Source organism: Myodes glareolus, chromosome 3 (genome assembly GCF_982192425.1).
Source record: "Myodes glareolus chromosome 3, mMyoGla1.1, whole genome shotgun sequence".
Lineage (NCBI taxonomy): Eukaryota > Metazoa > Chordata > Mammalia > Rodentia > Cricetidae > Myodes > Myodes glareolus.
This window is the reverse complement of record NC_142028.1, coordinates 48,094,036-48,166,124: the sequence shown is the minus strand read 5'-3', so window position 1 is coordinate 48,166,124 and position 72,089 is coordinate 48,094,036. Positions and strand designations below refer to the sequence as shown.

Genomic DNA, 72,089 nt, shown 5'->3' with positions numbered 1-72,089 from the left:
GTATGCAGTAAGTGCTGAGTCCCATCATAACACCAACAAATCAACTGCAAGGTAGTGCACATCAGTAATTTGAGCTATTTGAAGGTCGAGTCAGTTTGATCAGAAGTTCAAGGTTATACTTGGCTATCGAGCAAGTCTGAAGCTAATCTAGGCTATAGGAGACCATGTTACAGAACAAGAATAAAATTCTATATGATAAAAAAGAGATAAGTAAAGAAAAACTGAGCACCAGAGAGTGAGTTTGAATGGTCCTTGTGGCCATGTGAACATGCTTCAGCTAACACCTGGAACTGTTGTCTGCCTCCAGTTTAAATATCTCCAGTGACCCTGGGTCCTAAATTACCTGAGGCAACCCTAATGCCTACTCTACCCAACTGCAACTGTAATAGTGTTCTCCTCTGATTTCAAGGATACCTCGGTCTGGATGATAGATTTTATTGTTGACTTATTTATAGCCCTGTTGTGTGAAGGGGACAACACAGCTATCAGAGCCTGACGCCCTTCAATATTAGCATAAATCTCTTTGTTCAGAGTCCAGACTTCACTAAGCAAGCAAACTTCTAATAATTTGGATTCTTTGTAGCAGAGCTACAAAGACAAAATATTAGCTGGACTCGCATCAAAGGCAGGGCCGTTCTGTGCCCATGTGTCATTACTAATTAATGAGCTGACACCCTGGATGTATACACTTCAAAATCCTTATTAGAGATGAATGTGAGACATTTTCTGCAGTACTCATCAGTATCTGGATACTGAGAATATGGAGTTGAAGATTCTAATGAGATGTGGCCTAGAGGGCTCAAGTTAAATCCTTGCACACAAAGCCATGCATCAGGACCACTGACCTCTGACAATTCATCTTGGGCACTGGTTATAGTCTTCGTTATGAACATCTATATCTGGATAGATAATACAAGATATGAGAGATCTGTGTGGAGCCAGGCTATACAGAGGAGAGAAAGATTATGAGCTAACCCTAAAAGTACTAGGTTGGATGAGTAGTGAGGAAAAAATAATCAAGGATATTGTGTTTTGAGTGTGAAATGTCCTTCATAGGTTTGTTTACACATGTGAAAACTTAACTCCCAGTTAGGCACATAATTTGAGAAGTTTATGGAGCCTTCAGGAGTGAAGTTTCATTGAAAGAAATGGATAGCCTACAGTGGGCCTTGAAGTTTTATAACCCAAACCCTGTTTTAGTTTACTCTGCTTTTTTAGTATGATAGATGCAATGTGACCCATCAGTATCCTGCTCTTACTCCACCTTTCTCTACCTGCTATCTGTCTTTCCTACCTCTCTGGGACTGAAAATCTTTGGTCAGGGTATTTTATCAAAGCACTAATAAAGCAAACTGTGGTAGATATGTTATATTCTTCATCTGTTTCTCCTCTTTTGTTTGCAGGGAAACTGGTAACAAGAGTAGAGGAGAGATTAGTATGCAATTCCCAATTTAATTTCATTTGTATACTATACTCCACACAAAGGCAATCTCCCTTAAGCCAAAGATTTACTTTAAATATTCATAATATATGTTACTGTCTAAGCGTCTGTGGAATAATAAGTTTTTCTGTGAATTCAACAGGTGTTTACTGAGTGCAGCTATGAAGCACACTGTGAACCTTCAGCAAAAACAGATGGCAGGAATAGAAGGATGCAGAACACCAGGTTAATGAGTTGTTGGGTGCCACGACCAGCAGAGGATGCCAAGTAGGAAAAGAAAAATTAAAATAATTACATGGTCCAGGTCAATAGTACTCTTATGGTTTGCATGTGTTAAAGTCTAGGGTCCCAGCTAGCAGTATTGTCTTTGTAAGTGATGGAAACATGAGGAATGTGAGTCTCATTGGAACAAATAGTCACTGAGATTGAATCCCTGGAATTTTGTCCTTGGCCTTTTATGTCTCCTTATCTCTAATGAAGCTCTACCATGAAACAAACCTCTCTTCTCTGCCACATGCTTATACCAACTTAATGATTTTTGCTTAAGTGTAAAAAGCCAAGCAACCATGGAGTAACTCATTTAAAACTGTGTGCTTATATCAGTTTTGCTTCCAGTGAGTTGTTTTAAGGGAACTTCAGAGATACAAAAGTAACTAATGTGAGGATGCTATGGAAATGTGAGGATGCTATGAAGGATATGGATATATATGCAAGAGATGGTTAGAAACATTTCATAAGATAAAAAGACTTTTGGTAAAATCAAATTAGTCAAAAAATAGACAGGGAGTCTTTTTTAAATAAAATGGACAAATAATCAAAGATATTAGGAAACTATTGAATATTCTGGAAGTTGTATGAACCACCATTAGAAATGATAAGGTCATCATAGGCTTGTTGAAGATTGTAGATTATCTCCCAATGCAATAGAAAGCAGCTGAGAGACTCCTGCTGCACAAACCCATATTGGTGGTCCTCAGAACCTTGACACATCGTCTTTTGTGGGATTTGTTTTGGAGGTAGAAACAGAGGAAAATGGTTGTCAGACAACCCATGCCTACATCCAGTAATAAATTCTCTGAGAACTTTACTTGGTGTTTATGAAGATAGTATTGATTTTTAGAGGTAAATTCAAATAGTATCTTTGTTTTATGATTAGAGAAATAAAGTAACATTTGGAGTGAACATCTGGTGACAAAGATATTTCTTTTCTTTGTGTTTTCTTTTCCTTCTCATTTGACTGAGTAGTGTTCGCTGTTTCAATAATTTGTAGCTTCATTCTTCACCTTGGTTTTTGAACTATTTCCTAACATTAAACTGTAAGCATTGTTCATTCTAATCCTTCAGGAGAAGGGATGCTTCTTTTGTTGCTTTCTGTCTCTTGAATATGAAGCACATTTTAGGATGTTTCCACTAGTTGGTGATGGAAATGATAGGCCACATCACTTGTCTTTAGTGGTCTTACAGATTTTCTTCTTATGCACTTGCTTTGACTATTTTCCATTTATCTGCTTGTGTACCTCCTGTGTGGTCTGTACTTTAAGCCATCACAATTTTATACTGGGAAGAGAATGCTCTTGGTAGTAATACACCTTTCCCTGATTTTTTTTTTTCTGTAGTGTTTCAATAATTATAAAAGTCCTTAAAAATAAAAAGAGTTCTTCAAATTAAATTCAAGTGGAGTCTGGTCAGCATTCAAGGCAACTGTTTTCTTTACAGTGTATGAAGAAGTAGACCCAGAAAACTCAAACCATGTTAAGTATTTCAGTCAGTCACTATTCTTCACAGTTTCAGTACTTTCTAGAAATAGGTAAAATTATCATCCCATTTTGTTTATTATGACAAGGTCTCCTGTAGTCCAGGCTGGCCTTGAACCTTTTTACTCAAGGATCACTTTAATCTGAGATACTCCTGACTCTCAAATGCTGAAATTTCAGACGTGACTACCACGCCCAGTTTATTTGATTCTGGGGATGGCAGACAAGTGTTCTACTGTTGTTTTATCTTTAGCACAGTGGCTGTGCCTTAAACTACTGCAATTTCTACCAATAGCTGTGACTCTGCAGATACTGGTCTGCCTCTCTAGCAGCAATCCAGTCTCTCAGGCTGCAGCCTGGTGGGAATTCTGTTTGCCTAGGCACTGGATCTGCTATTGACACTGAAAGTAGCATTAAATCTCTATCATTCTGTTTACAAATACAACTTGAGGTTCAAGAGCTGGGCTGAAAATCTGCTAGCTAAGAGAGATAGAATAGCACCTAGCTAAACTTCTCTCCTTGCTGGAGTCTCTGAAAGAGAGCATCCTTCCTCTCCATCAAACAAACAAAAAAGGAAAGGAAAGAAACGCTCCACTCCAAATCCCTCTCTACTATTTCCAATGCATTTTTCTGTCTCCTCCGGATGCTCTCTGACGTTCTGTGATTATTTTCGACCAACTAGTTGCTAACTCAGTCTTCAGACCCAAGATTAGTTTTGTTTAATTAATGCAAATACAAATTTGAGGTTCAAAGTGTTAATGAATATCCCCTAACATTCTACCACTGGAGCTACATTTTTAACCCCTTCCCATAATTTTTAAGACATAATGATGGGAGTGACAGCCATGAGTCTTCAAGAATTCAAAACCTTAATGCACTAAAGGGGCAGAGTGCTTGTGTTTTTGTTCACACATATTTTATGAAATGCTGGCAGCTTTTTCTAGCACAGTATGACTTTGCACACACTCTGACTGTCATTTCAACTAGCATAAATGATGTTTTTTATGAGAATTGAACCACTGAAATTTTCATGAAGACAAGTTAAAAGGAGACAAGTTTAGTAAGGAAATAAATCTACAGATGATGAATTCTCTAGTAGTCTTTTCCTGGGAATGATAGCAATGTGATATCTCCATTGTACTTCAATAATTTAAAAAACCTCTACCTTCACTTCCTTAACTAATGCTTATCCCGGCAATTCAGTGTCCCATGGTTAGAATACATTCCTGTAAAAGAAACTTTCCTCATGTGAAGAGAAACATACTAATCCTCAGAAGCGAAAGAAACAACACAGAGGCATATCTACTAGAGCGGAGAATCTCTCGAGCTGCCTTTAAAGAGAAGAAAATCAAAACTACACACCAGATAGGGAAATTAGAATGAAGTGGCCTCTGTACTTCCTCAATATAGAAGCTGACCATGTAGTGTTTCCCTGGTTCACAAACTAGATCAAGATGCCAAAAGCAATAGGCAGTTATGAGTTCATAATCCTTGGTGTCGCTATGGGAATTCAAAAATCAAAGAAAGAATTGTGACCGGTTAGCAAGCCATGAGGCCTTAAAACTGAGAATTAGATCTCAGTCAACAGTTTGTTCTTTATATTATTCTCTGAGACTGAGTTGTCCTTATGGAGTCATGACACATTCATACATAGGCGACATCTCACAATCTTATTCTCAACATAGGTATTTTTTTATTTTGGTTGGTTGCTTTTGTCTTTTCAAATCACACTCTAGAACAAAACACAGCACAGAAACTTATATGTTTTTGCTATATTCAGCTTAGGTTTTATATTTTAAAAAGAACAAATGGTATTATCTGGCAGGATGATTATGTTATTTGCTTAATCTAATGGTATCTTGGTGCCCTTCTTTAGATGTTTATAATAATAATGTTAAAAAGAATGCCTCCATAAGTCAGTAAGTGGGCTAATGCACAGAAAACCTCTCTAAGGCAGTATGCTACATATTAAGTACACAATAAATATTAGCTCTTACTACCTATGACAATTCCTGTAGTCATTGTACCAAATTAGGGTCATAAAATTATTTTATAACATCAATAACACCTGCTTAAGCTAACAGTGAAAGTCAGCACAAACTGAAGTCTGATTTTATTTTATGTTATTGCTTCTTACTAAAATAGTTTCTGAATTATTGTAACTAACTTTCCTTGACTGTGACCAAATGGGAAAAACAGAAAGAGGGACTGTAATGGCGGAGGGAGGACAAAGGGAGATCAATACAGAAAAAGAGGAGAAAAGGAGGGTAAAATAATACCAAAGATGTTTGGTAAAACCTTGAAGGATCATATTACTTTCTATTTACTTACAATCATAACAATACATATTAATTTATATTTTATATGAATCTTGGGGAGTTGAATCTCAATGGATATAACTAGAGCAAAACTCCTGCACTTAATTCTTAGGTAACATCCTGAAAGGAAAGAAAGACTGAAAGGGTCAGAGGACCAAGAAGTCCAATCTGAGATTGTAGCTACTAGAAATGATCATGAAGTTACAGCCATGATGCTTTAACAACATTGTTTCCTAAAAAATTCCTGAGCAAGACAATATCAAGAGAGATGCTAACATAGAAGAGGGAAATATCATGTTTTCCACCGCTAAATAAAGAAGTAGAAGCAACTAATGACTGCTAAAAGATGGAGAATTAGCTTCTCCCAGAGAACAACCTCCTAACAGGTTATCCAATCCACAGTGATCAGTCCTGAAATTTTACACTGCATGCACACACACACATACACACACACGCACGCACGCGCATGTGCGCGAGCACCAAAAATGGACTCAGTAAGCTGAATTTAGATTTGTGTGTGTGTGTGTGTGTGTGTGCGCCAACCATAATGAAAGAAAGCACAACTATCAATTTGAGAGTGAGGGAGGGAAACTAGAAGGTATTGGAGGGAAGAGAGAAATGGAGGAGTGTTATAATGAGATTTTAATTAAAAGAAATTAAATGTCTTGGTTAAATTATGCTTGACAAAACAACTTAACAGTAGTACTGTCCCGTTCAGATTTTTGATTGTACAGTTTATTCAATCTTGGAGGGGGAGGTATAAAGTCATAGTAAATTATAGTATGGCAAAAAAACAGAAAAAAAAATACCTTAACTTGACTGCCTTTTTCATCTCCCAACTCCCTGCCTTCTAGCCTATCTGGGATTTCAGTCCACTCAGATTCAGCATGGGTCTTGCCCTTCCAGTTAATGATCTCTGAAAACATCATAAAAGACACACTAAGAGGAGTCTTTCAGTTTTTTCAGAGATCTTCAAGCCAGAAAGGCTATTAATTATTACAATGGTGGGGAATAGGATAAAGGAAAGATTGCTAAAAACAATGATCCATATTTTGATACTGTCATTAACCAACAGTTACTAAGCTCCCAGATCATCAAGTTCCACTTTTCTTTCATGTAGGAGGAATCATGAATGTCTATGGATTTTAGTGTCCTTGCTGCTCACTTTGTCCAGAAAACTAGAAAGACCACAGGCATAAGATACCCTTACTGGACAAACTCACTCCTGGAAATATGCTTTTATTTGCTTATTTCTTTTACTTTACTCTGAGGGGGAAAAGCCTGAATTAAGGAAAAGTCACAGCAGATACTTAGTAACTCAACAGGGATTAATTTCTTTTACATATTATGATACACTTTTTACATGACACATTGTTACTTATTCCTTGATGGCCCAGCGTGTGGTAGATGATTATAACTTCATTGCTGATGTTTGAAAGATTATGATTGATAAGGTAAGCCTTATGCTTTCATATTTCTTTTGTTTCTACTTCACTTTCCTCATAAATAATTCATGGAACAAAATTACTGTCCTAGAAAAATACAGTCTGTTTCATCAGCCCCTTCACACTTTATTGATTAGTGCATATAATTTTTAATACCTATCCATGGAATAGAGAAATGTAGAATTTTCTTTTGGTTCATGGGGCTTTATAGGCATGCATTTCTGCCTAAATATTTATATTTATAAATGCTATTCCACCAAAGCATCATTTCTATTTCTTCTTTTTTACCTTACAAATCTCCTGGATATTAAAGGTAACTTTCATCCCCCTACTATAAAAATGAAATCTAGCCATCATTTATCAGGTGCTTTTGAATTATCTAATATCTCATTATTTTGTTTATATCATAATATTATAAGGTTAATCTGAGTGTTCAGACCCTTGCGTTCATGAAAATCACTAACTGTGGTGCTCTTTTCCAGTGAAGTCTGTTCACAGAAATACATCTACTGTTCTATCTCTGACTGCTCTGTTTCATCTTGTCTTCCCTATGTAATTGATGGTGTTTAAGTCTTTACACTGTCTAGTGTCTCCCAGAGACTCATATTTTTTAATATTAAGCCTCTACTTTGTCTTGCTGTTTGGGGAGTTTATGAAACCTCCCTCAAGGAGGTGCAGCCTTGCTGGAGGAAGAATATCACTGGAGGTGGGTTTTGAGGGCTTATAGCCTTGCCCCACTTTCCACCTCTCTCGACTTCCTGCATGTGACTGAGATGTGATCTCTTGACTTCCTTCTTATGTCACCATGCCTTTTCGGCCATTATGATTTCTCTGGACATGTAAGCTAAAACAAGTTTTTCTGTAAGTTTCTTTTGGTCATGGTATTTGATTACAGCAACAAGAAATTAACTAATACACTGTTTTCCCATCTTGACCTACTAGAAAGGAACTACAGGTCAATAGATTCTTATATGTTCAAGCAATAGAAACTATCTAGACATTTTTACTAATACTTTTATTTGTGTTTCGAATATTTCATGCAATCTAGTTTGATCATATTCCTTACCCTCTCCCAAATATTCCCTACATCTCTACCCACTCAGTATCATGTTTTCCTTCAATCTTAACAAAACAAAACACAACAATACAAAACAAAACAAAATAAAACAAAACAAAACATGAGTTCTCTTTGTACTAGCTAACTGCTCCTGAGCATGGAGTCGTTCCTGGGGTCAGGCTGATATAATCAGTGTCAATCTACAGGGGAAAAAAAAAAAACCAACTGACTTTATCTATCTTAACCAATGAAATGGTAATAATATCTCTTTAGCTAGGAGTAGTACTTCCTTTCCTCCTTGGTGGGATTTTTCTGACTTAAACTTGTGCAGCCCTTTTAGACACTGTCACAATCTCTGGCTCTTCATGTGTGCATCTGCCCTATAGTGTTGAGATTTTTCTCCTGCATTCTCTATGCTGTTGTAAGTGAAGACATATTTGAGCACAGAGATTTCTGGTGTGGGAGTCTCCGTGGAAGAGCACACAAACTGGTAGTCCAGTGCCAACTGATAAGCCCTGAAAATATACATACAAATAACATTATATGGACTATATATGTATATACATGTATTCATGTAATAACAATTAGTGGGCAAAGATGTGATGACTTTGAAAAAAGCTGGGAAGCGCATATGGAGGCTTTGGAGGGAGGAAAGGGAAAGAGAATGCTGTTATTATATTATAATCTTAAAAATTAAAAATATATAAAAAGAGAAAATGGTTATGGTTGGTAAGAGGGATAAGTTTTTCAAGAAACAGCTATCAGTATAAAACACCACAAATGTGTGTTTTTAGGGGAATTGGAATTTTGCCATGTATATTACCGACACTGTAATCAGATCAGTTGTTTTCTAAGGGTATGTTCAATGATAGGGAACTCAAATCCTTGTTAAATGAATGAACTTGTTAATTAAAACATAGGTATATTGGCTGCTTTCCCCCATACTATCAAAAGCTAACAAAAGCAACGTAAAGAGGGAAGAATTTAAATGAGCTCATGGTCCTGAGGATGCAGTCCATTGTGGCAGCCATGCATGGAAGCAGCAGTGTGAGGGAGTTGGTGAAATTGGATCTGGGGTAAGCAAGAAGGAGGAGATGAATGCTGATTCTTAGCTTACTTTCTTCTTTCACTTCAGTCCGGCATGCGTGCTATGGCATGATGCCACCCACAGTCAAGGTACAACTTCTCAGTGAAACTTCCGTGGAAATGCCTTCCTAGGAACACTGAGAGGTGTGTCTCCTAGGTGATTCCAAACCCAGTCATGTTAACGAAGGCTAAGCATTATTATAGCTCTACTCGCTCAAGATAGCATTTGTCTATAAACTTTTAAAAATAGAGTTGTGGAACAAATGCTAATATTCAAGAAAATGGAGATTGTGTGTGTGTGTGTGTGTGTGTGTGTGTGTGTGTTAGCACCAATGGACTTTGTTTATAATGAAGATATTTGACAAGTACTAGAAATATAAAATGATACTAGATTATTTCTCAGTAGAGATTTCTGTTTATAACAAAATCCCTGAAATTAACTTATAAAGAGAAAAGTGGCTATGCGTGTTTGGCTCATGGTTTTAGAAGTTTTAATGTACAATTGGACCCATTGTCTTGAGCCTATAGTAAGCATTATTTCATAAAGGGAATGTTTGAATAAAAAAACCATCATTTTGTGATCTACACAAACACATGCACATGCCAAGAGAGGGGTGGGGGAGACCCTCTGTAGAACAATCTTTTTGAGGCACATACCTAACATCTCGCAGTCCCCCCATTAGACCATATTTCTAGTTTTGAAGGCTGTAAGAATCAATTTTTAAAGTAATGCCAATAGCAATTTGCATTAAATAAAAAACATATTTTTATTGTTTATTTCACATCCAACTGCAGTTTCCAGTTATCCCTCCCTCCTATCCTTCCATTCCCTACCCCACCTCTGCTTTGCCATGCCTCCCTAAAATCCTCTTTTCCTCCATTTCTCCTCAGAAAATGGCAGGCCTCCCATGAATATCAACAAAACATGACATGATCAAGTTGCAGCAAGACTTAGCACCTCCCAATATGAAGAATAAGGTCTCCAAAAGCAGCAAAAGGGTGAAAGCCTCTGCTCCCCCTCTTAAGAGTCCCTCAAGAAGACCAAGCTACACTGCTATTACATAAATGCAAAGGGCCTAAGTCAGTCTCACGCAGCTCCCTGGTTATTGTTTCATTCTCTATGAGCTCTTATGAGCCCAGGTTAGTTGATTCTATGGGTTTCCTTGTGATGTTCATGCCATGTGTTACTCTACAGTCCTTCTTCCCTTTCTTCAGCAGGATTCCCTGAGCTCAGTCTATTGCTTGGCTGCGGGTCTCTGCATCTGTTTCCATCAATTGCTGGATGAAGCCTCTCTGATTTCAGCTGGGCTAGGCACCAATCTGTGAGTTTAACAGAATAACATTAGGCATTAATACATTGACATTTTAAGGGTAATACAGAGATTGTGTTTGGTTCTTTCCTAGGTCTCCTGGTCATTCAACCTGTGGGTCCTGGTGCTCCAAGCAGTGTCAGGGTTGTCTCACTCTTGTGTCATGTGTCTCAGAACAGTCACTAGTTGCCTGCTCCCACAACCTCTGTATCACCCTTATCTCAGTACACCCCAAAGGCGTAACAGATTGTAGGTCGAAGTTATTTTTTTTTATTTTTATTGAGCTTTACATTTTTCTCTGCTTCCCTTCCTGCCTCTCCCCTCCCCTTCAACCCTCTCCCAAAGTACCAATGCTCCCAATTTACTCAGGAGATCTTGTCTTTTTCTACTACCCATGTAGATTAGATCTATGTATGTTTCTCTTAGGGTCCTCATTGTTGTATAAGTTCTCTGGGATTGTGATTTGTGGGCTGGTTTTCTTTTCTTTATGTTTAAAGACCACTTATGAGTGAGTACATGTGATAATTGTCTTTCTGTGACTTGCTTATCTCACTCAAAATGATGTTTTCTAGCCCCATCCATTTGCCTGCAAAATTCAAGATGTCATTTTTTTTTCTGCTGTGTAGTGCTACATTGTGTAAATGTACATTTTACTTATCCATTCTTCGGTCGAGGGACAGTTAGGTTCTTTACAGGTTCTGACTATGACAAACAATGCTGTTATGAACATAGTTGAGCACATGTCCTTGTGGCATGATTGATCACCCTTTGGATATATACCCAAAAGTGGTATTGCTAGGTCTTGAGGAAGGTTGCTTCCGAATTTTCTGAGAAATTGCCACACAGACATCCAAATGGGCTGTAACAGCTTGCATTCCCATCAGCAATAAAGGAGTGTTCCCTTTACCCCCAGAATCTCACCAGCAGAAGTTGTCATCAGTGTTTTTGATCTTGGCCATACTTAGAGGCGTAAGATGGAAACTCACAGTTGTTTTGATTTGCATTTCTCTGATGACTAAGGATGTTGAATATTTCTTTAATGTCAATGGTTTTGTGGCTGGGTTGATGTCCCTGAAAGTCTTATCTCGTCATAGGAGATGGCCAGTTCAGGATACATATTCTCTATTGATAAGAGTCTTAGCTGGGTTCATCCTCGTATATTTTTGGGAGTTTCCTTTGCTCCAGGTTTCTACCTCATCTTGAAACACCCCACTTCCAATCATCTCTTTCAGTATTCTCTCCCTCGATCCCTGATGAACCTGATCCCTCATGTTCCCATCTCTACCCACTCCCGGTCCACCCATGAAATCTTTTATGTTCCCTTTCCAGGGTTATTCCTGTGCTTCTCTTAGACCCTGCTTGTTACCTAGCTTCTCTGGAATACTACATTGTGTACATGTATCACACATCACATTATCTTTATCTATTCTTCCAGTGAGGGGCATCTTTGTTGTTTCCAGGTCTGGGTATTACAAATAAAGCTGTTATGAACACAGTTGAGTAAGTTTCCTTGTAGTATGATTGAAACTTGTTTGGGTATAAGCCCACGAGTGGTATAGCTGGGTCTTGAGTTAGATTGATTCTTAATTTTCTGAGATAACTCCATATTGTTTTTCAAACTGGATGTACAGGTTTGCATTCCTAGCAGAAACCTAAGAGTGTTCCCATTACTCCACTTCCTCTCCAACATAAGCTGTCACTTATGTTTTTGATCTTAGATATTCTGACAGGTATAAGCAGTTCCCTGATAGCTGAGGATGGTGAACAATTTTTTAAGTGTTTCTCACCCATTTGAAATTCTTCTCCTGAGAATTCTATGTTTAGATCTATACCTCATTTTTAAATTGATTATTTGGTTTGTTGATGTCTAGTTTCTTGAGTTCTTTATTTTTTTAATCAGCCCTCTCTCATATATAGGGTTGGTGAAGTTTTCCCCATTCTGTAGGCTGCCATTTTGTCCTATTGATGATGTTCTCAGCCTTTCAGAAATTTTTTAGTTCCATGAAATTAGTTTAAATTCATTAGTTGTCAATAATACTACCTGTACTATTGTTAATCTATTTAGGAAGTTGTCTCCTGTGCCAATGCATTGAACAATATTTCCTACTTTCTCTTTTATCAGATTCAGTGTATTTGGATTTATGTTGAGGTATTTTATCCTTTTTGACTTGAGTTTTGCATAAGGTGATAGATATGGATCTATCTGAGTTCTTCTGTGTGCTGACATCCAGTTAGACCAGCACCATTGTTGTTGAAGATGCTTTATCTATCCATTGTATAATTTTGGATTCTTTGTCAAAAATCAGGTGTCTGTGAGTCTCAATCTTTGATCCAAATCCATTCATCTGTCTGTTTTGATGCCAGGTGTAGACAACATTTCTTTCTGGATGTTGTCACCATCATTACCTCCAGGTAACATCACTCTAGATCCCGAACCGAGGGAAACATTCAGTAGATAACTAGCAATTAACAAGCACATATGATTACGTATTTTATACAGTAAAATAGACCATTCTGTGTCATTGGTAATTTATTTTTTTCCAGACAAGGCCTCACTATGTAGTGCTGGCTGACCTGAAATTCACTATATAGACCATTATATCCTTGATCTTACAGAGATCCTCCTACTACTTCCTCCATAGTGATGGGATTGCCTATATGTACTACCATGCCCCATTTGTATTTTAAATATTAAACAGAAAGTAAGATACTTCCAGCTTCTGTATAAATTTGAAAACATACTTTGAAAGACAGATATCTTCTCTATGGTGTTTCATTCCTATTCCCTTCAGAATCTGTTTTAGATAGAAGAAAGAGATCCCTATTTCATGGAATTCAAACAAGAGAATAATTTTCAGTTAGCTATAGAAGCACCAACAATTATGAACAGATGGTAACTGTTAAATTAACTTTTGCCAATTTTTTGTAGGGGGTGTGGTCTGGAGTAGATTCTCTTTGAACTGACTCTTAGAAGACTTTTCTTTCCCTTTTATGTACCACCACAGTAGTGAAAAGACAAGAAACTTCCAGGCCAGTGGCGGTATGTCACACAAGTTTCAAGAACCCAATTATCATTTTGTTCTGTTTGTGGGACAAATATCATTGGTTGTGACAGAATCTTGGGTTTTACAAGTATTATTGTCAGCCAAAACACATCCAGTTCCATCACACTATGACCATGATATTGGCTTTATAATGATGGAGTTAAAGAACATGTAAATGTCACTAAAATAAACTCAAATTTAGAGGTTTTCTCTTTTATTTCCTTCTTTTATTTTAGAATGCAATATATTGTTGGAATTGATTTCATATAGCCCTTTTCTCTTGCAATTAACCCAGTTATTGCAGTTTCATAAAAGTCTGAGGTTCATGCAGCTTAAGTTTGCTGCACCTTACTTAACTAGAACTAGAAGAGTGAGGTTTTAACAATCTTCTCACATTAGATATGCAAATTAGACAATGTATCAGAAACCTTAGCTACACCTAGAATCTTCCAGAAGCAATTTAATATGTTCCATAGGGTTCTAAATTAGAAGCCCAGCTTAACAGAATTCATGGGTAATTCTAATGTACTTTATATTTTTCTGAAATACTGAAACATGGAAGTGGAGGGAGGAGTCAGTTCTGTTTACAAGTCCTCAAGTTCACAGGAAGTTTCTGTAACTGTTATGGCTTCCTTTTACTTCTGAGCATTTAAATTGGGTGTTCTGAGGTGGATCCTGGACATAACAGTTTTTTAAAAAAAATTATTACACACTCCTAATTTGTACCTTGGGTAGAAAGCAACTATATCCCAATGAAAGGCTTATATATGTGTTGCACCACTATACAGTTCAGGTAACTGCTGAGATAGATGTGATAGTGATGAATAAGAAGTACAACATTGTAACCCCATAGAATGTGTTTTCTAAGGAGGTCTACATTATTAAACAAAAATGAAGACAATAAGTAAGCAAGGATTTGGAAAGATGACTTAGCTGGTAAGAGTGAATATTGCCTTTGCTGATGATCCAAACTCAGTTCCCAGTCTCTATGTTGGGGAGCTGAGAACTGCCTGTAACTCTCAAGGGAGTGATGGCATCCTCTGGTCTCTGTGTGTTCTGCACTTATATGCTCACAAAGAAGTATGCATACATATACAGATATAAAATAAAAATAAACTTTTAAAAAAGAAGTAAATAAATAAATTCATACCAAACACTAAATAAACTTGGAAAACACTTAAGACAATGAAAGAAGGTCATTCCAATACAAGTAATCAAGAACTAAGAAAAGGGAAAAAAAGACCCTGACTTTAATTCTGAGGAAAACGCATTCTGTTTGGTGATGGAGTCAGTCCTCGGTCCAATGGCTTATTACCATGTCATAGTTAAAGTTTCTATTGCTGTTAAGAGATACCATGACCACCGCAACTCTTATAAAGGAAAACATTTCATTGGTGTTGGCAGCAGTGAAGGCATTCCTCACCTGTGTGGGGTGGATGATCTCCAAAATATCTAGGTTCTGATAAGTTTTTCATCTATCTCTAGGTCAAAATAAAAGGACTAAGACACCTTGTATATTGTAATTGCAGTCTGATTTATATTGTTTAAAAATATTTTATGTGTATGGAGTTTTGCCTGTATGGCTATGTACCACGTGAGGGTCTGGCACCTGCAGAGACTACAAGAAAGAATTGAATCCCCTGCAATTAAGAGTTAAAGATAATTTTGAGTTGCTACATGAGGGCAGGTATCAAACCAGGTCCTCTGGAAAAGCAGTCAGTGTATATTTTTTGTTTTGTTTAGTTTTGTTTTTAACATTTAAAATATTATTTTATAACCTGAAAGATTTTAGATCATATAAATATATATTTTAGGTTATATAAATATAAAAGACACTATTTGATGGGAAGAGATAGAGTCCAAAGAGATCAAGAGTAAGCTAACTCCAAGGTTTTGAAGGGTATTTGTACAACTACACAGACATAAAAGTTAAGAATGTTAATTATTTCTCAGTATATGGAAATAATATTTCTAATCATCTGTTACAGAATACTTAATGTAAGAACATTGAACTAAAATTATTATAACTGTTAGTGATTATTATTAAGTAATACAGTTCACATAGTAAGTTAAAAACTAAAAAGTAATTATAATACAATTTTATAAGGTGAGTGAGCTTTGCATCACATGCTAGCCAACTCTTGAAGAGAAAGAAGTAGAAAATTCAAAGAGCTCAAGAGTAAGATACTGAAGTTGATAGGATTTTTGAATGATTGCCTAGATCTAGCCTTACTGTTCAACAGTGTTGCTGAGTTGTCTGTAATAGACCTATTGAGCACAAGTTGACGTTGATTTCAAATATCGCTTGGCTGAACTTGGTAAGGCATAATTTTTATTCTTTTGATAGATCCTAACTGACCAATGGAAGAAAAGAATCAGACCGCAGTGCCCGAGTTTCTCTTCCTTGGCATCACAGATAACCTCCATCAGAAGATTATCCTCTTCACCATCTTTCTCTTTGTTTATCTTGTCACCCTGGGGGGTAACCTGGGCATGATCACTCTCATATGGGACCCCAGGCTACACACATCTATGTACTCTTTTCTGAGCCTCTTGTCCTTTGTAGATGTGTGCTCCTCTTCTTCCACAGCCCTGAAGATGCAGTGTGACATCTTTGCAGAGAACAAAGCCATCTCTTTTTTGGGCTATGCTGCACAGATGTGGTTCTTTGGTCTCTTTGTGACAACTAATTATTTCATCCTCTCTGTCATGATGTAGGATCGATACACAGCCATCTGTAAGCCCTTGCTGTATATACTCATTATGTCCCAGAGGGTATGTGTGCAGTTTGTCATAGGACCTTATGTCCTAGCTGCTATAAACATCACAACTCATACAACATCGACATTTTGCTTACCATTCTGTGCTCCAAATACCATCAATCATTTCTTCTGTCATGTTTCCCCTCTGCTTTCCTTAGCATGTGCTGATACGTGGATTAATAACAGGGTTTCTCTGTGTAGGTTTGGAGCCTGTCCTGGCACCTGCTCTGTAGATCAGGCTGGCCTCAAACTCACAGAGAGTCACCTGCCTCTGCCTTCCAAGTGCTGGGATTAAAGGCATGCACCACTGCCACCCTGCTAAACAGTCAGTGTTTTGAATTGATGATCCAAATCTCCTGCTGCTGATTTACAAGTCTGAGAGACATGATTTCTGTGGAATAGTGTTGTAGGGTCAATGAATGTGGAGAACCCACCAGCAGTGAAACAATAACAGGTGAAAGTTGCGTATATCCTGGCAAGGAGTAGACACAGGAGAATAGATTGGACTTATGATATAACCCTAAATTTGTGGGTGTTAATCCAAACAACAGATAGAAAAATTCGCTGTTGAAATAAATCAATCTCTGATTCTAATTAAATCTGGAGACAGAAATATGAATCCAAAATTCAGGAAAAACAAAACTCTGAGAATAGGTTTGGCTTCCTTGAAAGTCAGAGCAAGGAAGTACTCAATATATGTTAATTCTGCCATTTTATTCCGAAGGAAGTACTGCCACATGTAACAAGCTTTTCCCCTTCCGAACCATTGCTTGAATCAGTATTTCTAGGCTTTTCTTAGAAAAGTATATAAGGAGTAGGGAAAAGCTTACTTTCTTCTTTGGCCCATGGAACTACAATGCATAAGAATAAATATGTAGGATGAGATTGGATAGATGTTGTAAAACTTCAGGGCCTTGTAAAGGGTCTGTGTCATCCACCATTGTATAGTTCAGGGGCAGATGGGAACAACAATGTGCACATTATTTTGAGGCAGCACATGAAACTCAAAGGAACAAGCATCCAGGGTTTTCATTTAACAGCATCTTTCTAATTGTACTAAGGCTTACACGACAAACAGTAGCCCTGCCCTTCAGTTTCTCTGGTCTCCCTCAGGGGCTTTTGCTGGTGTCACGAGTAATGCAACTGTAAGGTAAGTGACAAAGATGTGTATCATATAGCATGTTAAGTTGTTCTCTCTCCAGAATCTTCTAGATCTAATTACAGTTTTAGATTTATCCTGAGGTCAGAAGGAAAGAGTTGGTTATCTTTCCCTTTGTCTTCCTGTAGCAGCAGGCCATTTGTTGGTTCCTGACAACTTAGCTCCAAAATAATCACACATAAACTGTATTATTTAAATCACTACTTGGCCTATTAGCTCTAGCTTCTGATTTGCTAACTCTTACATATTAATTTAACCCATTTCTATTAATCTATATATCTCCATGTGGCTGTGGCTTAAGAGCAAGATTCCAACAAGCATCTGTCTCGGGTGGCTCCATGGCTGCTCTCTGACTCTGTCTTTCTTCCTTCCAGGATTCAGCTTAGTTTTTCCCAACTAGATAAGTTCTGCCCTCCTGTAGATCCACAGGAGTTTCTTTAGTAGCCAATGATATTCATAGCATACAGAGGGGAATCCCACATCACCTCCCCATTTCCCTCTCTTCCTCCCTCCTTCTTCAATCTCTTCTTAGGTAATAAAATCAAGAACCGAGTAAGCAATAGGTGCTAAGGGATGTTTTAAAAGTATACAGTTGACCCTACTTATTTGCTGTTTCCATACCCACAACTCTAATCAAGCACAGAATATTTTTAAAATATTTGAAAATTGAACCTGTAGTGACAATATATAGACAGTTCTAGGCAATAATCCCCCAAATATTCGTATGACAACTATTTCCTGAACCATGAGTTGTATTAGTTATGAGTCATCAAGAGGCTATTTAAAGGCTATGAGTGCTGGCAGAAAGGTTCACAGGTAAATGGTTCTTGCTGACAAATGTAATTACTTAAATTCGGTTCCTGAAACCTATGATGGTAGAAGGAGGAAATTAATTCTTGAAAATTGTCTTCCAACTTTCACATGTATGCACACACACATACACACACAGATGTTGGCACACATACAGATCCAGACACAAAGTACACATACAAACATACATACACACACCATAAAAACAATTTAAAGATACTAGACAGATGCATGAACTATGCAAATAATACACCATATTACATAAAACACTTGAGTATTCACAGTTATATAGAGGTTCCTGTAGATAATCCACCAGTAGTTGTGAAGTTCTGCCTCTAATATTAGACCTTATCCCTGTAGCCAGGAACCTTTCATGCCTGACTGTATATTCTTGTAGTCTATTTATATACATCTATATAGTGTGTAATTTTAAAAACATCGTCTTCTCTAGTCCTTATATTTATTTATTTATTTTAATCCAAGTGATCATGACCATGACAGTTTCTATTTATTACCATTGAAAACACTGTGCTTACTGAAATGATAAAATTGCATGATATAGTTATCTACATTTGGTTCAATGTCAATATTCACACATGTATATACATACAATACGCTTAAGCTATTGACCAAACAGTATTGCCGTTAATACAGATTTCTGTGTGATTATTTCTGGAATCTGGGTGGCTGGGAAATGAACAAGCAGCCTCCAAGAACAGATTATTTGGGGACCAGCAGGACAGAAACCTCCACCAACAAATTGGCACACCAACGTGAGGCTGACTACATCTATGTAAAACCTGAGAGAACTTGGGAAGGAGTTTTAGATACAGAAGAATAGAGTTAAGCATAGCTTCTTGGTAGCCAACATTTTTTTTGGATAGGCTCTGTTTGCTGGCTCACCATGTCTCCTTTAAGATATGTCTTTCTGCCTTATCTTGGTAAGGAAAGCTGAGGCTTCTTTAGGAGTCGACTTCCTGGTTTGCCAGCACAAATGGCTCTGACTGTTTTAGGAGGTCCTGCTATGGAATATTTAAATGGGGTTTATGAATAGCATGTTATAAACTGCTTAATTGTGTAACATAGACACACTGTATACATGGAACTGGGGCAGTGTGCACAGCTAGCAGAGGTGGCAAACATGCCTCTGCCGTGTTAAACTGGGTGGAGCCGAAAGGCAAAGCAGACTTAGTCCTAGCCATGCTGCTTAACATTTTAAAAAGTTGTTCTGGTCAGAAAAGGATTACAGATACAAAATAAAGACAAATCCATATATGAATGACCTCTAAATGGGTCACAGTGTTGAATAAGTGTACACAGGTGTGAGAAAGAAAAGGAAAAGGATATAGACAGTTATAATAAGAAGTAATTTTTTTTAAAAAAAGGTAAAATCTTTAATTTTAATTTGAACTTTAATTTTAATTTGGGCATTACTGTCTAGACTACTTCAAGCTGACAGGTAGCACTGTTAATCAGGTCTGCCATGGGGTATCCTCTGTGGTCTGTCCGTCTCAGCCAGACATACATAACATATACTGTGTTATAAACTGCTTAATTGTGCAACATAGGCCCACTGTATACCTGGAACTGGGGCAGTGTGCGCAGCTGGCAGAGGCAGTGAACATGCCTCTGTCATGTTGGACTGGGTGAAGCCAGAGTATAGACAGACATAGATTAAAAGAGTAAAGAATAATAAGCAATGTAAAGATGGTATATACACAGAGAATCTGTATTATGTATGTTATTGTGTTTTATTTGACTTTTTTGACAGTGAAAGAGCTAAGTACAGAGAGGCATTTCATTGTAAAGGCTAATAAGTTAAACCAACATATATACTTTAAAGGTACTTGATTTTAAAATTTAGGTCTAAGAATATATTGATTTGGGTAAGAGGTTTTAATTTTTTTTCCAAAGGATGAGAATCTATAGATTCCTTCCAGACTATGTGGTTTGGTTAAATAAGACCCCCTGGAAACAATGACTCAGCTCGTCCAACATCCATTGTGACTTCAGGACTGCTCGCTGAGATGAACCGACCACACAGGATACCCCATGACAGACCTAATTAACGGTGCCACCGATCAGCAGGAAGTAGTCTAGACAACAATGCCCAACGTCCCAAATATTGTTTTAAAATGTTTGTTTACATTTAAAGGGGATATGCTATAAATATGAATATTTTGTTGTGGTATGGATCTTGATCTACTGATACAAATTTTAAGTTAATTTTGTTATATGTGTATTTCTACTCTTGATTAAGGCATGTTTATGTAGCTCATTTAAAAATGTAATGTATAATTAAGAAATATAGGTTAACAGATAATCTCTTATAACAGTCAAACTTGTAGTCATGTTAGTTAGGTTTTCTAGATATTTAGAGATATATTTCAGTTAGATAGGCATTCTTCAAATCTTTCAGAGACCTTCAGAATATGACATCTAAAATGTTTTAAGAACTTAGGAGTTTTCATGACAGTGAGACACATCTGATCCTGGCAGTACCAATCTACTTCAAGAGGATGATGGGTATTGAAGAAGTTTCTTTTGTAGTTTGTTAGTCATTTGGGCAAGAAAATACTCTTGCCTGAATTGCTTGACTGGATTTGCAGGAATCACAGGAAAATGATTACTGAAGCTGCCTGAAGACGGTGAGACAGTCTTTCAGGGTTCCTGCTCCATGGAAAAGTCTGCCAGACATTCTTCAGGAGACAGAAGAAAGTGATTAACAAACTGCCAATATAGGTGGAACTGTCTTTGAAATTCCCTGCTTTTTAGAAAAGTCTGCCAGATACTATGGGCCAGCAGACTGAACATGGGTGCTCACAACATTACAGATGAACTTGGGATGACTGTCCAGACAGCAAGATGTCTCTGCTAATTCTAGAGTTTTGGAAGTTTCTTATGAACTTCCTGTTTACTTAGGTAATATTATATCATTTTGGAGTTTTTGATGGAGCTGAAAAATATATAGTTACAGTTTTTCTTAATTTTGATAAAAGACAAAGCAGATAAAAAGTATTATAACTTTAATTCTTGTTTGATATCTGTTTTGCTATATATAATCTTGCTGTGTTAAAGTTAAAACCTTCCTTTTTATTTAGACAGAAAAGTGTAGGTTATGAGGTAAGTGATGTATGCTGTAAAAAACATGTTTTATTGCCATTGGTTAATAAATAAGCTGCTTTCGGCCAATGACTTAACAGAATATAGACAGATTGAAAGATATATATAGAGAGAGAGTAGGTGGAGTTAGTGAGAAGCCTTATAGCTTCCGGTAGAAGACAGTCACACTAGAACTTTGTTGGAAAGCTACAGCCACATGGCGATACACAGATTAATAGAAATAGATTAATTTGAGATATAAGAGTTAGTCAGAAATATGCTTCAACTATTGGCCAAATAGTATTCCAATTAGTACATATTTCTGTGTGATTTTTTCTGGAGTCTGGGCAGCAAGGAATTGTACAAGCAGCCTCCAACAACAGATTATTGAAGTACCAGGCAAGACAGAAACCTTGGCAAACCATGAAGCCATGAAAAATACAAGAAGGAAACTTAAATGTGTTACATGAGTGACTTAAGCAGTAAGGCTACATTTCTATTCTACTTAGGATTATGAAAAAGGCAAACATGAAGATAATAGAAAGATGAGTGAGTGCCAGAGACTATTTGACAAGGAAAGTATAAACAGAGCAAAGGATTCTTTTAAGAAAAATTAACTATTTCTATATCCCCACTGTAGTTGCCCCTCCCTCCTCACCTACCATTACTTTCCCCCTCTCTTCTGCCCCCACAATCCACTCCTCTTTTTCTGTTTAGAAAGGCTTCCTCTGGACATCAGCAAAACATGATATAACAAATTGCGGAAAGATTAGGTTCATCTCTTTATTTTAAGGCTAGGCAAGGCAATCTAGTATGAGGAATAGGTTCCTAAGAGCTAGTCAAAGCCTTAGGGACAGTCCCTGATCCCATTATCAGGAGTGGGTCTCTGCATCTGTTTACATTAGTTACTGGATGAAAGCTCTCTGATGGAAATTGGGGTAATCACCAATCTGATAACAGGAAATGGCCACAGGTAGACCAAGCTACAGAACTGTCACATATATTTAGAAGGCAAAGGTCAGTCCTATGCAGGCTCCCTGGTTATTGATACATACTCTGTGAACTACTATGAGCCAGCCTAGTAGTTTCTGTAGATTTTCTTGTGATATCCTTAACCTCTCTGGCTTCTGCAATCCTTCCCTCCTCTTGTCAGCAGGATTCCCAAGCTCGGCCTAATGTTTGACTGAGCTTCTCCGCACCTGTTTTCACCAGTTACTGGATAAAGGCTCTCTGATAACAACTGGGATAGCCACCAATCTGATCACAGGAAATAGCCAGTTTAGGCTGCATATCCACTACTGCTAGGAGTCTTGTCTAGGGTCTTCCTTGTAGATTCCTGGAAGTGACCCTTACACCAGTTTTCTACCTGACTTCAAAATGTGTCCTCCATTTCCAGTCATCTTTTTCAGTACTCTTCCTCCTCTGTCTACCCCCAACCCAATCCCTCAAGTTCCCACACCTACATTCTCCCAATCCACAAAGGAGATCTTCTCTATTTCCCCTTCCCAGAGAGAAGCATGTGTCCCGTTGTGGGCCTTCCTTGCTACCTAGCCTCTCTTAATCTGTGTATTATGACAGGGTTATCTTTGCCTTTACTGCTAATACCTACTTATGAGTAAGTACATACCAAGTTTATCTTTCTGGGTCTGGGTTACCTCATTCGGAGTAATTTTTCTGTTCCCATATACTTGTCATCAAATTTAACATTGAATTTAACAGCTAAGTACACTCCACTGTGTAAATGTATCACATTTTCTGTATCTATTCTTCCATTGAGTGGCATCTAGGTTGTTTTCAGGTTACAGCTATTATGAAAAATATGCTATAAACATAGTTGAGCAAATGTCCTAGTGGTATAATTGAAAATCTTTTGGGTATATGCCCAAGAGTGGTATAGCTGGGTCATGAGGTGGATCGATTCTCAGTTTTCTAAGAAACTGTCATATTGATTTCCAATGTGGCTGTACAAGTTTGCACTCCCACCAGCAGTATAGGAGCATTTTCCTGGAGCAGAGGAGTCCTAGTGAAATGAAATTACTCGGTATATTATTACGATTGTGGACACATGTTATCACACATATTCTAAATGCTCAAAATATACAACATGGAGAGGGAATCCAGATTTAAACTATGGACTTTGATGAGAAAATGTGTTCATATAGCCAAGCTCTTGTACGGTTCAGGAAAGTAATAATGTAAGAGATTCTACATTCCTTTGGAAAATTATATTTGATTCTTCCTATTTTGTTTCACTATGAACCTAAATCTGCAACAAATGATAAAATTTAAGATTTTCATTAAATTTACTCTTGAACAGTCTCTTACATGCATGTAAAATATATGGTTACACTTACCACCCCTCTCATCCCTTTCTCAGTCTCATATACCAACCTTACCCTCCTCACAAGTTCCATGTAATTTTGGTTGTTTGTTTTGTGACCCACTGAGACTGTTTAGCTGAATCTCCCTCCTGAGCAAGGAGAGGTGTAGTGATATTCTATTTGTGTTTTAATAATAAAGTTTGCCTAAAGATCAGCCATACAGGCCAGGCAGTGGTGGCACACACCTTTAATCCCAGAAGCCACATTACCTAGCCATAGATGCCAGACTGTGGTGTTGCATACCTTTAATAACAACACTAAAGATGAATAAAAGGTGTGATAAGATGGGAACTCTTTTTTCAATCTGAAGATTTTATAGAGGTAAGAGCTCTTTACTGTTTGGCTGCTTTGTTTCTCTTATATTTTTGCTTCCCCCCATAATATCTAACCTTGGGTTTTATTATTAATATAAACTAGAATTCATGCTACATCTGGTTCCTAACTTTTGGAATATGAGTTTACACACACAAAAAAACATGTGCCTATGACTTTAGAGTCACTAGCACAGGCCAGGGCTACATATGGCCAAAGTTATCACCTTACTGACTAAGTTTTTCTTTTTTCTCTCCTGCTAAACTGATGTGGGATTCCCTTCTGTATGCTGTGATTACCATTAATGAAAAAAGATACTGCTTTGGACCTATCGCAGGGCAGAACTTAGCTAGGAGGAGAAAACTAAGCTCAATGTGGGGAGGAAGAAGGGGGAAGTTAAGAGAAGCCCTGGAACGGCTGCCAGAGTCAAGGATGCTAAAAGTTTGCTGATAAGCCACGTGGCAAAACACAGATTAATAGAAATGTGTTAAATTAATAGGTAAAAGATAGCCAATAAGAAGCTAGAGCTAATGGGCCAAGCAGTGATTTAATTAATACATTTTACATGTGATTATTTCAGGTCTAAGCTATCCGGACAACTGGGAACCAACAAGAGGCCTCCTCCAACATTGAACTTTTTCGATTTGAGGTTGCTGCCAAACTATATAGCTGCTTTGAAATCCAGTCAGACTTTTACTGTTCTGTGCAGCAGCAATAAGTCTCACATCTTAATCATCATCAGTGGCAGGTTTGGAGAGAAAATTGGGAATTCTTTAAGGTAGGAATTAGTTAAAAGGGAGAATTTTTTCCCACATTAAAAAAATGAGAAACTCACTCACAATAGAGAAAGTTAGGTCTCTGCATGTTTAGGTAATGATGATTTAAAAATGTAACCGATAAATGGATAATAATTTAACCAGGATTGAGGTACTGTTAATTATCATTTTGATAATCCTTGTTTTTGTTTTGTCAGTTCTTAGGTTATGTCTTAAAAAGTAGTTAGGCTTGACTGCAAAGATACAGACCTTGGTAAAACTTAACAAAATGCATCATAAAGATTTTCAGATTGAGACAGAGAAATGTAATGAAAAATCAATATCAATATTGCATTATAAGGATAGAGAGGAACATCCTCAGGTTTTCAAGAGTTGATCTTATATATCCAGTAACCTTACAGGAATTTCTAAATGATAGAGACTTTGTAAGAGCTAATTAAATTCCTATGACAATGATAGATTTAAGGATATTCAAGGAAGCAGTAGTCTCATATGGCATGCATTCACCTTTTGTGAAACAAATGATAAACTCATATCAGTTTAAAACAGAATTACCCCTAAAAACTGGATAGACTTGTTTTAGAGCCTAGTCCACAATTACAATGGAGTACCTCATTTAGAGAAAAGGTTAAGACTATTGAACATGGAATAAAGCCAGAGGTATGGAAATCTCCCAAAATCAACTTCTTGGAGAAGAATATTACACTACTATAGAAAGGCTATCTTTGTATGATGATTATGCCCTAGCTTTACACATAACAGCTTTGGATGCTTAGGACAGAATTGAAGAAGTAGGAAAGAAAATTGAGTCATTTATTAAAGTTACACAGGGTCCAAAGAAGCCTTCATGGATTTCTTATAAAGAATGATTTCTGCAGTAAATAAAATGATAGCAAATTCAGAAACTAAACAAATAATAATTAAACCTCTGAAGGGCGTGGTCGACCAGTAGTTAGAATTAACCAGACCACCTCAAAAACAAGGAATATAATTTTAATAATTGGAATAAAGAGAGACTCACATGACCGAGGTCCAGCGAGAATTAAGCACAGTGGAGAAAGAAAGAAAACAAAGGGTCGGGCACCCAATCCCCCAGGCGGCCACACCCTAGCCAAATGTGATTGGCTGAGCTTCCCCATCATTTGAATATAATAATTCTCAATGCAAAAGGATAATTAGGCCTTTAAAGGTAAGGTCAGCACCTTAAAAGAATGGGTCTAAGATACAATCAATATTGATTCTCATGACCATGATGAGACTTGGATAAGAGAGGTAATTTACAGAGGTTTGAAGAAAAATCTAAATGTCAAGTGTTATAATTGTGACAAACAAGGTCACCTAAAAGGGGCTTGTAAACAGGGCATTCCTAGAACAATGCTTATTCCAATCATAATCCAAACAGAACACCCCTCCCTTCTGGATTAAGTAGAAGGTGTAGCAAAAGTAGGTTGTGGACTAATGAATATAGGTCAACAAGAGACATTTTGTTGATCTTTTAACAAATAAAGCCTGCCTGAAGATCAGGGTGTAGAGCTAAGCCAGGGAGTTGTGGAACACACATTTAATCCCAGGACTCAGGAGACAGAAGCAGAGAGATTTCTGTGATTTCAGGTCCATCCTGGGCTATACAAGATTGAATCTGTCTAGAAAAGAATCAGAGATTACACAAAGGTGATCCCAACACTTGGAATCATAGGCCTTTAATCCCAGCACTAGGAAGGTAGAGACAGGAGTGATAAGGCTGGGTGGAAAGAGGGCTATAATGGAAGGGAGATAGTAACTCAGCTTACTTTTGATGTTTGGTAGAGAGCACTGAAGTCTGTAGTCATGTTGAGGATAGTATCACCCTTTTGTTTGTCTGAGCCTTGGTAGAGGTGAGGACACTCTAGTGGTTTGTCTGCTTTGCTTTTTTGTTCTTCAACTTTAACCCTAATATCTGTCTCTGGGTTTTTATTATTCATGCTACAGTGAGGGAGGAAGAGGAGTGATATCCACTGGAACTTGTGGTGACTCATTGGCAGTTAATAGCACTGAAGACAATGACCCCTTCAGCCGCCACCATCTGCCAGTAGCTTCCTGGAGAGGAGCAAGATCTCCTCCCAACCCATGATGGAAGATTTAAAGTGGTCAATCTCTTACAGTCTCAGTGCAGGCAGCTTTAACTGATATGTGTTAAAGAGTGAAAACTGTCATGTTCAGATTATCTTTCACAGGCTTACTCCCTATCATCAGGCGATTACATTCTTTCTATCGTAGCTTCCACAAAGTTTCCTGAGTCTTAGATAGGGTGAAATAGGTGTTCTGTTTGGGATTGTGCACTCAACAATCACATATTCTTAACACTGTGAATAGCCACCATTCATTGTCTTAAAACCAAAGCTGTTCTGAGTGATATTGTGGGCAAAACTGGTCTATGGCCATAAACTGGAGTATCTGGGAAGCAGGCTGACAGCACGTTAATCTAGCAAAACAAAAGTAGCAGGTTCCCCATAGTTTTCCATCCAATTTTGACATAAATCTAAAACTTCCTCCAAAAATAAATTTTGATGTCTTTTTAAGTCTGAAAAAGTATCTGACACATAGTACTAGCAGCTACTATCATTATTATAGGCTTTACATTAAAATTAGTATGAAAAATCTCTATTGAAAAATTAGCAATAAAGGAAGAATAAGTTTCATTTTATTTTAAGAATATCTTGTTATATTTAGTTAGTTCTCTTCTCTCTTTCTCTCTGTCTCTGTCTGTCTGTCTGTCTGTCTGTCTGTCTCTCTCTCTCTCTCTCTCTCTCTCTGTGTGTGTGTGTGTGTGTGTGTGTGTGTGTGTGTGTGTGTGTGGGCGCGCACACGCACAAGTCAGAAGGCAACTTGGGGGAGTCATTTCTCTCCTTCTACCACCTGATTCCCTAGGATCGTGTTCATGTATACAAGCTTGGTGGCAAGCACCTTTGTATGCAGAGTTCTCTCACAAGGCTCTCATTATAATTTTAGAAAGGGGGTAAAGAATGGATAAGCAAAACTAATCTATGGCATGATTGACATCTTTGGATTTAGAGGGTACTTTATCTGAGGACCTTTCTACACTGGTGGCGATGAAAATGCCAGTGAGCTGCGTATCTTCCCTTCATCTGCACAGGCAGCACCATTCACTCTCTGAAACTGGTTCCCACTTGGAAATAGTTGTTAACTTAGTTTGGTTTTCAGTGACATTGCTATCTCCATTGCTTTAGGAGAGAGACAGTCCTGAATTTCTATCTGACTGGCTTGAAGTTCTCTGACTACCTTGCCTTCTAATTCTGCCTTCACTCTTTGGAGTATAACTTCCAAAGGTTAACTACCTGGTGAAATGTCAGACGCTGAGTACCAAAAGATAATTGGTCCATTTGGTAGATTTATTCTACCAGAGTAAAGGGAACAATGGCTGGATGGCTCAGAGGTTAAGAAAACTGACTGCTGTTCCGGAGGTCCTGAGTTCAATTCCCAGCAACCACATGATGACTCACACCCAGCTGTAATGAGATTTGGTGCTCAGAACACTATATACATAATAAAAAAATAAATTTAAAAAAAAGGGAACAATGGGAGGAAAATTCTTTCCTTGAGTTAGATGGACAGAAAGGAAGTATCAGGCAAAGAAGACTTTTCTTATTACTTACATAGTTTGGAAGGAAGCTAGCATTGTTTGAAAGATGGTGAACATAAAATATTTTAATAAATGTTAAAAAAGAATGCATTAATTTCAAAATTGTCATGAAAATGCAGCATATCTTCAAATATTTAAGTATTTTTTCTATTAAACTTCTAATGTGTGCTTATTATATGCTTATCAAGTTAAGACTGAAATTTGTAGACCAAATGTTGGTCCAGTGATTGCCACAGGCTGTGGGCTATCTCTCTTACCAGCAGAAATATGAGTACTGTCTGTGATAAATGCCAATAGAATTATGGAAGTCAAATAACTTACCTGAAGCCTCAATGTATTTTGTTGTTATTTGGTTTTAGTCTTTGAGCTTTCTTAGACAACTCTGACTTCCTTGATGCTTACTATACAACCCAGCTTGGCCTCAGACTTGCAAAAATCTCCTTGTGTCCACTCCTGGAGTGCTAGAATTGCAGACATATGCCATGAAGCAAAGATAATAATTAAATGGTAGTATTAGGATATAGACCATAAGCCTTTTAACCCTGAAAGAAATCTATTTTGTAAAAGCTTATTTTTCTTTTGAAAAAAAAAAGGTGTGTGTGTGTGTGTGTGTGTGTGTGTGTGTGTGTGTACTTGTGAGTGCAATTGTCCACAAAGGCCAGTAGAGGGTATTAGAGTCCATAGAAAAGGAGTTGGGAGGTAATAGAATTGAGTACCAGGAAATCAAACCCATCTGCAAGAGACTGAGTTCTTAACTGCTGAGCCATCTTCCCAGTGCCAGCAAACCTCTTAACTGGGCTTTATTAGACAAGGAAGAATGCTGAAGGACATTAAGACTAAGGGTAGTAGAGACACAGTTCTAAATTAGCTGAATTAGAAATAATAAAAATATTGTGAAGCATTATTTTTTTAATGAAGATCAAATCTACCTAGCTAGACTTTTTCCGAAGAAGTACCAGAAATGTCAAAAGTACCAATTCAATACTTTAATGATTTTCATGTGTCTCATAAATATTCTATTGCTAGAAAAAGACACCATGATCATGACAAATCTTATAAAAGAAGGTATTTACTTGAGACCTATTAATAATTTCAGATGTTTCATCCATGTAGTTAATGGTGGGAACTATAGGTCCATGCAGTCAGACGATGTGTTGGAGAATAGCAGAGAGTTTGACATCCAGATCTGAAGGCAGCAGAAAGAAAGAAAAACACTGGTTCTGGCTTGAAACCTCAAAGTCTACACTTGTGACATCTCCAACAAGGTCATACCTACCCAAACAAGGCCCCATCTCCTAATCCTTTATAAGGACCACCTTTCCTTATAACTAAACATTCAAATATATGAACCTATGTGGGGCATTCCTATTCAGAGTGCACCATGCAAATCTCTGCTTGCCGTGATATTGACTTGTTGTTTTTTTTTTCATATTTGAGCTCCAGTGGAGAGTTTTGAAATGTTGCAATAATGTCATGGTATGGATAATTACTAAATGTGCTATTTTTACAACTGTTTTGAAAAGAAATAATTAGATACAGCAAACCACATTTTTTTTTTTACTTTGATCATGCTCTTTAGGGCCTCATAAAAATAAATGAAATGTGCTATTAAAATAACGCAGAATAGATCATAAGTTTACACAAATAAAAATTTGGAAGCATGCCATTGAGCTATACCTGTGATACAGCAAGCAGTCATTAAACTCAGAGATGGTGGCTAAGGAAGCAAATTAAGCCAGAATGCTTTTCATTTTACTAATGCTCCTATTTTCCAAGGCTATCTGTGAACTTATCTTCCTACTTCAGCCCTCATCTTGTGCAGGGATATATATGTGTACCACCACACTCAGATCCTCGGTGTCCTTTACAAGATCATTATTTGTTGCACACTCCAAGAGATGAAATTGGAGATATGTCAACTTTTGATTGATTTAGGTCAGGGGTATATGGAGGAAGAGGAGCTTTAATAACTTGTTCTTGCATATCTCATCTCCCTTTAGGGTCCTACTTCATCCATGACAATAAGTCAAGACTGACCTGTAAGGTTCAGGTACCATGGAAAGCAGAAAAGGAATTGCTGACCTGACCTGTTTAAAAACATTCTATGCCTGGCTCCCACCTGACCACATCCTTAGGAAGAAACAGAGTTGGTGTGGGAGAATTGTCTGTATTCTGTCAATCATGTTTTAAATAAACACTGATTGGCCAGGCAGGAGGTGTAGGTGGGAAAAACAGACAGGAAGTGGAAATGATGCAAGGGGAGCAGGAGAATTCTGGAGAGGAGGAAATTGATTCCTCCCACTCCTACCCAGATCACCGAAGCAGCAGGATGTGAGCTGCCCCACTGAAAAAGGTACTGAGCCACATGGCTAAAATAGATCAGAAAAAATGGGTTAATCAAGATGTGAGAGTTAACTTATAAGTAGCCTGACCTAACGGGCCAATCAGCTTTATAACTTACAGAAATCTCTTTGTGGTTGATTTTCTCTGGGGTCTGCCGGCTGGGGGAACTGAACGGGACAGAAAACCCCCAAAAAACAGGCCCCCTGATGTTACACAGAGTTCAGAGAAATCAGACTTCACTGAAAAAAATCATTCAGGTGAGGCCAACCTACAGAATCTTGAACTAAATAGTTATTTTAAGACATTATGTTTGATTGTAGAGAATAATTAGTATTTCATAAGATTGGAATATCTAGGTTTGAATGCTATTGAGATACTTGCTGCCTTTGTGAATGTGGACAGGTTAACTGCCTTCCAGTGAGAGACTTTTCACCTATAATATGCGGATAATAACTGTGCTACTTCTGCTGTTCTCAGACTCCCAGCTGTCCTTCTTGAAATACATCACCAGGGATCTTTAGAAGTTAAACATGGACATTTGACTAGATATGTCCAATTTAATGCCAGTAAAAGTATTTATTTTAATTTATGAATTCTAGAGTATATCCTTTCCAAGATTGGAGTATTCCAGAGGGGAAGATCCATCATGCATTGCATAGCAAGGAGTACATGCCTCTGGAGCTCCCTCCTGGCAGACAACAAACAGTACAACTTTGTGGTGGTTGTTACTATTGTAAATCCTTATATTGTTGACACAGGTTGTAGTTATGCATTTATAAATGTATATATATATATATATGTATGTGTGTGTGTGTGTGTGTAACAATAATTAATTTAAAATAAAACCATAATTTAAAAAATAGAGAGATGGTTTATGGAAGGAATTGGAAGATGGAAAGGGAAGAGAGAAATGATGTAATTATATTATAATATCAAAAAATAAAATAAGTAATTTAAAAAGGATAATACTCATTTTACAGGATTATTTGGAAATACATATATATAACTTACTTCACATCGCATCCAAGTACAATTCCTAAAACACAGATATTCAATATTAAGAAAACCACAGTTATCTTAGAAAACAACATAAATGCTTTTTGGAGAGACAGAATCTAAAGGTTACTTAAAAAAATAATTATCTTTTTAATTGATATTCATGTACAATTTTAATATCATCCTGCAATAAATCAGGGCTTAAAACTTTGTTTGTCTGTTCACTGTACCAGGAAAATGCAGTATAATTGGAGCTTAATCCTGTTTGATTCATCTTCAACTCCATAAACTTAATATAATATTAGTTCTTCAATTTTTCAACTACAAGATAACTTAGAATTATTTTAGGGAGCTGAGGATTATGATTAATATAATATATATTTATAATATTGCTCCATGTTTGTTTTAGATTACTTTTTAATTTTTCACTGTCACCACATCGTGTACACGTTAGAAAGTTCTGGAAAGAAAGCTGGATCCCTGCTGCACAGTTTCACTGAGGTTTGAGAAGATGAGGTTGTGTCTTATATGACTTTTAAAACATTTCCTCTTTTTCTTCTTCACTTATGTTTTTGACTCAGATACCAGCCGGAGCCAAAGGATGCTTTCTCCAGTCATATTGGCTTTTCACTCTTCCTCCAAAAGTCTCCTCTGCTATGTGGCTGTTTGTCTGCCATGTGACAGACCTCTTTGCCTAACTCAAAATACATATTTGTCTTTATTGAGCCCTGGTCTATTATATACTTCTCTCAGGAGAAACAGCAGCAAAAACTTAACTAAAGCAAAAGATAAGAAAAAAAATCACTTCCTAGTTCCTGGTTGCAGAATGACGTGGCTCCATAGCTGTGGATCAGTGGATCTGGACTTTAAAGACATTTGTTGTGATTCAGATTGGGTGAGGCAGAATAAATCACAGGATTCTGTGATACCAAAAAAAAAGCAGAATCATTAAACCAGTTCTCTTAGCTAATGGGGAATTTTGGCCTTTGACAAAGTGTGAGGACATACTGACTAGCCCTCACTTTTCATTGTGATGTAAAGCAACTAGGGTCTAGCGAATAGAAGTCAGACTGTGGTGAAATCCTTCCCAATGCACAGGAAAGTGTTGATTAGCAGATGATTCCTTGAACCAAAATGTCAATAAATGTGCTGGGACTCAGAACTGTGGGTCTCAGCCCAGAACAAGACCCTCAGTTTGTTTCCAAAGCAGTTGTCAGAGATGGAAGCTGACTCTTGAACTGAGTATGGTACCCCTTTAACTGCAGGGGCAAAGCAATGTATGAATAGTTCAGTGTTTGCTATGCTGCACAAATCACCAATTAGGTTATGTTGTGTCTGCAGCTGTTCTAAAAAGTCTTTTCATTCTACAAATCACCATAGCTTTGGAGGCATACACAGAGGAAAACAAACATCACATGGATAGGAATTCCTGAGCATTCTCTTTGTCTGTGGTGTGCTTCTCCGATAGTCTGCCACATGGACTTATGTAATCATTATGTGGTGAGTCCACCACAAATATGACACAAAGATGAAAAATAGACAGGCCATAGTCCCAAAGTGGTATTTTCTGGTATTAACACTATTGTTCTCGCATCACAACCCCTTGAGGGGACAGACACAACTCAATAAAAACTAGGTGACTCATGCAGGTGGGTTCATATAGTCAGTTTGTACACTTTTATATCAGCTACGTTCTCAGATAGAGCTATTATTGTATCTTCCATCCCCACTTCCCTGTTTCTGAAGTTAAGAATGTCAGTATCCAAACTGACTCAGCTTCCTCTGCTTTGTTACCATGGGTGAAAGATGTATCATGATGTATGGTGATTCTTGTATTCAACAAACATTTATTAATAGCTGATGGCTAACTCAGCTATAGCACAGAAGCATGGTTCAGAAAAAAGAAAACATGGTCACTGCCATTGTAAATCATATTCTTTGGCTTTAATTAAAGAATGGATATAGGAAGGAGCACAGCAGGGTGGGATACCCAGACTAGACATTGACCAAGAATGAATTCTCTGTGTGAAAAGACTTCCTCGTAAAAAAGACAATGGTATTTCTGATATAGGGACTGGAATAACAAGGCTTAGAATGTGAAAAGAAATGATGTCCATGGAGAAAATAACGTTCATCAGTAAGTTTTAAATCTCAAATATAAAATTAAGGAAAGAGAAACGTTAAGTAGAATGGGAAGTCAAACTCTTTCTATATATTAACAGGCAGATATGTAGATGAGTGGAATATACACACATACGTGTCTGGGGGAGAGCAGAATAGAGTATAGACATGAAGATGATAGATGATAAATAACTACAGAGGTATTCTGATGATAATGATTCTGTGATAACAGTAAAAGATAGAGATATGGATTTCACACTTAGGTAGTTATTAAGTTAAATAATAGAAGACTGGGTTAAAAAGGGACTAGTAAGAATAGAAAGATAGGAATTTCTAAAAGTGTTTAGGAAGTAGAAAACGTAGTTTAATTTGGTTTTGTAGATTTGTGTGACTGGGCACAGATGGGCTTTTACACTTCCTCTCCTTCTGTAGTATACTTCTCTACTTTTAATTTCAAAGTTGAAAGGAAAATATGCTACGGTAGCTAACATTTGGGAGAATCATGAACATCTTTATTTTTAATGAGTTTATGGCTGAGCAAGTTAGGCCTCGTTAGTCACAGTAAAGTCTAATGTGGCATGATCTTTCTTTGTGGTATGGGGGAAGGGATGCAAGGCCATATAAAAAATTAAATAGGTTTTGTGTTGTTCCCAAACCCCACCCAGATATGCAGATAGGTAAATAGATAAATGTATACCTATACATCCATCGACTTAAACCAACTTTAAAACTAGTTTCTGTACCAGAAGTCATAAATATACTTAATAATATGGAATCAAAAGCAAGTAATAGTCCCTTTTATAATAAAAAACAGTAATGGGCACTATGTATTTATATTAATAAATCCATATCCTGGATTCTAATTTTCTGTCGTTGGGTTTCTGACTTAGAAATTGTTTCAACAATGAGAAAGTTTCGCCTGGAGCATGAACAATATATTCAATTTCATTTAGACATAAGTCAAAAGAGAAATCAGGCATGTCAGGAAATTTTACTGTAGGTAACAGAAATAAAACCAGTCATCATTTCGGAAATACATCACACATTAATACAAACATAAAGGTTTTAGGAAGCAGTGAGTATTATGAAACAACCATTATAAAGTAGCCCATCACAAAGTTCCTATGATAATTGAGTATAAAATAGCCTATCACATAGTTCCGATGATAGCTGAGTTTTTAATAATAGATTTATTTTGGTAATTTAAAGTGTCAGGCTGAGTTGTGTTGGATGTGTAGTATTTTAACATTTAGTAACTCACAATCAATCTTATCATTGAAAATGTTCTGCATAAATAAAATGACAATAATAAAGGCAAACACCACTAGGGATTTGCTACTTTGGTGACTAAGCCTAATTTAACTCTCTCTCTCTCTCTCTTTCTCTCTCTCTCTCTCTCTCTCTCTCTCTATATATATATATATATATATATATATATATATATATATATTCTTAATCTGACTAAAGCAAACTAAGAATTTTTGTCGACTTAATAAGGAAAAATTTGAAAATATTTTAAACAGTCTGAGACTTCTTTAGTTTAATTCCACTTTTTTGATTTTTCAAAACAGTTCTGAGAATAATTGAGAGGTCTGAGGAGTATTTACAGAACAAAGCTGTTAAGTGATGTGTTTCCTTTCTTGCTCTTCACAACATTTTACATTCATTGGATTCAATATTTATTGGTGCTAATCAATTCATAGATGTATTTTTGCCCTAATTATCATATATATGATATGTATACATATGTAGCATATATATATGATATCGACACCAAATATTTTGGCTAGCCCCAGATGGTATCTAAGGATTGACTAACTGTATTATGAATACAACAGTGAACATTCTTGCTTAATGAACCACTGTGATGGACAGGTTCAATTTATTCTTCATATGTCTACTTCAAAGCAATATTGCTCATTCAGTAATATATATAAAACATAAAAGTGTTGATTTCATTTATATTCTTATTTTTATATGAAATGAATATAGACAAAATATGATTCCATCCTATGTTATCTAAATTTGGGATCTGTCCAAAGTTCCTTGAACATTCTTAAATAGTTCACTTGTGGGGGTCAAGCATTAAAAATATTAGCCTATGATAGACACTCTAGACTGAAACTGTACTATGTAGTAAAGTAATTCTAGTGAAGTGAGTGATTTATATTTTAAATTCTGAGTGTGCTTCTCGATACCATATTCTTTACCACTCTCTGTTGCTCTCAGTGGTTACTAATTCTTTCAACTATGTTGTTGTTTCTCTTTTCTACAGCTAAGTGTCCCCAAGAAAAGAAGTAGCTTATGTATTTAATGGAGTATTTGTTCTCAACTAAACTGAGAGTTGGTTAATGAATAGTTCTAGATGCTTAATATACAAAAATATGATGCTATCTATCTCATATTGCTACTCACTTTTATGCATCTTGTCCCTTTGAGCACTTTATTTTACATGCACTAAAGCAGAAAAAAATGTCCAATAATTTTCAATACATGGAAAAATGTTATGGGCGAATATAAACCAAATGTAAACATGATCAATGGATGTGTCAAGCTATGTTAGAGTATAGGTGTTTATTTGGGGAAAAATCTGCATGGTGCATGGCTCGGCAGTGAAACCATGAGTGTGCTGAAGTTATTTGTAGAGAAACCCATCGAGCAGGAACAGTGTGCAATAATAAATTGTAGTAGCCACTGTGGCATGCTCTATGGGGAAGTCACAAAGTCCTCAATCTGGCATAGTGCAGTTGGAAGCCTGAAATCCCGTCATTTGGAAGCCACTGTCAGTAAATCAACAGTACAATAATCTAATGTGCATAGCAATGATAGAAGAATTGGTAGAATAAAACTGGGATGAAATCAAAAAGACCAAGATCATACTGAAGGAAGCCCCTGGAGATTACGGCAATAAGTTAGATGTAGGATAAGCTTTAGAATTAGTAGTAAAATAACCTGAGTACTAAATATGCCATTTGAGAAAAAACATTTAAGGAGACCAACAGAAAGGGACATGCACAATTAAATTAGTTTGGCCAGTACCTTAGGTTTTGTTGTTTTTGTTTTCTTTTTTTTTTCTTCTTTGAGCATAAAAGACAAAATATAAAACTTGACACTTGACATTTTTAGAAAAAGAAATATAAAATCCACTGTGTCAAGAATCCCAAGACAATAAAATTTTATAAGGATGACATGGTCTCCAATGTAAACATGTTTCAAATAGGTGAAAGATGAACATACAGTTAAATATATCCTTGTGCATTTGAAGTTACATCTAATGACCAGTTTTTTCCCAAAGGGTAAAAATATCTTGGTGCACTGGCTAGATTTTTCCCATATGTACAATAATCCTTTCAAGTCACTGATCCAAGTCTTTCTTCCTGTGTTAGTCATGGACCAAAAGAAGGCTATTAACCTACAAGGTTAATCTGTTTTAAGGGTCCTTTCCCAGCTGCATTATATAAGGCATATATTGATGAAAGAAAGGCTTGTTGTTCAGTACTATAGAGGAGAAGCAAATTAAGGAAGTGAGAGTTCACTGTGAGTTAGAATTATCAGAGGAGAGTCCCTTGATGGTGTGAGATTAGAACTGGACTTTGAAAGAGAAATGGGAAATGAAAACTCTATCAAAGACTCAGGATAGTGGGACAGCAACATCGTGAGTAGTGGGAAGGGGATCAAATAACAGTTTAATAGCAAACTTTTATCACAGTATTTTATTATCTTTGCTAGTATTTGTAAGAGGTAAGATTTGGTATCATCTACAAATGTGCTGACAGCAGTGTGATTTTTTTAGTTCACTTTCCCATTTATGGAATTTTAAATCCTGTTGACATCTCTAGAATTATCAGTTATATTTTTCAGCATAAAGCAAAACAATTTTATAACTTAATAGCCTGTGCTTTCTGATATAGTAGCCACATATCAACAATAATGCGAAAATTAACAAAACACAAATTATATACAAAATGTCTTATGTTAGTTAAACCAGACACATCTCAAATGCTTAATATCTCTATGTGACTATTGTAGTATACATAGCTGTCCTGTGCTTGAAGTGACTTTAAAAAAATAGTGTGATACTTTCCTAGGCAAAAAAGACTGTCATGGAGGATTACAGATGTGGTGATATGGACAATGTTTGTATCAAAACAACAACAAGAAAAATGAAACATAGAAAGAGTCATACAGAAAAACCAACCAAGAATAGGGTGTGGTAGTTCATGTCTGTCTGTATTCATAGAACTTTATCAAGTTCTAGAAACTTAATCGTAACAAGTTTGTGAAACTGAAGGAAAAGTGGCAGAGGCAAGAGGCAATGGCAGGTAGGGGAGTTAGAAACAGATCGCTGAACATCGAATATATTAAAAGACTGATACAATTTTTTGTTTTTATCTTTTAATATTATAAAAACCAGCTATTAACCATATGAGAACAATGTAAATTGGTCAGACCATGCACTTCAGTAGGAAGCAAATGAATTTTAAGTAAAATTGAGAGAACTAGATATTCCATTTTATGTTTTCATGAAGCATAGTGGAGTCCTAGAATTCTAACAGGAACATATGGTTCAACAACTCTGCAGATGCATACATTATTCAAGGGAGTAGACACTTGAGCAATTAACCATCAGCCTCTTTCTCTCATTAAGATATTTTTCTCACTATGTTCACATCTTTACTATCTCAGCCCAAATCAGTCTTCCTATAAAAGATAAACCAGCTTCAAGTCCTGTAAAATTTCTTTGATCATCAATGAGGAAATAGCCCATGTGGAACACACTCTGGAGTGGAAAAGCACATTTATATTTATAATATAAAAGCTGCACTGTGAAATTAGGATATGATGGTAGAACTCTGCTCTTAATCTCCTATACTTTCTAGTGGAGACTCAGAAAGACACAGTGCACTACAAATCCACCCCACAGTGTGTGCTTGATTGCTGATGCAGGGAAAAGAGGGCTCACGGTAAGAGTAAAGCCAACACTGGTGTTGTACAAAGGCAAAGCAAACTGTATTGCAGCGGTTTCTCACAAAGCATCCTTTGGAAGAACAAAAAAGTTTTCTGGTGCACAGTGTTTGGGATTAAATTAACATGACCCTGTGGTATCCCTTATGGAATATGATATGGAGTGTCCCTTGTGGTAGAAAAACACAGTTGGCGCCCTCCCCTCTGGAGACGCAAGATCTCCCCAGAGCTGCTCCCTTGCACGCTGGGCCTGGACTGTGGGCTCAGTCCGGCAGGGGCAGCTCCAGTGCTTTGAGAGCCTGCCTGAGGAAAGGCAAGCCCTGTCTCAGCTCAATCACATTCCTGGCCAGCAAGAGAGAGTGAACTTCTAGCAGACTTCCATTGGAGGAGGGGTGAGTTTTCTCCTGGCCAGAGGGCTTCCTCTAGGAGGAATCCAGCCTTTCCCCACCCCCCTCGACAATCTGGTCACCAGGCAGAGGAGGCTCCTCCTTGTGGAACTCTCCCGAATCCCGTCCCAGCCTTTATCCAGGTACACCTTCCTCTCTTCCCCCCTTCCCTCTGGGGCCACAAGATCTCCCCAGAGCAACTCCCTTGCTTGCTGGGGCTGGGTTGTGAGTACAACCCGGTAGTAGGGAGTGCCTGTGTTTCAATAGACTGCCTGAGGAAAGGTAGGCCTTCTGTCAGTGAATTCCCTGCCCAACAAGGGAACCTGACCTGGTACTAGAAGATCCAGTAGAGAGCATTTGAAGGAAGAGATGGGCAGATGCCAAGGCAAGAACTCCTCCAACAATCTAAAAAACAACATGAAAACGCAAGAACCCAATGACCCTACAATAGAAGGACTTGAACCTCTTAATTCAGAAGAAGCGGGAAAAAATGCCATTATGAAAGCAATAGAGTCCCTTAAACAGGATATGAATAACTCCCTTAAAGAACTGGATGAGAAGTATAACAAAAAGATTGAAGAAATGAGTAAAGAAATGGATGAAAAATATAAAAAAAAAACATCGAAGAAATGAGTAAATCCATGAATGATATATTGGGAAACCAAGAAAAAACAATCAAACAGGTAATGGAAACAGTTCAAGAATTGAAAACTGAAATGAAGGCAATGAAGAAAACACAAAACGAGGGCCGGCTGGATATGGAAAATCTAGGTAAACGAACAGAGACTACAGAATCAAGCATAACCAATAGGATACAAGAGATGGAAGAACGAATCTCAGAGTCTGAAGATACCATAGAGAAAATAAATGCTCTGATCAAAGAAAATAGCAAATCCAATAAATTCTCATCACAAAACATTCAAGAAATCTGGGACACAATAAAAAAACCAAATCTAAGAATAATAGGGATTGAAGAAGGAGAAGAACTGCAGATCAAAGGCCCAGAAAATATATTCAACAAAATTATAGAAGAAAACTTTCCCAATCTAAAGAATGATATTCCTATGAAGGTTCAAGAAGCATACAGAACACCGAATAGGCTTGATCAAAAAAAACCATCTCATCGCCATATAGTAATCAAAACACAAAACATACAGATTAAAGAAAGAATATTAAGAGCTGCAAAGGAAAAAGGGCAAGTAACTTATAAAGGTAAACCTATCAGACTCACACCGGACTTCTCTATGGAAACCATGAAAGCCAGAAGGTCCTGGATAGAGGTACTGCAGAAACTAAGAGACCATGGATGCAAGCCCAGACTAATATACCCAGCCAAGCTATCATTCACTATCAATGGAGAAAACAAAATATTCCAGGATAAGAACAAATTTAAACAATTCGCAGCCACAAACCCAGCCTTACAGAGAGTAATAGAAGGAAAATTGCAACCAAAGGAGTCCAACATTGCCAGCAATGCTTACAATAACTCAGACATCTAGCGACCCTTCACGAGCTTAACTCAAAGAAGGGACACATACAAACTCTATTAATCAAACAAACAAAAAATAATAATAACCGGAGTCAACAACCACTGGTCATTAATATCACTTAATATTAATGGACTCAATTCACCTATAAAAAGGCACAGACTAAGAGACTGGATACGAAAACAGGATCCAACATTCTGCTGTTTACAAGAAACACACCTCAACCACAAAGACAGACATTTACTCAGAGTAAAGGGTTGGGAAAAGGTTTTTCAAGCAAACGGACCTAAGAAACAAGCAGGCGTGGCCATTCTAATCTCCAACAAAATTGACTTCAAACTAAAATCAATCAGAAGAGATGGAGATGGACATTTTATACTCATAACAGGAACAATTAATCAGGAGGAAGTCTCAATCCTGAATATCTACGCCCCTAATATAAAGCCTCCTACTTATGTAAAAGAAACACTTCTAGAACTCAAGGCAGTCATCAAACCACACACACTAATAGTAGGAGACTTCAACACTCCTCTCTCTCCAATGGACAGGTCAATCAGACAGAAACCTAACAGAGAATTAAGAGAATTATTGGAGGTATTGAATCAAATGTACTTAACAGACATCTATAGAACATTCCACCCAAATAGGAAAGAATATACCTTCTTCTCTGCAGCTCATGGAACCTTCTCGAAAATTGACCACATACTTGGTAACAAAGCAAACTTCCACAGATACAAAAAAATATTAGTAACCACCTGTGTCTTGTCAGACCACCATGGATTAAAGTTAGAATTCAAGAACAGTGCTACCCCCAGGAAGCCAACAAACTCATGGAAGTTGAACAGTCAACTACTGAAGCACCCCTGGGTCAAGGAAGAAATAAAGAAAGAAATTAAAGTCTTCCTTGAATTTAATGAAAATAAAGACACAACATACTCAAACCTATGGGACACTATGAAAGCAGTTCTAAGAGGAAAGTTCATAGCACTAAGTGCCCAATTAAAGAAAACGGAGAAAGCACACATTGGAGACTTAACAGCACACTTGAAAGATCTAGAAAAAAAAGAATCTGATTCACCAAGGAGGAGTAGAAGACTGGAAATAATCAAACTGAGGGCTGAAATCAACAAAATAGAAACACAGAAAACAATCCAAAGAATCAATGAATCAAAAAGCTGGTTCTTGGAGAAAGTCAACAAGATCGACAAACCCCTATCCAAATTAATCAAACGGCAGAGAGAGATCATGCAAATTAATAAGATCAGAAATGAAAAGGGGGACATAACCACAGACACAGAGGAAATTCAGAGAATCATTAGATCTTACTACAAAAATTTATATGCCACAAACCTGGAAAATGTAAAAGAAATGGACATTTTTTTAGATAAGTACCATATACCAAAGTTGAACCAAGAACAGGTGAACAATCTAAATAGACCTGTTAGTCGCGAAGAATTAGAAGTTGTTATCAAAAATCTCCCTACCAAAAAAAAGCCCAGGACAAGATGGTTTCAATGCAGAATTCTACCGGAACTTCCAGGAAGAGCTAATACCTATACTCCTTAATGTATTTCACAATATAGAAACAGAAAAATCACTGCCAAACTCTTTTTATGAAGCTACAGTTACCCTGATACCAAAACCACACAAAGACACAACCAGGAAAGAGAATTACAGACCAATATCACTCATGAACATTGACACAAAAATACTCAATAAAATACTGGCAAACCGAATCCAAGAATACATTAGAAAAATTATCCATTATGATCAAGTAGGCTTCATCCCAGAGATGCAGGGCTGGTTCAACATACGCAAATCTATCAATGTAATCCATCATATAAATAAACTGAAAGAAAAAAAAACCATATGATCATTTCATTGGATGCTGAAAAAGCATTTGACAAAATTCAACACCCATTTATGATAAAGGTGTTGGAGAGACTGGGGATACAAGGATCATACCTAAATATAATAAAAGCAATATACAGCAAACAGTCAGCTAACATCAAATTGAATGGAGAGAAACTCAAAGCCTTTCCACTAAAATCAGGAACACGACAAGGCTGTCCACTCTCACCATTCCTCTTCAATATAGTGCTTGAAGTTCTAGCAATAGCAATAAGACAAGATAAGGGGATCAAAGGGATTCGAATTGGAAAAGATGAAGTTAAACTTTCGTTATTTGCAGACGATATGATAGTGTACATCAGCGACCCCAAAAACTCTACCAAAGAACTCCTACAGTTGATAAACACCTTTAGTAATGTGGCAGGATACAAGATCAACTCCAAAAAATTGGTAGCCCTCCTATACACAAAGGATAAAGAAGCAGAGAGGGAAATCAGAGAAACATCACCTTTCATGATAGCCACAAAAAGCATAAAATATCTTGGGGTAACTCTAACCAAGGAAGTGAAAGACCTATTTGACAAGAACTTTAAGTCTTTGAAGAAAGACATTGAGGAGGATACCAGAAAATGGAAAGACCTTCCCTGCTCTTGGATAGGGAGAATCAACATAGTAAAAATGGCAATTCTACCAAAAGCAATCTATAGATTCAATGCAATTCCCATCAAAATCCCATCAAATTTCTTTACAGACCTTGAGAGAACAATAATCAAGTTTATATGGCAAAACAAAAAACCCAGGATAGCCAAAACAATCTTATACAATAAAGGAACCTCTGGAGGCATTACCATCCCTGACTTCAAACTGTATTACAGAGCAACAGTATTGAAAACAGCTTGGTATTGGCATAACAACAGAGAAGTCAACCTATGGAATCGAATAGAAGACCCGGGTATTAACCCACAAACTTATGAACACCTGATTTTTGACAAGGGAGCTAAAGCTATATAATGGAAGAAAGATAGCATCTTTAACAAATGGTGCTGGCATAACTGGATGTCAACCTGTAGAAGAATGAAAATAGATCCATATCTATCACCATGCACAAAACTCAGGTCCAAATGGATAAAAGACATCAACATTAATCCGACCACTTTGAACCTGATAGAAGAGAAAGTGGGAAGTAGTCTACAAGATATAGGCACAGGAGACCACTTCCTAAGCAGAACCCCAGGAGCGCAGACAATAAGAGAAACAATAAATAAATGGGACCTACTGAAACTGAGAAGCTTCTGTAAAGCAAAGGACACTGTCAGTAAGACAAAAAGGCTACCTTCTGACTGGGAAAAGATCTTCACAAACCCTGCAACAGATAAAGGTCTGATCTCCAAAATATACAAAGAACTCAAGAAACTAGACACTAAAACTCTAATTAACCCAATTAAAAAATGGGGTACTGAACTGAACAGAGAATTCACAACAGATGAACTTCAAATGGCCAAAAGACACCTAAGGTCATGCTCAACCTCCTTAGCGATCAGGGAAATGCAAATCAAAACAACTTTGAGATATCATCTTACACCTGTCAGAATAGCCAAACTCAAAAACACCAATGATAGCCTATGCTGGAGAGGATGTGGAATGAGGGGAACACTCATCCATTGTTGGTGGTAATGCAAACTTGTGCAGCCACTGTGGAAATCCGTGTGGCGGTTTCTCAGGAAACTGGGAGTCAACCTCCCTCAGGACCCAGCAATTCCACTCTTGGGAATATACCCTAGAGATTCCCTAACATACTACAAAAGCATTTGTTCTACTATGTTCATAGCAGCACTATTTGTAATAGCCAGAACCTGGAAACAGCCTAGGTGCCCCTCAATAGAAGAATGGTTAAAAAAGGTGTGGAACATATACACATTAGAGTTTTACTCAGCGGTAAAAAACAATGACATCTTGAATTTTGCATGCAAATGGATGGAAATAGAAAACGCTTTACTGAGTGAGGTAAGCCAGACCCAAAAAGAGGAACATGGTATGTATTCACTCATAAGTGGATTATAACCATAATTAAAGCCTTTGAGCCTATTATTCGTGATTCTAGAGAAGCTAAATAAGAAGATGAACTTGATGAAGATTATTTAGCTATCCGCCAGGAGGTAGGAAATAGACAAGAGTCCCAGGTAACCTCGGGTGCATGGGGGGGGGGGGTGGGAGGGTTGTCAGAAAGGGAGAGGGTTAGAGAGAAGGGAGTAGGGGAGGATTGGGGAAAGATCGGGGGACTGGGATGGGGGGAGGGAGAAAGGATGGATATGGGATCAGGCAAGTATATACCTCAACTAAGGGAATCATTTTAGAGTTTACAAGAGACTTGATTATAAAGGGGATCCCCGGTCCAAGGAGAGATCCCCAGATGGTTCTCTGGACAGAGGAGAGGGTGCCTGAACCGGCGTTGGCCCACAACCATACTGATGAATATTTTGCATGTCACCATAGAACCCTCATCTGGAGATGGATGGAGATGGAGGCGGAGAACCACGTTGGAACACTGGACCTAGCTCCCTAGGTCCAAATAAGTGGCAGAAGGAAAGAGAACGTGAGCAAAGAAGGCAAGGGCAGAGGAAACCTTCATCCGAAGTTGGATGGCGATACAGATGGAGACCCATATTGGAACACCGAACTGAGCACTCCGCGGTCCAAATGAGGAACAGAAAGATGAAGAAAATAAAAAAAGTAATCAGGACTGCGAGGGATGCGATCACCCACTGATACAAGGGAACTGATATAATGAGAGCTCACCAAGGCCTGTTGGACTGGGACTGAACGAGGTCGTGATCCAACCAGATTCTCTGAATGTGACTGGCCCGGAGCCTTTTTGAAAAGCCATTGACAATGACACTGGGACTTTCTTCCTCTGCATATACTGGATTTTGGCGCTCCAGTCTGTTTGGACTCTCACCTTTCCTGGACCTGGAGGGAGGGGGGGGGGGGAACTTGTACTTCCCACAGGGCAGGAAACCCTGACTGCTCTAGGGGATGGAGAGGGAGGAGGAGAGGGAGTGGGGGGAGTGGGAGGGTGTTGGGAGGAGGGGCTGAAATGGAAACTTTTATAATTTAATAAAAAAAAAAGAAAAAAAAACACAGTTGGCATGATAAAATATCAGTACTTCACAAAGACACCAGGAAAATAAGATAATCAACTTTTCCCTGTTCATGTTAGGTTATATGATTGTCTCCTTATTAAATGTTTAGTATATGTGCTATAATATACTCCAAATAGCATCCTGTGCTTGGGAGGTATCTTATAGCTTCACAAATCCTTGGCTCTCCTTCCTAAAAGCACTTTAAGAGGTTTACCAAATAGTTATGCTCTGTTCTGTTCAGATATTGATGATGTTTCTAGATAGAACCCTGGTAACTACATTAGCACATGAGAAGACTATGTCTAGGCAAACTTTAAGTTCATTATCCAGGAAAGAAGCATACTAGAGCATTTGCTTTAAACATTAACATTTTCAAAAATTTATATTAATCAATCACATTTGAGTATGGTTTACTCTTCATCTCTTACTTTCTTCCTTTTGGTTCATTTTTGTCTTCTATAACTCTTTAGTATCAGTCATACTAACAGGAGAAAACGTGTCAACAATTTAATATACGTTCATCCCAATTTAATTGGCTGTTGCTATGTGTTGTGACCCTCTCCAAAATATATTCTAAGGTTTAATTCCCAATGCAATAATATTAAAAGATGAACTCTTCAGGAGGTGATTAGGTCATTAGGGTCTCTTCCCGTCTACCTTCTGCCATGATCAAACAAGTACTCACCAAAGCCGCACACACGGTATGTGAATTTCCTGGACTAAAGAACTGAGAAATAAATTTCTAATATCTAAAAACTATGCAGGATGGCAGGATAAATTAACTAAGATGCACATGCTTAGTTTAGTTTTATGCAGATATTCTGACATAAATATGTATGCATATAATTTATATTTATGTTTATGCATTGTATATATATTACACATATTGGATAAAATGATATGAAAATGGTGCTAACTTACCAATATTTTCTCTATTTTGATTTAGTAATTGGGAAGTGCTCTTCTTTCTGATTTTTATTTTTTGGATAATGGAAAAGATATAATATTTATTTCATATGACAGTCTGTGTGACCCAAAAAATACGGGAATTTATATAATTTATCCTGATATGAGATATTAGATACTCTTATAAATTCTTTTTGACATAGTAAACCAACAATACAAGATAAGATTTTGAAAAGACAAGAAATTGTTTTCATGCATTGAGAAACTGACAATAATGTAAGACCCCGGCTTCCTAGGAAAAGCTAATAAAGGGAAAGGGGACATTGAGGAACTCTCTGGCCATTTCTGGGGTGCCTGGTTTCAGTGGGTCACTGTCACAAAAGGAAGAAGGAAAAGTGTGGCTTCTTGAACTATGGAAAGTCTGATGATCCCCAAGAAAGTGACATGTTCAGAGAGAAACAAGAAAAACCTACATTTCAGCAGGAAATGGAGATATGTGCCCATCCTGGCAATATCTTCTTTGCTAAATTCTAGAGAAAAGTTAAAAAGCAATTACATTGTAGGAAATGAAGGTTGTGTAATCCAAACAAAATATTAGTCTCAGTGTTTGTAGGTTGACACTCCTAAACATATTGACGAGGCCACTCAGCAGATAAGGGTTCTTGTTCTCTAATACTCATGGCTTGAATTCATTCCCTAAAATATTGCAGGATATTTGATTACACTGTGTGAAGTTGTCATTGTTTTACCTCATTTGCCTAAGGCATGTTCTGATTGGTTCAATAAAAACCTGACTGGCCAATAGCCAGGCAAGAGAGGATAGGCAGGACTTCCTGGGAGAGAGAGGAACTTGGGGGAAGAATCAGGAAGTGCAGATTTGCCAGTGAAAAACTAAGAAAGTCAGATGTATAGTGAAGATAGAGGAGAGGTAACAAGTCAAATGACACAACATATATTAATATATATTATATTAATTATTATTAATATATTATATATTATATATATATTAATATATATTAATATGAATTTGTTAATTGGGAATAGGCCTAACCTGAGGAAAAGCATTCACAATTAATAAAAAGTTTCCATATCATAATACAGGAGCTGGAGGTCCAAAGTCTATATATAAAAAGAGAAAAGAGAAAAGAGAGGACCAAATGTTGTATAAGTGGGCCTTGCCCTCCCTATAGTAGTAACAAACAAAATAAAGTTAAATTTGCTTTTTAGAAAACTTGTAAACACCTGACAGAAACAAAGACAAATAAATTCTTAAATGTTGATTTTAAGAAAATCATGAAAAACTCCAAGAGAAGTTTTGCAAGTTCCAACAAATATAAACTCCATAATAGTAACTTTCACAAATAGCAAGTAAATAAATAAAAAAGGCTGTCCTACTGAGAGTTAACAGTCAACTCCACAAAGTTACAAGTTGCCTGAGAAAAGAAGTTGCCTCCGCTGAAAGATTGCCCAGACTATACTGGCCTGAGGTCGTGCCTTTAAAGGATTGCCTTGATTGTTAATTGATGTAAGAGGCTCTAGTCCCCTGTGGGTGGCACCATTCCCTGAGCAGGTAGTACTAGTCTATGAGAAAAGGATAGCTAAAATTGACTCAGGGGGCAAGCCAACAGCACTGTTCTTTCCTACATCGTTTCTGCTTCAAATCTTGTGTGAACTCCTATGTGACTTCATGCAATGGATTGTTGTCTAGAAGATGAAATAAGTTCTCCCTCCCTTAAATTATTTTTGGTAAGAGTGTTGCTATCAGCAACAGAAAAGAAATGACTACAAAGGCTAGAAACCCCTCTGAGAATCAAAAATAATTGTATCAGCTCCACAAAAAAATGTACATAGAATATTCACTATGCAATAAATGTGTTTAATTTTCTTAAAAATAACAAAGGAAGTAGATAAGAAATAATTGTTCCTGTAAATGGCAGTAATATTTGAGAACAAAAGAACATGCAGAACAGTAGAGCATGCATGCCTGTGAGTACAGTCACAGAGAAATGGGGTGGGGTCTAAATAGTAATTGCAAAATTATCTACTTGAAAATTATAATAAAACACAGAACTCAATGAGTAGTTACCATACTAAATGATGTAGGTGGGCCTTGTTTCTATGTGTTGCTTTCATTGGTTAATTAATAAAAAAAAACTGCTTGGCCTGATAGGTCAGAACATAGGTGGGTAGAGTAGACAGAACAGAATGCTGGGAAGAAGGCAATGAGTCAGACATCAAGGCTCTCCCACAAGAGATGGACATAAGTTAGGATCTCTCCCGGTAAGCTACCACCTTGTGGTGCTACACAGATTATTAGAAATGGGTTAGATCAGTATGTAAGAGTTAGCCAATAAGAAGCTACAGATAATGGGCCAGGCAGTGTTTAAATGAATACAGTTTTCGTGTAACTATTTCGGGAGTAACCTAGCTGGGAGCCAGGTGGCGGGAAATGGCTTGCAGCAGATTGGGAAGCGGCTCGGCCGTTCCTTTAACAATACTAAACATAGATGGGAAAAGAGTTAATAAGCCAGCAAACAGATAAGAGTATCAAAGTAAGATTTTAAAGAGTGAAAAGTGCAAAGGCTGATATAAAGAGAATTTAAGAGCTGAGTTATAAAACAACATCTTCTAAGGTAGGGCAATGGAGTTCCCTAATGAGAATTAATGGCAGTAAAACAACCTCAATATCAAAAATAGATTATACAATTAATGATTAAAATTTTAAAGCCCCAAACTATTGATGAGGATAAACAGAAATAAGCTTAGATAAATAAGAGTCAAACTGAAAAACTATAAAGGCCAAAGTATAAAAAGGGGTTTAAAGATCTTGATAATAGATACATATGACTTCAGAAGACCATTAATTAAAGTACAACTTACTTTTTAAAAGCGACAACGAAAACAGGACGTCAGTGGAATAATGTCGGGTGACTGACAGCAAACAACTGTCAGTGTGTAATTACATGCTTGCTAAAGGGCTCCATTAAGAACTGGTATGAAAGGAAAACATTTTTCAGGAAAACAGTAAAAAAAAAATCTACCAATGCACTCTTACTGAACAATTTTTAAAGACCACATTTTCTGAGGAAAGATGTGAGTTGCATGAAAATGTGAAAAGTCAGAAAATTGGAAATACATGAAGAAACAGAACTGTATATTTAATAAATGAAGAATCGATAGCAAAGCTAATCTGTCAAGCTTAAATACTCAAGATGGCATACATTTTGTATATTAATAAAAGCTGAATGAGAATAAAAATAACTTCAGAACCTGTAACTCTAATATTTAGGTGACAATTACTGTTAAACTTTTTCTATTTAAAAGGGATGTTACAGTTAGTGAACTAGACTCTCATTTTATTTTCTTTTAGTGCTGGTCTAAGCCCAGGGGTACATGTATCTGAGATAAGCATTCTAATCTCCAGAATTTAGACACCTCAGTAGAAAACAACAAACAAACAATCCTGGAGGAGAAAAACTATAAATCAATGAGAAATTGAAAGTAACATGGAGAAGACATACAAAGCCATCATGGTTTTTATAGACATTTAGTCCAGGGGCTTGATAGATGGCTCAGCGATAAAGAGAACTAGCTGCTCTTCCAGAGGACTGGAGTTTGATTCCCAGTACCCACAGAGCAGCTCACCACGCCACTCACTCCAGTTCCAGAGGACCTGAAGCCCTCTTCTAATCTGGGAAACTCATGCATGCATGTGGTTTACAAACATATGTGCAGGCATACCATCCAGTGTATCTGTAAAACAAAATAACCACTTAAAATATACATAATATACATATATATATTTCTTATTTTTTCATTAAGAAAATATTTCTTATTTTTTCATTAAGAATTAACCTTAAAATATACATAATATATATATGTATATAATAACAAATATGAATGATACCCAGAAAAAAACAGAAAGTAATATATGTACTAGTGAGGCAATAATTTAAGAGATTAAATATAAAATAATAAATAATAATTTTAAGTTATAAAGCAAGAAAAATTGTTCATAAATCTCTCAAATTTCAACACAGTTTTGAAGTAACTAACAATTTTGCCCTAAATCCCCTTTCAAAACGGTGTTTTTGAAATGGGATTTTATTGCAGACTGACCTCAAACCCCCAGCAAAGTAAAGAATGATCTTGAATTTCAGATCCTCTTGCCTCCAAGTGCTGAGTTCTCTGGTTACAGGCTTACAAGTTTGTGTGTGCCATCCCACCAGGCTTTTCTGTGGTACTTGGGATTAAAGTCATAATCTCCTGTGTTCAGTCTAAACATTTTACCAACTGATCACAAGCCCAGCCTCCTTTATTTTTCTCATAATTTCAGCTTTATATGAAAAAAAATAAAACATGAGTAGAAAAAAGAGCCTTCTTACATACTCCTTCTTTACCCAAATAGTTTTCTATGTTACATCTTGCATTTAAGAGATTCATTTCTTAATTAATGAAAGTAGTACTGGCATACAGTATGAATTAAAATCTCCAGTTAGTATTGTTTCACACATTGTCATATAGTGTTATAAAGGTTTTGAAAAATGAATATTGTCATCAATCATATATATAGTTTCATTGCCCAGTTTCCTGTACTGAGCTGATTCATCTTGTCCCTTCTCCCAGCTCTCGCAGAACGAGTGATTTTCTTATTCTTACCCTAATTTTGCCATTTCTAAAATGTCATGTAGACTGAATCATAAAGACAAGCTTCCTTTGTTTCTCAAAACACGCTTTAGTTTCCTACTTTAGTTTCCATCTTTGTGAGCTCTATAGTTAATTTAATTTTATGAGCAAAAAGTAGTTCATTGTTAGGATGACTATAGTTTGATTGTTTATGCTCCTGCTGAAAGATGTCTTTGTTGCTTCGTGTTCATAGCTGCTGTGGACTAAGCTACTAAATATATTAATATGGAGCTTTTTCTGTGGAAATGAATTTTAAAAAGTGAGAAAAGTGCATGAATTAGATGTTAAGGGTATTTAATTCTAAGTATCAACGAGTGGGGGTTTCTGGTACTTCCGATCATGGTTGGTATTTGGTATGGCTGTTTATCTTAACCATTTTGATAGGTATATAACTTAATCTCATTATGCTTTATTTTTACTTATATATAGAAAAAGATGTTGTAGCACTTCCTACATACCTATCTGCGGTTTGTAGGTGCTCTTCAGTGACAGGGATATTTCTGTGTTTTGGAGAGATTTCACCAATAGATCTGTCATGCTTTTGATGTATCATTTTCTGATGCCGTTTGGACATTAACAAAACACTCAGTATGATTTTCTACTTTTCTCTCTTCCACAAATCTCATAATTTTAGAGTTTGCCTTTAGGTCTTTGATTGTATTAAAATGCGTGTTTGGCAGAAAGAACTCCATATCTCTGTTTCACTTTGATTTTTTTTGTTGTTGTTGCTGTTGTTGTTTTGCTCATGGATCTTGGCTTGTCACCATGACATTTGGGAAGAAGGTATCCATTCTCCATTTAATCATCTTTCTTCTTTGGTCAACTGTAAGTTTACTCTGTGTGCATTTGTATCTCTCTTTTCCCACAGATTTATTTGTTTGTCATTTTAACAGTAGTAACTGACGTTGATTGATTTAGCAAGCCGTCACACTGGGTAGTATCAGCATGCCTACTTTGTTCTTCTCTTGTGTTGTGTTTTCTAATCTAGGTCTTCTGTGTTTTCATATTAATTTTGATAGAAGATGGTAAATATTATCATAATCTTCTGTGGTTTAAAGAGAGCCTGAGATGAATCTGAAGGAGTTGAGAAGAATCTCTTTTCTGCACGGTTTGGAGTCCTTGTCTGTGAGTGTGGTCATCAAATCTTAATGACATGGGTAAGGTCTGAGGGATGTGTCTTCAGCTAACACCCTAGAATGTATTAACATAAAGTAAGTCACAAGGTGATGTAATGACTCAGGATTACTAGCGCTTATGTGGTCTTTTATCGATCAACAGTCCCAGATACAGCACATGACTGCTCTTGGCTGTGTAACTTCTTTCATAACTATGTGGTTTTCATCCCATAGATCAGTGGTTCTAAACCTTCCCAATGTTGTGATCCTTTAATAGTTCTTCATGTTGTGGTTACCCCCAAAGTTAAAATTACTCCATTGTTAATTCATAACTGTAGTTTTTCTACCGTTATTAATTGCAATGTAAATATCTCTTCTGCGGGATATCTGATATACAACTTTCAAAGAGGTTGAAACCCACAGGTTGAGAAATGTTATCATAGATCGAATTGGTAGTCTATATATAGATGGTATATTCTTGGATGTTAATATGATTGTATTTCATGTTTAGCCTATAATTTTCAGTTCTTTCTTTCTAATATCCAGAAAAGCTGCTGGTTTCTTGCTGTCACCGTGTTTTATGAAGTCTTGCTTAGTTTATTAGTCTAAGTAAGTCTTTCCCCCTCCAATTTATGTATCATTTGCTCCATAGACAGTTCTGTTTCCTGAGAACAAAGATGGTGTTATTTTTCCTTTGTGAATTGTATATATCTTATTTCATTGTTTTGATAATTAACCAGGACATTTAGTGATATTGAATGATGAATTTGGTGGTATATAGTCCGTTTCAGTGAATGCTCCACATAAACACAGAAGATTATTTTACTGACTTTGGATAACCATTCTATACATGTTAATTTGATGCAGCTTACTAATAGTGCTGCCCTCATCAATTTTCTGCCTGCTGGATCTGGCAACTACCAAACAGCAGAACATTAAAAACTACAACTATAGTAGTGAGATTATCTTATTGTTACTCAGATTTCTATCAGTTTTTTTCCAACTGTATTTGGCTCTGTTGCTAGATACATATATGTTGTAGATTATTTTTCCTTGTCACTGTATAATGGCCTGCTTTACCTCTATTTTTATTTTATAATATTTTGCTTTCTTTGAAGTCAATGCAATCATTCCTGCTTTCTTTTGATGAGTGCTAGCAATGTATATCTTTATTCTACACTTTGTTTTTAATCACTGTATTTCAAGTGAAATGTTTTGAATGGAAAGATGGTAGGATTTTCTTCCCTGCTCCAGCAGTCTCTGTCTTTTAATTTGGGCAGGCAGGCATTCACATTTAGAGAGAACATTAATGTAGTTGGATTAATGATTATCTTGTTTGTGCTGATTTTTGTCTCTTTAAACTTTGCTTCTTTTCCTGTCACCTCTGCTTTGAATGAGGATTATATTTACATTCCCTTTTCTCTCCTGTCCCAATCATCCACTATGCTTCTTTCTGAGATGATATTCTTTCCCTGGAGATTGCTCTATGCATTGCTAACTGGCTGAAGCCAACCGTGACAGAAACAAACTGCAGTAGACACAGACAATGCAGAGACACAGGAGTCTCACTACAGTACACTCCATATTCTTAGTATTGTTTGCTTCATTGTTATATATGCTACGAGCACCCAATGGGATTTTAGTATTTTCAAAATTTCTTTATATAAATTAAGGGCATACATATTTTCTTTTTATTATTCTTTCTTCTTTACATTTTCTCTAAATAATGGAGATTTGAGTTTGTGAAAATATTTTCTTTCTTTCTGAATTATTTTAACATTTCTTGTAAGGTAAAACTATGAACCAAAAATTTCTTCCAGTTTCAATCTTTATTTTCCCAAAAAAGTTTTATCCTTTGTAAGATAATTCTATTAGACTAAAACCTTCAGAATCAGCAATTGTTTTTCTCACAGCATCTTAAAATTTTCTCTGACTTTTTTTGCATATGTTGTATTTAGAAAGATAATACCACATATTTAGGCCTACTTCCTGGCTTTTTCTACATTCCTCTTGGGTTCTGTTAGTGTACTCTTCTTTTTCTCTTTCATTGTCTGTTTACCAATTCGTTCCGTGCTTGTGATATAGGAATTGTGTTATCTTGAATGCTTAGACTGTCTCCTTGTCTATATTATTTTACTGTTTTCTGATATATCCTTTATCTCTTCAAGGCTATAACTTTCCTTGCCCTTGCTACTCCTACACAGAGGTGTTCTATTGAAGCTGGGTATGATGCACTAAGTTATAGAAACCAGGGTCTGCCTGGATGATGGTGGCAGCACACGGCTTTAATCCCAGCACTTCAGAGGCAGAGGCAGACAGATCTCTGTGAGTTCATGGCCAGCTTGATCTACAGAACTAGTTCCAGGATGCCCAAAGCTGCACAAAGAGAAAGAAACCCTGTCTCAAAAAAAAAAAAAAACAACAACAACAAAGAATGAAAGGAAAAGAAGCCAGGGTTATTATGTGTTAGTGCTTGGAGGTATTAGGTTTTGTTACTATAGTTACTAGGTTCAGAGCCTGGGCCCTAGAAACCCTCCTGTGCTGGACTCTTTTGTTCATTCTCAAGGGAACAATTAATGGGATAAGCAATAGTGAAACCAGAGACAAGTTTTATCCAATGTGGTCATATTAGAAAGAGGAACAAATAACGGTGGTGGGTAGCATCTTTCTTATTCTGTATGAAGCTTGTGTTTATACAGAGGATAAGGAACATGCTTAACTTAGCACATTGTTCTGCATGTGAATGTAGTCCCTTCATCAGTGACCTATCATGTCTGTTTTATGTCTCTCCTGCAAGGTAGTCTGCAGAGTCACTCCCTTGGGATACCTTTATGGGGCGACACAGTCCTCTGTTAGTTGGCACCAAGCTCTTACATTCCTTTCATTAGATTCCTAGGAAGATTCCAGTTTCTTAGGGACCATTGTTTCAGCAGTGAACTAGACAAGGGATGGGTTCAAGTGTCTCCCTTTGTAATACCATTTTGTTTTCAGGATTATACCAATGGAAATAATAGCTGCTGTCTCAGGAATTAAAGAGATAGTTTATTATGCATCCAAATATGAGTGACCATGGCCTGGGAACACAGATTTAGGTTTCCCTAAACACCTTGTTCCTATGAGGTAGCAGGTTCGTGAATATTTTATAGAAGCAGAATAAAGAAGGTCATAGAATAAAGCAATTGTTAAAGGCACTTCAGGGTACTTGAGGTAGGTAGCAAAGCAAAGAAAACTCTGCTGTAGGCTTTGAATGCTATCTGACAGTATCCTCAGCTTTTTCATAAGTGGAAACTAAGGATCTAAGTAATGGTCACAAAGCCGTAAAGCCTTTAATAGAGAAAGCAATAGATGGCGATTAAGGAGGCTAGAGATGCCCCAAGATAAATTGGTTTTGGCTTACAACATTCCAACATCTAATAAGTCAGTCAATCTTTGCAGACTTATTTCCAGGAATTCTCATCACAGTACTTGTTGTAATCATGCATCTATCTGACTTGAATCAAAAGTGTTTTATGTCAGCTCAGTTCCTATTTTTTTTTTCATTATGAATCTGAATTTTTTCTAAAAACTGTTTCCCAAATAAAGGGTGAGTCTGAACATGGTAGCACTTACCTGTTGCTCTAGAATTCAGAAGGTGGAGACAGAAGGATGTTAGAGGCCATGTTGGGCTACATACAGAGATCCTACCTTCAATACATAAACAATGATGCATGTTGCAGGTCTCATTTGCAATCTGGTGCCGTGGCTATGATGATCTGTTGATATGATAAGAAGTTGTGCTTAAGTAGAATTCCATACTTCTATAATGAAAACTCTCTCATGCTGCCCCTTCCTCTCTCCACTCTCCGTGCATGCCACCTCCCACGTTTTTCTCCTCCTCCTCTGGGCTTTGACATTCAAAAACTTCCTTGATTGGTTTAAATATTCTTCACTTGCATGAAGCAGGGAATAGGAGGGTTCACAGGCTGTGGTTTCTCAATGCCCCCTGTCCTGGTGGGGCTCTGGAAGGACACCATCTCATGAAGACAGATGGTTTTTGTTTGGAGTAGTGATTACTTTTTCACTGAACTTATTTCCAAAAGTCCCTCTCTGGTCCCTCTGTTCAAAACAATGGAAGAATGTTCTTCTATATGTACTGTAAGGACAGGATGGAAATCATGGAGGTGCAACTTTTAAATTTTATTTTCAAGTTAGCCCACAATTGACCATGATCACTTCATGGAAGTGTGTAACCACTCCTTCCACTCTGACTCTGGTGGCTTATCTCCTGGTAAGGAAATATCACCTGGATAAATTTACATTTCCAAGTTTGTGGGAAGAGGTCAGGTCCTATGTCTCAATTCTCTGAAGGCATTGAAGACAAATAATTGATTTTGGGGTTGTTCTTATCTGTGAGAATGAGAGTTTCCAATTCCTCCACATCCAGACGTGGAGGCTATCTTTCAAGGACTTGGTCATGGCAAACAAACTAAATGACAGAAGCAGTTTTTCCCTCCAGAGCACAAGACATCTTTCCTGTAGCTTTGGAAGATAAAGATAATGGCTCTCTGGGGAACAAAGGTTAGGCTTTCTTTGCTCATTAGGAAAGATCCAGGCTGTTAAATTCAGATTTCCTCTCTCTTAATGTAACCTACTTCCCAAACATGTGTCATCTGGCCGACTTATCTTTGCCCTGTGGGAATTGGAGTGTGAGAAGGCAGTACAAGAATGTTGATATTCTGAGGTTTCTTGTGTGTAATAAACTGTCCTTTGTCTCTGGCATTCCTCCTGTATTCTGATGACATCCAAAAAACTGAACAACTTTTGTCTTGGAGGGTTTTTTTGCTGTCAGATCCATCCCTGTTCTTTACCAAGAAATTTGCAAACAGTTGAAAGGGCATCTTAAAAGCCATATGTTTATACAGTCCATATGCATTCCTCAAGAAATAGAAGAAGAAAATGTAAATGATAATAAATTGATATCTATAAATTTTATCATAAAGAAAACATTACATGTATCCTTCTTCTTTATTTTATTATTTTTCCTTCATTTTATTTGCATGGGTATTTTGCCCACATGTATGCCTGTGTACCACATTCATGCCTGGTACCCACTGAAGACAGTGAAAGACATTAGTGTACCCTAAGACTGGACTCTGGATGGTTATGAGGAGTCATAGACATCCTAGGGTGTTCTGGAAGAACAGCCAGTGCTCTTAACCACTGAGCCATCTCTCTAGCACCACAGTCAGCCTCTTCCAGAAACCATTTATCTCAGATTCATGGAGGAGATAATGGCAATTTTTACTTAAAGTTGATCAAGAGAATGAAACAAGATTTCCAGTCCTTTCAGAGGCTCACTTTGAAACCAATGCAATAAAAACAATCTAAGGGGCTGGACTCTAGTTCAGTGGTAGAGCAATTGCTGATCATATGCAAGACTCCAAAGTCCATCTCCAGCACTGAAAAAAATATCTGTTAGAAGAAAAAGAAATCATTTTATTTTTTAATTTCTTTATGTGTGTCTATGTGAGTATGTGTGTCTATATAAGTTTGTGTATCTATTTGAGTGTGTGTCTATTTGAGTGAATGTGTGTTTATGTGAGTTGAGTGTATGTTCCTATGAGTAGACATGTGTCTATGTGAGTGTATGTGTGTTTATGGGATTCTGTGTGTTTGTGTGTGTGTGTGTGTGTGTGTGTGTGTGTGTGTGTGTGTGTGTGTGTACGAGTGCTCACAGAAGTCAGAAGATCAGATTTCTCAAAGCTAGGATTATGGATGGTTACAAGTCATCTCATGAAGTTGCTTGGATCCAAACCCCAGTCTTTATGATTGAGCAACAATTATTCTTAACAGCTGTGTCATCTCTCCAACTCCAGGTAAAAGAACCCTCAATAGCTAACTTCAATGTCATAGAAAAAGACCAAATGTCTTCACCAACTTATGTTCTATCCAGTAGAAAGGCGCTAGAACTTAAGGGGAAGGTTTCATAATTCATTTACACACAGTGAGAACAACAGGGTTATGAAGGAGGTTTGGATAAATGGATGAAAAGGAAGGCTCCAGAAGCGTCAAGATTAGCATATGAAAGATACCAGTGTTTGGGAACCCCCTCCTTCTGCTACAGATGACCTGTATCAAAATAGAACAAAAAAAAATGTGTAATATATGAATAACCCAGAAAGTGGTCAGGAGTTCTAAGCTTAGAGTCATTGAACCTTTGATATTTCCATATTCTGGCTTTCTATGTTAGTGTCGTGTCCTCCATTATAAACAGTCTGTTTTAATACAATCAGTTTCTCTCTGTCCAGATCTTTGTTAAGCAACACAGAACCCAGAAATCCTAGGAATCCTAAGTGCAGACAATAAAGTGATGGGCTGGTTCCACTTTCTGATGCAAGTCTGTTATTGAAGCATTAATAAACCATTTTTATTAAATCCAGAATTATTGTGAGGAGTTGCTTGGTCATTCCCAGCCACTTAACCCTTGAATAATCACTCAGAAACTGTATTAATTAAATCACTGCTTGTTCCATTAGCTCTGGCTTCTTATTGGATAACTCTTACATTGATTTAACTCATTTCTCTTAATCTGTATATCACCATGAGGTCATGGCCTACCAGAAAAGTTTCAGCACGTCTATCTGCAGCAGCTGTATGGCGGTTCCCTGACTCCTCCCTTTTCCTCCCAGCATTCAGTCCAGTCCTCTTCACCTTCCTAAGTTCTGCCCTATCAACAGGTCATAGCAGTTTCTTTATTCATTAATGGTAATCACATCACACAGAGGGGAATTCCACATCACAGAGTGAAGACAGAAGTATGGACGAGCAACTTTTCTATTCCTGGGAAGCAGGGTCTAGGCATCAATTGCTTCTAAAATATTCAAATAAATCTCATATAAATTTCAGAATTTGAAAATAAGAAAATGAAATAATCTTCCATTATTATTTTATAGAATACACAGTTGTCTACATTGAAAATCAAGAATATATAGATAAATTAATAAAATTAGTGACACATGACAAGTAAGTTTAGCACATAGAAGTCAATTTTATGCAGGTATAACAGAAGTTTATAAAAATAAAAAAATAGTTATGATTTATTATCATTTGTAATAATCCTAACCAAAAAAACCAAAAATTAATATTTTCAAATAAAATAAAACACATGAAAACTTTAAGAGATGTTTATCTATTTCATTTATTTATTCCTGTTTAAGTTTGTTTTCTGTTCCTGTAATAAGCACTGTGAGAAAAGCAGTTTGGTGAGAAAATGGCTTGTTCCAGCTCACAGATCTCAGCTCACACTCCATCACTAAGGGAAGTCAGGACAGAAACACATCAAGCAGGAACCTAGACACAGGAAGTGAAGCAGAGGCCTGGACAAATGTTGTCTAGTGGATCTCTCCCTGTGGCTTGAAAATCTTGCTTTCTTTTTTTTAATTAATTAATTTATTCATTTATTTATTTATAAAAATTTCCACTTCCTCCCCTCCTCCCTATACGCTCCCATTCCCCCCACTCCCTCTCCTCCTCCCTCTCCAGTTCTAAGAGCAGTCAGGGTTTCCTGCCCTGTGAGAAGTTCAAGTTCCTCCCCCCTCCCTCCAGGTCTAAGAAGGTGAGCATCCAAACAGACTAGGATCCCAAAAAGCCAGTACATGCAGAGGAAACAAGTCTCAGTGCCATTATCAATGGCTTCTCAGTCAGCCCCCATGTCAGCCACATTCAGAGAATCCAGTTTGATCACATGCTCGTTCAGTCCCAGTCCAGCTGGCCTTGGTGAGCTCTCATTAGATCAGTCCCCTTGTATCAGTGGGTGAACACACCCCTCGCGGTCCTGACTTTTTTGTTCATGTTCTCCCTCCTTCTGCTCCTCATTTGGACCTTGGGGGCTCAGTCCAGTGCTCCAATGTGGGTCTCTGTACAGTATAGGACCACTGGCCAAGGGATAGCCATAGTGAGTAGTGGGCTAGGGCTTCACTTACCAATCACTAATTAATCAAATCTCCCACAGAATTGTCACAAGACCAATATGAAGTAAGTATTTTGCCGATTTGGGATCCTACTAACCAGATGACATTAGCTTATATCAAGTTGATTAACTAACTAGTATAATTATTTAATCTATTTACTTATTTATTTATTATTTAAAAGGATTTTTCCTATCATTGTTTTTTACTGCTGAGTTAAACTCTAATGTGTATATGTTCCACACCTTCTTTAACCATTCTTCTATTGAGGGGCACCTAGGTTGTTTCCAGGTTCTGGCTATTACAAAGAGTGCAGCTATGAACATAGTTGAACAAATACTTTTGTAGTATGATAGGGCATCTCTTGGGTATATTCCCAAGGGTGGAATTGCTGGGTCCTGAGGGAGGTTGACTCCCAGTTTCCTGAGAAACCGCCACACTGATTTCCACAGTGGTTGCACAAGTTTGCATTCCCACCAACAATGGATGAGTGTTCCCCTCACTCCACATTCTCTCCAGCATAGGCTATCATTGGTGTTTTTGACTTTAGCTATTCTGACAGGTGTAAGATGGTATCTCAAAGTTGTTTTGATTTGCATTTCCCTGATCACTAAGGAGGTTGAGCATGACCTTAAGTGTCTTTTGGCCATTTGAAGTTCATCTGTTGTGAATTCTCTGTTCAGATCAGTATCCCATTTTTTAATTGGGTTAATTAGAGTTTTAGTGTGTAGTTTCTTGAGCTTTTTGTATATTTTGGAGATCAGACCTTTGTCTGATGAGGGGTTGGTGAAGATCTTCTCCCAGTCAGAAGGTAGCCTTTTTGTCTTACTGACAGTGTCCTTTGCTTTACAGAAGCTTCTCAGTTTCAGGAGGTCTCATTTGTTCATCGAGTCTCTTATTGTCTGTGCTACTGGGGTTATACTTAGGAAGTGGTCTCCTGTGCCTATGTCTTGTAGACTACTTCCCACTTTCTCTTCTTTAAGGTTCAAATGGTCAGATTAATGTTGATGTCTTTAATCCATTTGGACTTGAGTTTTGTGCATGGTGATAGATATGGATCTATTTTCATTCTTCTACAGGTTGACATCCAGTTATGCCAGCACCATTTGTTAAAGATACTTTCCTTCTTCCATTGTATACCTTTAGCTCCCTTGTCGAAAATCAGGTGTGCAAATGGATGGAAATAGAAAATGCTTTACTGAGTGAGGTAACCCAGACCCAAAAAGAGGAATATGGTATGTACTCACTCATAAGTGGATTCTAGCCTTAATTAAAGGTCTTTGAGCCTATAATTCGTGATTCTAGAGAAGCTAAATAAGAAGGTGAACCTGAAGAAAATCATATAGTTATCCTCCTGGATATTGGAAGTAGACATGATTGCCAGGCAAACTTGGGTGCACGGGGGAGGTAGTGGGTGGGGTTTGGAGAGGTGGAAGTAAGGGGAGAGGGCTAGAGAGAAGGGGGAGGATAGGGGATAGCTTGGGGGAATGGGATGGAGGTAGGGAGGAAGGATGGTTATGGGAGCAGGGAGGTATATATCTCAACTAAGGGAGCCATTTTAGGGTTTGCATGAGACTTAATTCTGGAGGGGTTCCCAGGCCCAAGGAGAGGTCCCCAGATTATTCCCTGGACAGCAGAGGAGAGGGTGCCTGAACTGGCCTTGGTCCATAACCATATTGATGAATATTTTGCATATCAACATAGAACCTTCATCTGGCGATGGATTAAAATAGAGACAGAGACACACATTGGAACTCTGGACTTAACTCCCTAGGTCCAAATGAGAAGCAGATGGAGGGAGAGCATGAGCAAGGAAGGCAGGATCAGAGGGAACCCTCATCCGACGATGGATGGAGATAGAGACAGAGACCCACATTGGAGCACTGGACTGAGCCCCCAAGGTCCAAATGAGGAGCAGAAGGAGGGAGAACATGAACAAGGAAGTCAGGACCACGAGGGGTGCGTTCACCCACTGGTACATGGGGACTGATCTAATGAGAGCTCACCAAGGCCAGCTGGACTGGGACTGAACGAGCATGTGATCAAACTGGATTCTCTGAATGTGGCTGACATGGGGGCTGACTGAGAAGCCATTAACAATGGCACTGGGTCTTGTTTCATCTGCTTGGACTGGCTTTTTGGGATCCTAGTCTGTTTGGATGCTCACCTTCCTAGACCTGGAGGGAGCAGGGAGGAACTTGAACTTCCAACAGAGCAGGAAACCCTGACTGCTCTTAGAACTGGAGAGGGTGGAGGAGAGGGAGTGGGGGGAATGGGAGGGTATTGGGAGGAGGGGAGGAAGTGGAAATTTTTTTAAAATAATAATAAAAAAAATTAGTAGTATTCAGCACTCATCTCCTCCTCCACAGATCAAAAACAGAGTCATGGATATAGAACATTTTGAGGAAAATGGCAATAAGGTAACACTTGAACAACTAAAGACACGAAGCTTATAAGATATTGCTTTTGTTCAGTGCATACTGAATACATTTGGCAAAATCACACCAAATCACAATAAACATATGTTATAAGCAGTATTTAAGGAGTCTCAGCAGGTAAAAACACTAGCTACACAAGTAAGAAGATCCCCCGAACCAACTTAAAAAGTTTGCTGCCATGGCAGGCATTAGTTATTCCAGCCCTCCTACCCTAATTTGGGAGATGGGTACAGAGTATTCACTTGAATGATCATGACCTAGAATGTCCAGAGTTTGAAGCTTGGCAGACAAAACAACAAGAGAAACCCCATCAAAACAAAATCCCTATCCCCAAAACTAATTAATGTGTCAGTAAATCAATGTAAAAGGCATAAATCCAAATTGTTATCAATATATTACAGTTCAATTCATAAACTATCAGATTATTAGACCAACATAAGGTTGATAACAAATCAGGGGTACTTTTCTTTGTTAATCAGTGGTGACCTGAAATGCTTTTCGAAAACAATTTTGAGAAATGGGACTGTGTATTTAATTTTGCTTCCAGAGTTGAATGGATTTTCCTGATACTGGCTTTATAGCTTTACCTTTCATTGATATCCCGATAAATAACCAACTTCTCATAATGTATGACTATCTTGTTAAAATTCAATGCCATTATCTTACCTAACAAGTTAATAGCAGTGTTTAGACATTTTAAAAAAATAGTCAAAATCTTAGTAGTAGTAGTTGTAGATTAAAGAGGAACAAATCTATTCAGAGTCTCATAAACATCCATGGCTTCAGTAAAAGAACAGCAATACTTATATGGAGAATAAAGTTTATACGTACATAAATTTCAGTCAAATTTCAATTTCACAGGAATAAATGTTTCTTTTAAATATGGAAAATTATATCCTTTTGTACCAAATAGATATCAGATTGAGTGTCATGGTACAAGTTAGGGGTAGGAGGAGAAGGAGAAGGTAGACCGTCATGGCTTCATCACCTTCCAGTTAGAATGAACGAATTTAGACAGCATCTTAATAGATGGTTGTTATACAGTCTTTCAACAGTAGAAAACACTTTAATCAAAAATCATGTAAAATTGTTTTATATTTCATCTTTATTTTTCTAATATATGCTTTACAGTCACAGATAAGAGGAACTTCAGATGCAAATTAATGATTTATGTGGGGATCATCCACGCAAATAGGAACACTACCCGAATTAGTTTGGGACATAGAAATCAATTGGAGTTGAAAGGAATTCCTCATATTATGATCTATAGGTTTTTCTTTCCATAACACTTAAGGCTCTTAATTATTATTCAGTGTATGACTGTATCAAGATATTGCACTATAGCCTATAAAATACACTTTTATCTGCTAATAAAATTACTTTTAAGAGATGAAAAAAACACTTAAAACTCATGGTTATTTATTTTGCTGGTGATAATAATCTAAAAATAAAGATGTTTGGTGATAATTCAAATATTTTTTCAGATAAGTTTATATACAGATTGGAATGCCACATTATTATCATTTTTGTAAAAAATAAATTTTTATTAACTTTCAAAATTTTGCTAAAACTTATTTCATATGTTCATCTAAATTTAAATTAATAATTTATACCTATATCCTAAAATGTTATATATTCTTTTGCAGTATCTTTGGCATAGTTGTGAAGTATTTTAAACAAACAAAGAATTGAAATTTCTAAAAATATTTCTTGTAGTGATTCTCTTTAAATTTGTATCATAATTTTAAATAGTAGTATTTCATTTGTATTTTAACAAATAAAGTAGACGCAAAGATCAGAAAATAAAACAGTCACACTGGCCAGCCTCACAGACCAGACAGTGGTGACACAAACCTTTAATTCCTATAGCCACATTAACACACACCTTTAATCCCAGCAGCCACACTAGTTTGCCATAGAAGCCAGGTGTTAGTGATACTTGCCTTTAATACCAGAACTAGAGAGGATTATAAAACGGGAGAAGACGGATCTCAGACACAGTCTCATTCTGAGATTCCTGGAGGCAGGATCACCATTTCCGGACTGAGTTTGAGGTTAAGAGCCAATGGTTGGCTGCTTTGCTTTTCTGCTTCTCAGGTTAAACCCCAATATCTGTCTCTGAGTTTTTATTAATCATGCCTCGATTTTAAACACTGGCTCAAACATTTCATAAACTTTCCTTGCGTAATGAATTTCTGTCTTCATTCCCACCAAAGCCTTTAGTGCATGTCTTGAAAATCATTCTAAAAGAAATCCAATTCATTCGGCAATGTGCAAATATTTCTCTTTTGTGAATTACTGCCATTCAACATAGGCTCTTCTTGAACAGAACACAAATTTTCAACCAAACTCTCACCCTTCTCAGTGATGGTCTCAGTGACAGTGCTTGCTATTGGTTGCTACGTTTTAAATTTCAAATATTAGTTATTTAATTACTTTTTAAATTTGTGTACACATGTTTACACATGTGATGGGGTGGCTCATGAATATGACTCAGCTTGTGTGTGAAAGTCAGAGAACAACTTTCCGGATACAGTTCTGTTCTTCCGCTCTGTGTTCTGTGTTCATCAGGCTGCTGCGTCAAGTATTTTATCCACTGTGTTGTCTCACTGGACTGACTCCTTCCCTCCCTTCTCCCTTCACTCTTTTCCTCCATCACTTCCTCCCTCCTTTCTTCCTTCATTCTTTTCTTGCCTTCTTCTCTCCCTCCATCTCTTTTTCTTTCGTTCTTTTCCTCTCTCTTCTTTTCTTTCTTCCTTCTCTGTTTATCTATTTGTTTATTTACTGGGACAAGAACTCAATACAAGCACTAGCTGGCTTTGAAAAGTTTATACTCTGTAACCCAGTCTTGCCTCTAACTTATGGTTTTCCTCCTGTCTCTAGTGTTAGGGTTTTAGGTGTGAACCTCACTAAACTACTGTCGTTTAAGTATGCTGGTCTTGCCAATACTATAAACACTTGAGACAAGAGTGTTGATTTACTACCATTTCCTCAAACCCAATGATTGCTTCATCCACAAAACTGATTTAATTTTATGATCCATGATCAGGTCACTCAGTGATCATTATTAACTGATTCTTTTGTCTGACTTTGCCCATCCTCAGTTAGTTAAATCTATTGTGAGTTCCATGTTTTGAGTTAATTTATTGAGATGTACTATATCTCATTTCTCAGAATTCAAATGTTCTCTTTCTTCACCAACTCTCTTTCTCTCTCCCTCTCATTCTTCCTTCAGAAAAAAATAAAATTAAATTCAAGAAACCTTATGATATATGTGTGTTCATCTATAATAAACATCTCCCCATCCTACAGTATTTTTGAAGTATACTCCCATGAGTCTGCATTTTCTAAAAAGCACACCAGTAAACAAGCTATATTGCCTTTCTTAAAATAAATTGCTGCAATATTTGAGTTCTTAAATAAATTCTAGTTTCTCAGCAGGGCACAAAAATGTATGCTTCAGCCATGTTTTGAAGATCAAATACTAAATAAAACCCATTTTGAGAAGGCAGCTTGCAACAAAATACAAATAAAGTGGAACAAACCTTTCACTCATGTAAACTCCCATGCAGTCACCTCTTGAGCAAATGTTTGGGCAAAGGAGAGGTTTGTTCCATTTGAAGGAATTGGCCTACTGCCCAAGCTAGCAGAGCAAGTCACAAAGGAATTGAATGCTGCCTCTGGCTGACATATCAAAGCATTAAATGAAAAAAGAAACAGCTTAATCAACCTTAGCTGAACCCTTCTCTAGACACTGAAATAATTCACCTATTAACTGTGCCATCCAACACCTAAGTGTATTTCCTGAGAGAAAGCTATACATCATGGGTACTGGCCAAGTGCTGAATTATGAATGTAAGAGAGTTGACAGGTATGTTTCCATCACTGTAGCAAAATACCTTAGGTAATCAATTTGTAAAAAGAATAAGGTTTATTTTGCCTATACTTTTGGAGAATCCAGTCAACTACTGTCATCAGTCACACTCCATTTCATTGAACCAATTTAGTTCCCCTAAAGATTACTCAATAAGCACCAAGCTAGGCACATTGGAATTTTTGCGTAACTCATAATTCACACTATGGTAATACATACAGTAAGAACTCAAATGCATCTTTCTTATATCCTTCTATCATACAGTTTCAGTCACTTTTATATTATTTAAGCAATTCTGGACTCAAATAGATCTGAGGTAGTACTTCTTAAATGCCTCCTTCCCCCATCACTACCTCTGTGCTTTTAACATTGCTTCTCATGTCTACAGACTTTCATATTCTTTATATAGCAGATGACCTAAAAAAGGAGATAAGAACAAGTGGCCTCTTAAATAATGGGTTCTGAAGTTAGCACAAGTCTTAAATCATCTGTATTTGAATTTCAAGTATGAAGGCACGAAATGGCAATCAAATTAAATGTTTTCACTAAGACAGTGGTCCGTCTCAATGGAAATGATGCAGATTAATGCTTTAAAATAATTAAAATCAAACTCAAACTCCAAATTCCTTGAATTCCAAAGTTATACAACTGATTTATTTCATAGATATCTTTTATTCTATTAATTCTAGCATTTACTTGATGCCAGATTTTACTGAATGAAAATCATGTTACTATGAATGTTACATAGTGTATAGAGATAATAGAAAAATAAGGTATAAAATACAAGAAAAAATGAACACCCAAAAGGTTAAATTGCTCTGAACTTAAGCTAGAAGTTCTGGAGTGGTTAAAATTTCTTCTCATCTGCATGTGTGATAAAAGAAGAAGAATCCAGGGAACAATTTTTTTTGAAAGTAATTTTATTAAATTATAAAAAGTTTCCATTTACACCCCTCCTCCCAATGCCCTCCCACTCCCCCCCTCCCTCTCCTCCTCCCTCTTTGTCCCCAAGGGCAGTCAGGGTCTCCTGCCCTGTGGGAAGTCCAAGTTCCTCCCCCTCCCTCCAGGTCCAGGAAGGTGAGCATCCAAACAGACTGGATCCCAAAAATCCAGTATATGCAGAGGAAACCAGTCCCAGTGTCATTGTCAATGGCTTCTCAGAAAGACTGCAGGCCAGCCACATTCAGAAAATCCGGCCACATTCAGAGAATCTGGTTGGATCACATGCTCGTTCAGTCATGGTCCATCTGGCCTTGGTAAACTCTCATTAGATCAGTCCCCTTGTATCAGTGGGTGATAGTATCCCTCGCAGTCCTTCGTCATTTTCTTCCTCCTTCTGCTCCTCATTTGGTTCTTGGGGGGCTCAGTTCGGTGCTCCAATGCGGGCCTCCATCATCAAATTGAATGGAGAGAAACTCAAAGCCTTTCCACTAAAATCAGGAACACGACAAGGCTGTCCACTCTCTCCATACCTCTTCAATATAGTGCTTGAAGTTCTAGCAATAGCAATAAGACAACATAAGGGGATCAAGGGGATCCAGGGAACAGTTTATGCTGTGTGTGTGTGTGTGTGTGTGTGTGTGTGTGTGTGTGTGTGTGTGTATGCGTGACTCTGTGTCTGTCTCTGTGTCTCTCTGTGTGTATGTGTTTGTGCTTGTGTGTGCATTTGCGTGTATGAATATGTGTGTAGGCATATGCATGATCCTACAGAGACCAAAGGTCCAACTTTAGCATCACTTTTAAAGAGAAGTACACCTCATTCTTTTTATAAATAGGTAAGTTCTCTCTTTGAGAACCAGGCCTCATTGATTAAGCTGGGTTGGCTGACAATTAGTCCAGAGAGCCACGTGTACCACTGCAGTGTTAGTGCACAGGATGGGCTACCATGCACCACTTCTACAAGGGTTTGGGGGATTGAACTTGTCATGTGTTTCTGGTAAGCACTTTACTGAGTAAGCTATGTCCTCTTACCCATTTTCTGTTTTAAATGTAATTATTCATTGTCTTAACAAAGGCATTGCCATTTCACTTATCCCTTCGAGTATTATTTACAAGTTTTGGGAGGGATATATTCTTTGTTTTAGATGATATAACAAATTACCTCAGTCATGGTGGCTGAAAAAAGCAATCTTTTATAGTTTTGGATGTCAGAAGTCTAGAAGCATTTTCACTATGGCGGGGAGAAGCACATATCTTTGCCTCTTTTATGTTCACAACTGTCTTCATTGACTTGTTTCCCTTCTAAGTCTTCTATATCAATGATCAACAGTGTCATAGTTTCAATCCAGCACTGACTTTATCCTCTACCATCAACACTTTCTGTGACATTTTTTTTCCTTTTTTAACTTTATTCTGTTGACTTCGTTATATTAAGTACCGTAATATGAAACATACCTTCTTCACATATTATATTTGTTTAGTAAAGTATTATTGACTCCAGTTAAATTGTAGAATATTTGCACACAGTGTCCATCGTGAATGACTGAAACATTACTACTCTTCAGTAGCAGCGTCTCATTTGTATTACACACCAGTCCCTGGAAATCATCATTTTACTACTTCAAATACCTTACAGCACATGTCTGTGATACTTATTTCATTCAGACATTACATATTTTTGAATTTTCAACTTTATTGATGAGTTGTGTGTGTATGCTATTGTGGTAATCATACTTTCTTCTCCATTTCATCACATTATGTCAGTTCCTTGTTGTTCTATCTAAGTTTGGCAATGCTTTGTAGAATGAGGAGAAAGAACATCTTTACCTTCTGCTTTATCCTCCAGGGGGATCTTATAGGTTTTACTGCATTATGTCTTTAGGTAATTTTTCAGCATTACCTTTATTATGTTGAAGTGATTTTCTAGCATATCTAGTTTCTTCACATGTTTTGTTACAAGAAGTTGAACAGTTTATCAGATTCTTTATCTTCATGTAATAACACTACATAGTTTTATCCTTTATTATGCTAATGTTGGGGCAGAGAGAATAAACCAAGTCCTGTGAAGCATCAAAGTCTGTCCCCAGTGATACACCTGCTTTAACAATGCTATATCTTAACATTCCTCCCAAACAGGTCTACCTGTTGAGGATCAATTGAGGAACACCAGCTGAGTTTTACCAATTGAGATATCAAATTGATGAGCCTATATAAGTCATTCTTATTTAAGCTACCATGACGTCTTTCTTGAACATCTTCTCCACCTCACTTTTCTCTTTGTGTGTGTGTGTGTGTGTGTGTGTGTGTGTGTGTGGTTGAGAAAAGAGAAAAGTTCTCCTATGTAGCCCAGGCCATCGTTGAACTTGAAATCCTACTATTTCTAACTGCAGAGTGATGTGATTATAGGCATACACAACTCTATACTCAACTTCCTGAATTTTATATCCAAAAATTTGTCTCATAATGTTTCTTTCAAACTTGGTTCACTTGAATTTATTAAAAACAATTTGTGAATAATTGGCATTAATTCTTCTCTAAATGTTTAATAGAAGTGCAGCATGGAAGTCATTTGACTTGTGATTTTCTTAGTTGGATCGTTTGCTAACGCAGAACTTCTCCCACCAGGATCCTTGATTTAACTGTATCAGGAAAGTCTCTGAATTACAAATAATATTTGCGGATTCAAGAGACCAGGACTTGAATAAACTGTGAGCTATTTTCAAATTTATATATTTGACTATGCCACATTCTCTAAAGATTATACTGATCTGAACCTAGGTGATCATAGGTAATATAAATCCAGTTAGAGTTTCAATAACTTCAGAAACAAGAGTTCTTTATAAACATGGTGTTTATAAACTGCAGTCACTGAAATCTGTGGTAGGAAGAAAAGCTGGGTGCAAGTGGAACCACAGGCAAACAAAACCATAGATAGATGTGCCTATCATTTCTTTCCTTATTGTTTCCTACATTCTTATCTTTTCTGCAATAAAACTAGAAAAGACCTTTTCTAGTCCCTTCTTCCTCTTTCCTTTGCTCTATCTCATCTCTCTGTTTCTCTAAATTTCATTCCCTGTGTTTCTGACTCTGTAATATCCTCCAAAGATCAGTGAACTAGAAAATGAGCTTGAGAACGTCAGTGGTTCCTGAGGTATATGAACTAATCAATAGAGTAATATTTTTGATAAATTGATGGCGTTGTTGGAGGGTAATGGTATAGGAGGCAGAACAAAGTTGAAGAATGTCTTTTTCTGGTCATTGTGAAGCAACTCTATTCACCCATGAAGTTCTTTCATAAGGTTAAGAGTCACTGTGGTCTAGAGCAATGGAACTAGTCAGTAATGGACTAAAAGCTTTAAAACTATGATCCCAAATATATTGTTTCTCCCAGGATATATATTTGCCACAGTGATGAAAAACAAATACATCCATGTTTCTGAGACTTTATAGATGTGCCTGCTAAAAAACATACATCTCTAATCTCAAGCATAAAAACAAAATTGAAAAAGGAAGATATTGTTTACCATAAAACAAATGATATTAGTCTGCGCTATCTACCACTTAAAAAGTATTTAATAAATTTGGTTACCCTTCAGCATTTGATAAGGTATGTGAGGAAAATACAGAGAATAACTATAAAAACTGAAATGAAGCATTAATCTAATTACCCTTTATCAATAAAAATAACAAGTCAGATATTGTGGAAAGAACTTGAAATATCAGAGAAAACGAGAAAATCTACCAGTCACCTCCTCCCTCTTCCATTCCTCTGTCCAAAAGGGCCGAAGTTCTCCCTGAGCCCTGCCTTGCTACTTCCTGTCTCATCTTTGTCTACAGTCCTCCAAACCTCTATGGTTAATTTTGGTTAGTTCATGGTTACCCCTACCCTCTGACTCCAAGCAAGCTTTATTTGTCAAAACACAACCAACTTACCATACTCATACATTTCTTTTTGTCTAAATAAAAAGCAAAGATGTTGACTAACATGGCAAAACTATATACAGTAAGTACAATAATTATATAGAAATGTATATGATCAAGAATTATATTAACAATGTCCAGTCCATCTGCATTTGAAAAATTCAGAGAAATCCTATCTTGGTGAGTACAAAGTGTTGTATCTAATTCATTTTCTATCCTAACTTATGTTACCAACTCAAAACTATATTTAATATCTCTCAACCTATACACTTTAAATCTCTTCTGTGAGGTTTTTCTTTGGATTTAGTAACAAAGAAAACTATAACTATAACTATCTAATCTTTAACTCCATCAGAGACCTAAATAGGACATACTTTCTTTTTCTTACCTGAGTAAACAGGAAGTGAAAAGCAAGCAACTTCCAAACCTAAGATATGACAGAAGTAACTGGCTGCTTGGATCGCCACTCAAGGTTCCTCTGCAATGTTGGGGTATCCATCACTGGCGAACAGGCCCAGATATCAGACAGGATTTTTGAGGAACTGTCCTGTTTTGTTTTGGCCAAGATTGGCAGTCTC

The 72,089-nt window shown here is 37.1% G+C and overlaps 1 pseudogene; it reads left to right on the top strand.

Annotated features, from left to right (window-relative positions):
• Positions 1-15,816: 15,816 nt before the first annotated feature.
• LOC125403142 (olfactory receptor 5G29-like) lies at positions 15,817-30,483 on the top strand (annotated as a pseudogene).
• Positions 30,484-72,089: the final 41,606 nt, after the last annotated feature.